The sequence below is a fragment of the Meleagris gallopavo genome, chromosome 19, assembly GCF_905368555.1.
Source record: "Meleagris gallopavo chromosome 19, MGAL_WU_HG_1.1, whole genome shotgun sequence".
Lineage (NCBI taxonomy): Eukaryota > Metazoa > Chordata > Aves > Galliformes > Phasianidae > Meleagris > Meleagris gallopavo.
The window spans coordinates 8231-71921 of NC_139422.1; the positions used below are offsets into that span (position 1 = coordinate 8231).

At 50.9% G+C, this 63691-nt stretch overlaps 4 protein-coding genes and 1 pseudogene across 4 annotated transcripts in view; 2 read left to right on the plus strand and 3 right to left on the minus strand.

The window, feature by feature from the left end:
• The window catches only part of LOC109370442 (uncharacterized), a 5072-nt gene extending 3041 nt beyond the window's left edge, over positions 1-2031 (minus strand). The window contains exons 1-2 of the mRNA XM_085239374.1: positions 1258-2031; positions 99-226 (exon numbers count right to left, since the gene is read on the minus strand). Of these exons, the coding sequence (XP_085095500.1) occupies positions 99-226; positions 1258-1271 (142 nt within the window). The 5' untranslated portion in view covers positions 1272-2031. The remainder of the gene's footprint in view (positions 1-98; positions 227-1257) is intronic.
• Positions 2032-11686: 9655 nt separating this feature from the next.
• LOC146543105 (igE-binding protein-like) lies at positions 11687-13277 on the plus strand (annotated as a pseudogene).
• An 18704-nt stretch (positions 13278-31981) lies between these two features.
• LOC116217287 (coiled-coil domain-containing protein 81-like) lies at positions 31982-35395 on the minus strand. Its single transcript, XM_031556102.2, has 8 exons — positions 35278-35395; positions 34998-35059; positions 34492-34639; positions 34028-34284; positions 33799-33884; positions 33331-33425; positions 32717-32777; positions 31982-32414 (listed from the first exon to the last, which is right to left on the minus strand). The coding sequence occupies exons 1-8, from the start codon at positions 35393-35395 to the stop codon at positions 31982-31984; spliced, it is 1260 nt and encodes a 419-aa protein (XP_031411962.2).
• An 11788-nt stretch (positions 35396-47183) lies between these two features.
• LOC146543106 (uncharacterized) lies at positions 47184-49385 on the minus strand. The gene is made up of 5 exons (XM_085239135.1): positions 49230-49385; positions 49001-49086; positions 48534-48627; positions 47919-47989; positions 47184-47616 (listed from the first exon to the last, which is right to left on the minus strand). The coding sequence occupies exons 1-5, from the start codon at positions 49383-49385 to the stop codon at positions 47184-47186; spliced, it is 840 nt and encodes a 279-aa protein (XP_085095261.1).
• A 5192-nt stretch (positions 49386-54577) lies between these two features.
• On the plus strand, positions 54578-56463 carry LOC109370444 (maestro heat-like repeat-containing protein family member 2B). The gene is made up of 4 exons (XM_085239655.1): positions 54578-54697; positions 55541-55696; positions 55919-56041; positions 56392-56463. The coding sequence occupies exons 1-4, from the start codon at positions 54578-54580 to the stop codon at positions 56461-56463; spliced, it is 471 nt and encodes a 156-aa protein (XP_085095781.1).
• Positions 56464-63691: the final 7228 nt, after the last annotated feature.

Consider the following 63691-nt stretch of genomic DNA (forward strand, 5'->3'; position numbering starts at 1 on the left):
GGAGGCAGCCCTGAGATGGTCCCCATGCTGGGTCTGGCCCGCTCGGTGCCAGGACTCGCTGGCAGCTCTGCTCCCGTGCTGGCTGTGGGCCTGCGTACCTTTGGTGGTGACCTCTGGCATTCCGTAGTCACGCTGTGTCGCGGGGCCATCTTCCCAGAACTTAATCTTGGCCCGCTTCGCACCGGCAGGATGCTGCGCATCAGCAACAGCCACGTGGGAGCTCATCCTTCAGATGCGTCTGCTCTCTGTCGGATGCTCCTTCAGGATGTGGGACCCTCCGCTGCGCATCAGCTTCAGACCCCTCCTGGCTGGCCGCATCACAAACGTCACCATGGCGACACGGTGACAGCTGGCCGGTGCTGCCTGCTGCCCATGATGACGCCGGCACAGCAGCCTGCTGCCCACAGCCTGCTGACGCGGCTGGAGCCCAGCTCTGCCCCTTGGTGGCTGGCACTCCCCAGACCTGGAGCCCTTGTGTGCCGGCAGCACCACACCGCAGGTGTTGCTGGTGGCCCCTCAGGCAGGCTGGCCTCAGCGTCAGATGCTGAGCCCGCCATCGTCCGAGGTTCTTCTTGTCCTGGCCTGAGCTCCTCGGTCCTAAACTTCAACCACTTGGTCCATCGGGAGCTTGGTGGCTGCAGTGCACACTTGCTCCCTTTGGGCACCAGGCCGGCCCTCGAGCTCCATGAAGACCATGGGGCGGGTTTCGCTGCCTTGACTCGGCCCAGGTCTGCTGCTCAGCCTTGGCTTCCTCGTTCGTTTGGCCGGATGCTTTTCAGGCAGAAGACAGCCCTGGAACACCTGTGCCCTCTTAGCCATGGCCAGCCGAATGCCTGGAGAGGGTGGGACCGAGAACCAGCATTTCCAGGGTGCTCTGCAGCAGGCATCTGTTCTCTGCTTCCCTGCTCAAGTGAGCGTTCAGTTTCTCTAAGAGCGAGAGGAAGGAAATGTCATTTCAAAGAGCATTTCAAAGGACATGTGATACCCCAAAAATCAGCTCGGACATGGGACTGGTTTTTAGTCAAAATACAGTTGGGGAGAGAAAAATGCATAGACTTCCACTGAATGAAATTGCAGTTATTTTACATGGAGCCTGCATTCCAGGGAGGCTGAAGCTTCCCCCCAACGCTCCATTCCACAGTGCTGCCATGCGACAGATGGCAGCAGAGGGGCACTGTGACAAACTGCCATCTGACACCGAAGTGTGCGTGAAGCAGAGGTGTGGAACTGAGCTCCTTTGTGCAGAATACATGGCACCCACTGACATTCATGGCTTTAGACTCCACGGCTGCTGCTGTCCTCTCTTTCTGTGGCTTTAATCATAGAATCACGAGGTTGGAAACAACCTGCAAGATCATCTGGTCCAACCGTCCTCCCGCCACCATTGCTACCACAAGCCTTTAAACCATATCTAAACCATATCTAAACCATATCTAAACCATGTCTAAACCATATCTAAACCATATCTTAGCCTCTCTGGCTGCGTCTTTAGGCCCTAGAGCTCGAGCCGGCCCGCAACAATGTGCATTTTAAAACGGCTCACGGAAGTAAGAGAACACAGAGCTCTGCTGGCTATTTCTAGAACTGGGATAGGGACAGGAGAGCGTGCTCAGCCTTGTGTGGTTGGTTGTACCCAGCAATACCAACCATGGCTGAAAACATCTCGACATCTTTATTAGGCACTCCTCTGTCTGCCTCTTTTTGTCTCTGTTTCCTGGAATGCAGGGATTTCTCTTAGTGGCCCACAAACACTGCCAGGATAAGCAAGTCTAAATTACCAGTGTTCTTTGCCCTCCTTGAGAGAAGATGGCTGTACGTGAGGGCAGGAGGAGGTGGGGACAAGGGTCAGAAGCAAGGGCAGAGTGGTTTCTTTGTTGCTCAGTGGAAGGAAGGACTGTGTCTTCTGCTGGTGGATTTGCCATCGTGTTTCTTACAAGGACTGACAGTGGGATGAGACGTGCCCTGAAGCGGGAGTGCTTGCCAGTAGGCAAAAGAGAAATGCAAATGATGCCAGTAAGTCTCTGCACTGCACTGGAGGCGGAGCGGGTGCACAGGCACAGGCATCGCCACAGGCAGCCGGGCCAGGGCCATTCGGGACGCGCGCGGTGATGACGCAACGACGGCGCAACCGCGGACGGAAAGAACCCTGCGCGCAGCGCCTGCCCCGTTCCGCGGGCCGACCAATGGCGGCGTGGCGGAGGCGAGGCCGAGCGCGGGCTCTCCGCCAATGGCGGCTGCGGACAGGGGCCGCCGCGATGGCGCTGGTGCGCCGGCGGAGCCACGGGGCTCCGTGCGGGGAAAGCAGCGCTCCACCGCCCCGCGTCCTCGCCGCCGCCCGCGCCGTGCCTCGGGGACACCGGGCGGTCGGGGGAAGGTGGCGCGGGGGTACCACCGCCGGCCCCGTCCGCCCCCCGTCAGAACTGAGCCGTCTTCTGTCATTGCGCAGCCAGGCTGCGAGAAGCGGCAGCTGACCGCGAGCGGCGGGACCCGGCCGGTGTCCGGGAGCGGCTCCTGGCTGAGCCGGGCAGCCCCGAAAGAGCGGCAGCGATCGCACGGGTCGAGGCGCGTTGCAGCCCGGCACGGAGTCAGGCGGGCGCTTCGGTTCTCGTCGGCTCCGAGCAGCAGCGCTGCGCTGAGCTGCTGCCCCGCAGCTGCAGTCCCCACGTGCCGGTTTCCGTCTGTCTGTCTGTCCCCGTGCGGAGCTCCCGGAGCTGCGTGAAGCCGACGTGGAGCCGCTTCGTGTTGGCCCCGAGGAGGGAAGCCGTGAGGGGGAATGACTGTTAGGCTGGGAGCTGGTTGGGAACGCGGTCATTTCTCTGTTTATTGCTCTGTGTGTTACGTGATTAAATGTTTAGCGCTCGTTTTTCAGCACTTCTGTGTGCAGTCATTTCTGCAGCTCCAGTAACCTCCCCGTCCCCGTGCGCACCGCTGCAACCACCAGCTCCGTTCCTGCCCCCGCTTCCCCTTCCCTCCTTGGCTTGGGGTGGGATTCCGGGAGAGCTGGGGCGGCTCAGCAGGGCCGGGCACCTTGCTGTACAGGAGGGACCTTAACACTTAGCACTTGCACTTAACTTGTCCCTTCACAGATCGCTGCTCTCTGGATGCACCGAGGTCAGCTCACGGTGCCCAGCTGCTGCTAAAAGGGACGTGGAGGCTCAGACTGAAAGCACAAATGTCCATGCTGCGGTTCAGGTCTCAGGCTGCAGAGAATGCCTGGCCCCGTCACTGCTACAGAGGGCAGCAGGGATCCCAGCTGTGTGCGCTGTGAGCAGGTGGGTGATCTGCTCAGCATGGCAGGAGAGCTAGAGGAGGAAGTAGAAAGGTTCTTGTGCTGATGGGGGATTTCAGCCACCCAGATATCTGCTGGGAGAGCGGCACAGCGGGTGGCAGACAATGCAGCAGTTCCTGGAGTCTGCCAAGGATAACCTCCTGGTGCAGGTAATAGATGGACCGACCCGGGGTGAAGCCTTACTGGACCCGGTGCTCACCAATGCAGAGGAGAGCATCAGAGAGGTTAAGACTGGAGGCAGTCTGGGCTGCAGTGACATGCCCTGGTGGAGAATGAGAACGCCCTGCTTGAAGAATGCAGGCCTGGCAAAAAGTGGAGTCAAGACCCTGAACTTCAGGAAAACTCCACGTTTTCCTCCTGTGCTTCAGTGCCACCTTCTTTTGTGCCCACCATTGATCTGCAGTAAGTAAGGCCTGAGTGGCCAAATGTTGGTCCGTGCGGTCCGTGATGGTGCTGCACATGGCCTGGAGAGTATTTTGCAACCTGCCCATGGCCAGCCAGTGGGTCTCCCTGCCCACTCTGTAGCTGGGGAACTGACAATCTGGATCTTTCTCCCTTCCCATTACCTGACCCAGCTCTGGACTCTGATGGAAAAAGAGATCGCAGTGTTTAATGGGAACTTCTCTTATCTGTTTGTGATTCTAGGTGACTACACTGGTTCTTTTAATCCAGTGTTCTGGTCAGACACAGCTTTTGTTCCTGAGGTGGAACCCAGAGGTAAATCACTGCCAGGACAGAGCCTTTGGGGCTCCCCCTCCCCTTCTCTTCTCCTCCCCTCTCTGTCCCCTTTCAGTTCTCTTCCCCTCCCCATCTCCAGACAGTTCCACACATGGATTGCTGTGTATCAGCACGGTGCCACTGCAGGCACCTGGCACCTGTGGTTGAGATGCTGCTGTGTGGAAGGGAGAAAAGGGTGCCATGGAGTGATGCCCCGTTGTTCCCATCTGGAGATGGATATGGCCGTGTTTGATAAGAGCTGCTTTGTCCTGTTTGTTTACAGATGTGAGTGGAGGTGAATGGGATGCAGAATCCCAGCCGGCTCCCTGGACGGAAGCTCTGGCAGATGGCATGGGTACGTCATGGCTTTTTACTTTCTTTGCGAGCTGCCAGCTCACAGCCCTGATGTCAGCCAGGCACGCCTGCAGGAGTGAGAGCACAGAGCTGCACGTGCGTGCCCTGTCCCTGCACCATCCCCTGCTACCATCTGCTCCTCAGCTGTGCCGTTACGCAGTGACACAGATTGTGGTGTATGACGGAAAGCTCTCGTGGTTCTGTGCTTGCAGAAATGCCTCCAGAGAGGGCCGTGCCAAACCTGCAGCTGCTTCCCACACCGGAGCCCCGCTGGTATCCCAGGGGTGGGTAGGGTAGTCTGTCTGGATGGACTTCACCAAACAGAGTGCTCCGTTCAGTAGCTAGTTCATCTGAAACGTGTCCTGGTACATCCCGTGAGACAGAGAGGAAAGTTGGCAAGACAAAGATTCTTGCAGAGGTTTTTTTTCTCACATTCTACAGACAGTCACGATGGAGAATGCAGCGCCTGGTGAGCATATTTCTATATGTGGAAAACATTGATGTCTTCTGAGAAGTAGTGCCCCCTGAAGATAATATCTTCCTGACAAGAGCAGATATTTACAGTCCCACTCTGCTACCTTCTTTCTAAAAAGATCGACGGAGAGCCTGTGGATGAGGCTGTGATTCAGGAGGGCAGCAGCTGCATGCTGTTCTTCTCCCACGAGGACACAGAGGATGTTCAAGCGGCTGTTGCTCCAGGTAAAGGCCGTGAACAGAGCTCTGTGGCTGGTGGTTAGAGGTTGCTCCCCTCCCACCAGCTTCCCAAGGACGTAGGAACTTTGTCCTTTGGGAACAAAGCCGCCTGAACCACACTCAGCAGACGGCAATAAGCAGCAGCAATCTTCCTCCCACAGTTCCTGCATCCCAGGGAAGCGTTGTTCCAGGAGGCCACAGAAATGAAACACAACGTTTCATGGCAGTGTCAGAGCTCTGAGGAGATTGCCAGCTAGGCACGAGACGCAGCAGTGACCACCATTGTTCCTTCAGGTGCGGGTGCTGAAGAACATGCAGCTCATGAAGAACCTGCTGAAGTGCACGGTGTCCCTGTGGAAGATGTCTCCATGTTCTCCTTCAAAGGTGCTTTTGCTTTGTTTGTTGCTGTGCTCCTTGTAAGGATTCTGTACTGCATTTGTATCCAGCAGCAGAGGCAGAAACACCAGTGAGTTGCTCCACCACCCCATCCCACCACGCTCTTCATTCCAGCACCGCTCTGCGTGGTGCTGGGAGGAAGGAGAGCGGGGGGCTCTCCCATGCCCTCAGCAGTTTCTATCTCTGCAGGCACCTCCTGGAATCCACCAAAGCCCAGTGTGCTGCCTGCAGGGCATCTGGACAGCAAGCTGGCCCCATCCAAAGCAGAGAACAGATGGGTCGGCCCCAGCAGCCTCCACATGTGTCAAGACATCCAGCCTGGGTGCTGCAGATCCCCAACACATCACCCCCCTTAGACCAGAGAGCACCCCAGCTCCGCTGTCCCCAGTGCAGCCCCTGTGGCCCCCCAGCCCGGCCTACATCCCCCCAGCCACGCAGAAGAGATCGAGTCGCCCCAAGCCCCCTGGGCACTGCAACCGTCCCTGCTCCCATCCTCCAGCGGATGGCAGCCGTCCCCCTGGGGAGGGGTGCGGGGACCGCGTCCCACACCTGGACAGCCACTGCTGCCACCAGCTGTGGCTTTCCAGACTGCTCGTGCAATAATGAACAAAAGAGCTATTTCTTAACTCTGCTGGCTGTGTCACATTCTGCTTAATTCTCCCAGAATACATTTACATTGGCTTCTCTTCAGAGTAAGGAGTTTCCACGCTACACTTGCGCAGTGCACAAGTCGTAGCGACCTCGAAGGTCTTTGAGATCACGGAGCAAATCATCGCAGAAGATGTGTTGAGGCAGCTGAGAGATGAAGAAGTGATCTGGGACAGCCGGCATGGCTGCACCAAGGGCAGACCGTGCCTGATCCACCTGGTGCCTTCTGTGATGCAGTGTTGGCACTGATGGACAACAGGAGGGCAATTGATGTCATCTCCCTGGACTTGTGCAAGGCCTTGCCGTGGTCCCACACCACTTCCTTCTCTCTAAGTTGCAGTGCTTAACCACCCTCTCTTTATAGACGTTTTTCCTGACATCCAACCTAAATTCTCCTGGCACAACTTGAGGCCATTTCCCCTCGTCCTGTTACCAGTGAAAAGAGACCAGCCTCCAGGACCCTACACTTGGCCCTATTGAGACTCATGCAGTTTTCTTCAGCCCATTGGCCAATCTGTCCAGGTTCCTCTGCAGTGCCTTTTTCCCCTCCGGCAGATCAACACTCCCTCCCAGCTTGGTGTCACCTGCAAACTTACTGAGGATGAACTCAATCCCCTCGTCAAGATTATTGATAATGATGTTAAATAGGAGCGGCCCCAGCACTGAGCCGTGGGGGACACCGCTCATGACTGGCTGCCAGCTGGGTTTAAGTCCACTGACCACAACTCTTTGGGCCCGGCCATCCAGCCAGTGTTTCACCCAGCGGAGAGTACGCCCATCCAAACCGTGGGCAGCCCGCTTCTCCACGAGGATGTTGTGGAGGACAGCGTCAAAGGCTTTCCTGAAGTCCAGGTAGACCACACTGACAGCCCCACCTTCATCCACTCAGTGGGTCACCTTGTTACAGAATGACATCAGGTTTGTCAAGCGGGATTTATCATTCATATGATCTCAGGAGGCTTTAACCCAACTGCTGAAAGGATATAGAAAGGATATATGACTATGTCATCCCTGTGTCACGGCAATCACACGCCCTGTGCACCTCCTACACTTCACACCCTCCATCCTTCTCACAGCCACACACGGGGCTCTGGGCAGTGGACGTTTCCGTTGTCGGGGTCCTGCTGCCACCTTGCGGTATTGAGACGAACTGCCACCTTCTGTGTGAAACATGAGGAAAAAATACAATTCTAAACCCACAGCACCTCAAAGTCCCTTCAAGAGACCCCAGCTACTGCCCCAAGCCCTTCAGTTCCCCCTGCTGCCCCTCAAAAACCTCAGGAGCGCCAGCAGCACCTCGTGCCTTAGGATGCCCGGTGGATTTCAAGGGATGCACTCATCTCCTGCATTGTGATCACTGGCAAAAATATCCAACGGCGCTGAGCCGAGCTGAGGGGCTCAGTGGTGACATACAGGGAAACCTGCTGTGCTGCAGTGTGTGCCCAGTGCCTCTGGTCCTGCTGTGGGCACCGCAGGGCGCAGCCCGGCTCCGTCCTCTCCTGCGGGGACCGACGGCCGTGCCCGGGATCCCCCTGAGCTCCTCTGCTGCAGGCTGAGCCGCCCCAGCTCTCCCAGAATCCCCGCCCCAGCCATTTCCCACACAGTGCTGAGGAGAGGAGGGGATTTTGGGGGGAGGAACGGGGCAGGTGGTTGCAGTCCTAAGACACAGCCATTTGTGGATGGGGGGTCTTTGGAGCTGCAGAATTGACCGCAGGCTAAAACACAGCAAAACGAACGCTAAACATTTAATCGTTTACCATTCAAAGCAATAAATAGAGAAATGACCGCATTCCCAACCAGCTCCCAGCCTAACAGTCATTCCCCCTCACGGCTTCCCTCCTCGGGGCCAACACGAAGCGGCTCCACCTCGACTTCATGCAGCTCCGGGAGCTCCGCATGGGGACAGACAGACAGACAGAAACCGGCACGTGGGGACTGCAGCTGCGGGGCAGCAGCTCAGCGCAGCGCTGCTGATTGGAGCCGAGCGAGAACCGAAGCGCCTGCCTGACTCCGTGCCGGGCTCCAACGCGCCTCGACCTATGCGATCGCTCCCCCTCTTTCGGGGCTGCCCAGCTCAGCCAGGATCCGCCCCTGGACACTGGCCGGGTCCCGCCGCTCGCGGTCAGCCGCCGCTTCTCGCAGCCCGGCGGCGCAACGACGAAGGACGGTTCGGTTGCGACGGGGGATGGACGGGGACGGACGGGGCCAGCGGTGATGCCCCCGCGCCGCCTTCCCCTGACCGCCCGGCGTCCCCAAAGCATGGGGCGAGCAGCGGCGAGGACGCGGGGCGGCAGGGCGCCGCTTTCCCCGCACGCAGCACCGCGGCTCCGCCGTCGCGCCGGTGCCATTGTGCCGACCCTCCGTCCGCAGCCGCCATTGGCGGAGAGCCCGCGCTCGCCCCCCCCCCTCCGCGCTGCCATTGGTCGGTCCGCCGGATGGGGCGGGCGCTCCGCGCGGGGTTCTTTCCATCATTGCGTCATCATCGCGCGCCGCCTGGCTGCCCGCGGCGCCACCCCGTCCCGCGCTGTGCGCCCGCTCTGCTTCCATGGCCCCGGGGCGGCCAGGCCCTGGCTGGGGCTGCGGGAGGACGACGAGGAGGGCGAGGACGCGGGGGACCGCAGCGAGGCCGAGCCCGCGCCTGCGCCGCCCCGCTCCGCCCTCCCGCCCGGGCCGATCCTTGCCGGCGCTGTGCGGGGCGGGGCTGAGCGCGGGGCGATCGCCTCCTGCTGCTGCCGGCTGCGCTGCTGCCGGTGCAAGCGGGCTTCTTGGCCGCCTGGGCGCTGCTGGCTCACGTTCGGCCGAGCGTCGATCCACACCTCCGGGTCCTTTTCCTGCACGCGGCCTTCAGACCGCTCTGCCCCGAGCCTGCAGCGACGCCTGGGGTTGTTGTGAGCAAAGGGCGGCACCCGGCAGTTGCTGGTGTTGACCCTGGTGCCGTTGGCCTCGGCCGTCGGTCAGCCTGTCCAGATGGCTCTGCGGGGTCTCTGTGTCCTCAGGCAGATAACGGGAGGATGCGGGAGCTGAGGGGCGATGGGAGGGAGGGGAGCGTCCTGCCGTGCCGCCGGCAGCCTGGGGACCACGTGCTGTGGGTGCCGGCACAAAACTCCTCCATCCGTCACCACAGAAGCAAAATGGTGATTCTGACATTATCTTTTGCAGGCGAGGATAACCAAGTCTTTGAAAAATACAGCACCTCCCCGAGAGTGATGAACTGTGCCTTTCTGACCTGAGCCCCGCAGACATCACAGTCCCCAGCCTGGATTGTGACCTGGAGCAGGTCGGCATCGCTAAGGAGCAGCCGAGCCTCTTGGAGGAGGACTTAGAATCAGGCAGCCGGTCCCAGGCACCAGGAAGCACACAGGTGTGATGCAGTCACACTTCTTTCCAAATTCTGTGCTTGATTAAATCCAAACAAATCTCTATGCCATGATGAGCAAACCACACTATCAACCAAATGATGTCAAAATATTCTTTCTCACCCTTCACTTCCCTTTCCTGCACTTGAAGCAGCAACCCGCTGATCATCAGGGGCTCAGTTTGCCATGAGAGATTGTCAGTCATCTGAAGGCTTTGTTGACTGTCAGAGGGCTCCACTGATCATCAGAGATCTTCACTGACTGTCAGAGGGCTTCATTAATCAACAGAGAGTGTCATCGGTCATCAGAGAGGAGATTTGAGGTGCCTAAGGGAGGGGATGTTGGGTAGTGATGCAGGGGAACTGGGACTGAAGGAGGAGGGCTGAAGCAGATCCAAGTGAGGGGCAATTGGCTGCGATAAGGGAGAGGGTAACAGGAGAGTGACCTGGAGACATCGTGTGCGCGGAGGGGGAACAGAGGGTGAAGGGTTTGGCAGGAACTGGAAGGAGGAATTGGGAGAGAGCAGAGGGAGGGTATTGGGGCTGCTTGGCAGCAAGGGGAGCTCCGTCCTTCAGGATTTTGGAGGAGGCAACACAGAGGAGATGGAGAGATCCATGGGTGCAGGACGTGGGGTGCAGGGCATGGAGCTGGGGACCCCTCCCAGCACTTAGGGGCGGCTGCTGCCAGGCAGGGACAGACGTCAGCGGTTCCTGCTGAGCGTGGGGACAAGGACGCAGACACACAGAGCGTGGCTTTGCTGAGGTTTTTATTGATCACTGGAGGATGTCAGTGACCATCAGGGTCTTTGTTCTTCTTCAGAGGACTCCACTGGTCAGCAGAGGATGTCAGAAGCCTTGTCCCTGCAGGGTTTGTGCCCCAGGACTTTGGGCAGGAGGAGGGCTGGTGGCAGCCCAGAGCAGGATGTGGGTCCCCTGTGGACAGCAGCCACAGCCCCTGTCCCCTCTCCACAGTGACTCTGGGCCATCTGTAGGACAGCTCGAGACCCTCCTCCTCTGCACAGTCTCTCAGACCACAAGGGAAGGAATGGGGGTGGCAGTGGTCCCCCTGGAAAGGGGTAGGAGGATGGTGCCTTCCTTCCACTCCATCCCCAGGCCCTGACGCCCAGTGCTCAGAGCTCCAGAGAGCTCCAAGGTCCCTCATTTTCCTTGCTCCAGTGCCACGCTTATTGTAACAGACTTCTTTCTTATGTCCAATCTGAAGACTCTGTCCCTTGCTTTTTGCAGCCCCCCTTGGAATACTGAAGGCTGCCCTCAGGAGGTCTCCCCGGAGCCTTCTCTTCTGCTGGCTGCCAAATTCGATGCATATCATGAAATGCTTCATAAAGACAAAGCAGTAGAATGTCTTTAACCTCAACAAAATAATTTTAAGAAGTCAGATGGACTCTGCTTGTTGTAGTAGGCATTAACGAGGAGTTGGGATGTGACGGGATAGGACCTCCCCTGCTCTGCTATGTAAGTCATCACACGTGCTTAAGGGGTGTAGATGAAGCACATAGGATATATAAATCACTGTTTACTCATAATAAACGCCATGTGCAGCATCCTTATATTGGTGTCAGTGCTGTTATGGTCCTAGCGAGGGGAGATCGCTAGCCCCCGGCAGACCAGACCTCGAGAACAGGGACAACAAGTGGTGCCCCGTGTGAGGCACGTTGGCCCATCATCCCCCTGATGTCCCCCGAGGTCTGGTGTGTGACCTGAGGTCTGGAGTGTAGCCTGATCCTGTGCAGGATGGAATAGGTTGTTAAGGTATTGTTGCAGTTGGGTAAGGAGTTGGATAAGGACTACGGCGGTAGAGATACGCCTTCTAAGAAGGAATTGGCTGCCGTAGTGTCCCGCTTGGAGCAGGAGGGGGTGTGTGAGGACCCCAGGGATATTTTGAATCCCCAGAAGTGGGATGAGATTGCTGCTTGCGCAGCACACAATGAATGCCCAATCAGGTGCCGAGCTTAAAACATGGGGTTTGGTGCTAGGGGCACTGAAAACAGCAAAGGAAGAACGGGAGGCGACGGGGGCTGCTCTACAGCTTCTCAGGCTTATCCCGCTGGTGGGGGGAGCAAGAGGCATGGCTGTAGCAGCTGGTGGAGACGGGAGGGGTAGTCGGGGTGAGAGTCAACAAAGTGTTAACGATCTCCGGAATAAAGGAGAGGATGTGGGGAGCGATATACCTTTTAGGTGTTCGTGCAGTGCCGTGCCCGGTGAGGGGGGACAAGATGGCGACTGCGCTCGACTGCTGCCAACTGCCCTGCCTGTGCCTGACGGAGGGGGGCAAGATGCTGACTGCCCACCGCTGTACCTGGACCCATCTGTTCAGCTACAGCAGCCACGATATCCTTTTAAGGAGATGAGAGAATGCGCGGCCAATCAGGAGTCTTTTTGGCAGAAAACTTCTTATCAGTTAAGGACCTGAGCTGAGGGAGGCAGGGAGGGGAGGTGAAGCGCGGAGGCCTTATCAGCCTGACACGGAGCTGAGGGAAGAGAACAGTGTGGGGGAGGCAGAAGCAGCTTCGTTCTGAGAAACTAAGAGAGGCACACTAACAGACTGGGGAAAGATCAGGTCTAGTCTGAAAGATGAAGGAAGATCATTGGAAGTTTTCCCGGTTGCTGTAAACAATGGAGGAAACTCTGAGTGGGTACCTTCTTGATCCGAAGGACATTACCTGCCTGCTAGACTGCGTGGAGGAGCGAGGCTTGAACTCACCCTTCACCCTGAATGCCTTAGAGGCCATGACATCTGTAGGTCCCCTTTTCCCTTGCAACATAATGAATTTGATGCGTACAGTCCTGTCTCCAATACAGTATACATTATGGTCCTCAGAGTGGATGACAGGATTGTGAGCGGCTATAGAGGCTGCGAAATCATGTCCCGACCACCCATTACCATGGGTCCTCATTAATGCGCTTGGCGGGAATGGTCAGGGGAATGGAGACCCCCCAGGGACAAGCAGCTAGGCTTAGGCCAGGGGAGCTTATGGCGGCTACAGACGTGATGATTCAAGCATTTAAGAGAGTAGCCAAGGGTGTGAAGCCTGTGGACCCTTGGACCAAAGTAATCCAGGGACCGACGGAATCATTCTCTGCTTTTGCGGACAGGCTCCTGATGGCCATACAGGGGTCAGATCTCTCAAAATCGGCCCAAGGTCCAGTTATTATGGACTGTCTCTGGCAGCAGAGCCAGCCGGAGGTCAGGGAACTTCTCTGTGCGGCTCCACAGCTTAGTATGCCTGGGGAGATGATCAAGTATATTCTGGATAAGCAAAAGACAGCATCTCTGACCAATGAAGGGTTAGTGGCGGCTATCGTCGCTGCAGTTGGGGCACGACAGCCCCAGGGACCATGTTATGTGTGCCCCAGGGACCAAGCGGGTCACATTAAGGCAAATTGTCCGATCACGCATGGTGCACGAGGATCGTGGGGCCCAGCCAGGGGGCTGATAGAGCCAATATGTTGGAATTGCGGAGGCCGTGGCCATACTGCCTGCCAGTGTCCAAGTAAGAGCATGCTCGAGAGAGATGAACAGCAGCAGGGAAACGAAGGTGGGAGGGTCCCCTTGGCCCAGGTCCCCTCCCCCGTTCCTTTGACTAGGCCAACCCCAGGTCCTTCCCTCAGGTTCATCACGCGCCCACAGTGGCGCTGACACTGGATTGCCAGGATCGGCCCCTCGTTAAGATCATGGCCTCGTATGCTGGGGATTACCCCCCGACTACGCCGGCCCACAATCTATATTTGTTACCGCATTTATGGATTCTGGGGCAGATGTCACAGTTATATCGGATCGGGAATGGCCAAGTGACTGGCCATTGATTCCATCTCACGCGGTGGCGGGTGTGGGAGGTTCTCTTCCAGCAAAGAGGGCAAAGGATGAAGTCGAAATCATGTCAATAAATAGGGACGGGACCGTTGAAAGACCTGTCCTGATAACTCCTTTGTAGCCCAGGTGCCAGGTACGTTATTAGGGAGGGACTTCTTGAGGGGGCTTGGGGCACGCATTACAAATTTATGATTAGGGCCACTGTCTGCCAATTGTTTGCCACTCATGCCATTCCATTATGCTGGAGACGGGACGTCCGCCCTGTCTGGATAGATCAATGGCCCCTTTCACATGATAAGCTTGCGGCCCTTAAATATTTGCTTGCTCAGGAGCTTCGCCTTGGGCATCTTGAACTCTCACTTAGTCCGTGGAACACCCCTGTGTTCATCGTTAAGAAACGGTCAGGGGCCTATCGCCTGCTACACGACCTACGTGCAGTTAATGCTCAATTGGTCCCCTTTGGAGCCGTGCAGCAAGGTGGCCCTCTTTTATCAGCCGTTCCCGGAGGATGGTCGTTAGTAGTAATTGATCTTAAGGATTGCTTCTTTTTTATTCCTCTGGCAGAGGAAGACCGGGAAGCATTTGCTTTCACTGTTCCAACCGAGAATAATGCTGGGCCTGTCGAAAGGTATCAGTGGCGTGTCCTGCCTCAAGGAATGGCATGCTCTCCCACAATATGTCAGCTTGTGGTGGGGAGAGTACTGGAGCCGGTGAGGGAGGCGTTCCCACAGTGTGTCCTCTGTCATTACATGGATGATCTCTTGCTAGCAGCTCCTTTCCTTCCGGAACTGCAATTGTTGGAATCTAAGGTTGTGGATGTTCTCACAACTGCTGATTTCATGATCTCTGAGCAAAAGATTCAGAGAGGCCCGGAGGTGGTATACCTGGAGTATCAATTTGGACTTGCTATGGTCCACCTGGTGGGGCTTGATATCTGGCCGAATGTCTCAACCCTTTGGGATGTTCAAAAGCTGGTTGGCACAATATAATGGGTTAGAGGGGTTTTGGGGATTCCTGCTCAGCTCATGAAGCCCTTCTATGATCAGCTCAAAGGCGCAGATCACAATGAACCCCGCACTCTCACCCCAGAAATGGCTTCTGCATGGCGCGAGATCTTGCAGAGCTGTATGGACGCTAAACTCGCTCATTTTAACCCCACTGGAGCTCTGGAAGTAGCTGTGACTCGTAGTGAAGCAGGGGCAGCTGCAGTCATGGGACACGCTCTGAGCGCAAGGCCAGAGCCTTTGTGGAGGCTCTTTTTGGTCCAGCCAACACAAGCATTCACCTCATGGCTCGAGATTTTATCCACTCTCCTCCGCAAGGCTCAGTTGATGCTTGTGAGAGTGTTCCTATGGGAACCTGACATAATCTATCTGCAGGGTTCCTTTCGTGAATTGCAGCACCTCCCTGAGTCTCTTCTTGTTGCGCTCCAGGGTTTTGGAGGCAAATTGCTTTTCTCAGACTCCCTGCCTGTTTTTGAGTTAGCACGCCCTCTCCAAGTGTCATTGGCTACTAGAGTACAGGTCACTCCCCTTCAAGGGTCCACTCTGTTTAAGGACGCCTCCTCTGGCACGAAACAGGGAGCAGTAGTTTGGCAAGGCTCCGGTGGAGTATGGGAAACCGCTATCTTTACTGACCCTTCTGTCAGTGTCCAGCTTTTGGAGGTGAGGGCTGTGGCAATCGCGGTAGAGATGTGGCGAGATATTCCTTACAACATAGTGATGGATTCTGCTTTCGCAGCTAAGCTGCTGGCTCGAATGGGTCAAGAAGGTTTACCCAGTTCAGAGGCTGCCAGTATCTTAGAAGATGCATTGGCCACCCGTTCAGCCCCAGTTGCAGTTTTGCATGTCCACAGTCACTCAGAGGTTCCAGGATTTTTTTACGATGGGCAATGCAGTAGCTGATAAGGCTGCGGGTACAGCAATCTTTATGGTCAGAGCTGCGCATGATTTTCATGCGACCCTTCACATAGGTGCTCAGGCTTTGGCACGAACCTGTTCTATTCCCTTGTCAGCGGCTCATGATGTAGTCCAGGCGTGTCCGCATTGCAATTCTGCTCTGACTATTGGTGCGGGAGTCAACCCACACGGTCTAGGGCCGTTGCAGATCTGGCAGACAGATTTCACAAGGGAGTCTCAGATGGCCCCTCGCCCATGGCTTGCTGTTACTGTGGACTCAGCTTCCACTATGATCACGGCTACCCAGCATGCAAAGGCCAATTCGTCCACGGCACAGAGCCATTGGGCTGCTGCGATAGCTGCTATGGGGTTACCCAGCCAGATAAAGACAGACAATGGGTCTTGCTTCATTTCAAATTCGACCCAGGAATGGTTGACAGCTTGGGGAATATCCCACTCCACAGGAATTCCCGGTAACTCCCAGGGGCAGGCAATTGTGGAACATGCCAATCACCTCCTCAAGGAAAAGATACGCATCCTTGGGGAGTCAGAAGGGTACCGGGAGAGAATCCCGGTCAAGAGACAAGCAGAAATCCTAGCTAAGGCTATTTACGTGCTGAATCACTTTGAACGAGGAGAAAATAATTGGACTCCAGTACAGAAACACTGGCAGCCTAAAACCCTGACGGAAGGACCTCTGGTAAAGATAAGAATGGAGAGTGAACAATGGGAAAGGGGATGGTCAATATTGGTTTGGGGCAGAGGTTTCACTGCTGGGAAGGTTGTTTGGGTTCTGTCAAGAAAGATACGGCCGTATACTAGCAAAAACTAATTGGATCATGAGCCCTCCCATTTGCAGGTTTGGCTCCTCAGGAGGCCCAGAATACAGGCAGGACCAACGAAAGAACAGGAGAAGGAATCGCTTCTGAAGACTTCACTCATCGAAGGAAAAGTGTCCTTAATAGCGCTGGTTAAGAATGTAACGCTTTCGCTTTTGCTCATAGTACTCTTAAGGCTCGAGACACTTATCTTGATCCTGAACAGAACATTTGTCATTTTCTAAATTCATCCCAATGGGATACTTGAAACAGTGCTTATATACATTGGGAAAGAGTATGTTTGTATGAGGACCTCTTATAATTCCATACTCATAGAAGATATTGCTGTAGGTACCAGTAATCACTCAAATCTCTGTGTCTCTAACTTTGCTAGTATTGTAGGATGTGACTTTAATTAGCTCAGCTTGAATTACCTAAGAATGTAGTGTATTACCTTCTGTATAATCTACGTTAGAGTCATTAGGCGGTAAGCGAATAATGTGCTGTAATGGGGCAAAGTTTACTGAGCATGGGGAGGGGGAGATGTTGTAGTAGGTGTTAACGAGGAGTCGGGATGTGACAGGATAGGACCTCCCCTGCTCTGCTAAGTCATCATGCGTGCTTAAGGGGCATAGATGAAGCACATAGGATATATAAATCACTGTTTACTCATAATAAACGCCATTTGCAGCATCCTTATATTGGTGTCAGTGCTGTTATGGTCCTAGCGAGGGGAGATCGCTAGCCCCCGGCGGACCGGACCTCGAGAACGGGGACAACATTGCTATACAAGCTAGTTGTGTAACAGCAAATCTGACTGCAGGAAACTCAAAACCATTTCCTGACGGTGACTTTGTTAAGCAATGTATGGAAAACACAACAGGCATAATGTGTCCCGATTAAAAAAAAAAAAGGGACAGGTGTCTGTATCAGATGTCCGTGGCTGCAGAGGCTCTTCCAGAAGAAGAAGAAGGCAGCAGAACCTCAAGCTCATGCTGCAGTACAAATGCTACAGAAGCAGAAACAAACTAGGAAGCTCTGGGTTCCTCCCGGGAAGGCAAACCTGCACAGAGATGCACCAACTGTGTTTGGCAGTGCCCTCCCACCCTCAGATTTCCTGCTCCCCTGCTCCTCGTCCGATCCCACAGCTGAGCCAGGAACTCAGTGCCACAGAGCACCGTGCAAAGCTGTGCTGGGACCTCCTCCCCTTCCTCTCCTGCAGCTCGGTGTGCAACCTCATCTCCTTCTCTGGCAGAGCTGCTGATCCCACACCTGCCATCGGGATGCTCCTCTAACCCAGAGCTCCTTCCCACCCTGCCAAAAAAAAGCAAACCAGCCCCACCTCCGACAGCACGGCCCAGCAGCAGGGAATGCACACAGTTTCACACCGCTCCCCTTCCTCCAGTCCTACCTAAGAGACCAAAGGAGCACTGATTGAAATTGGTACAAAACACAGCAGTGTCACTTTAAAATGCAATTTGTCTTTTCATTGTCAGGGGTGTATGGGGCTGCTGAATCACGGCCTGAACCTCTGATTAATCATCTGAGGCGCGCAATGAGTCAGCCACGGGAGGACAGATAAAGGCAATTCACTTGTGCTGCAGGAAGGGGTGGAGCATGGCTCCACCACTCCTAGACTATGAGCTGACTGCCAGTGGGAAAGGATCTCTTCTGGAGATCTGCTCCACCGGAGTCTATATTGTGAGCCCAGGATAGGGTGAGTGTCTTTCTTTTCCTACTCCAATGTAATAATTGCATCAGCCAAGCTCCTGGATATACTATACCATCTGTATATTCATTGATTGTACACAGGGGTATTACAGCCCAAAGGTTGTAAAAAAGTTCATATAAAGAATCACACAGAATCACAGAATTGTAGGGGTTGGAAGGGACCTCTAGAGATCATCGAGACCAACCCCCTGCCAAAGCAGGTTCCCTACACCAGGTCGCACAGGTAGGCGTCCAGGCGAGACTTGAGTATCTCCAGAGAAGGAGACTCCACAACCTCCCTGGGCAGCCTGTTCCAGTGCTCCGTCACCTCACCGTGAAGAAGTTCTTACGCACATTCGTGCGAAACTTCCTGTGCTGCAGCTGATGTCCGTTTCCCCTCGTCCTGTCTCCACGTACCACTGAAAAGAGACTGGCCTCACCGCTATGGTCGCCACATCTCAGATATTTATAAACCTGGATCAGGTCCCCTCTCAGTCGTCTTTTCTCAAGGCTAAACAGACCCAGTTCGCTTAGCCTTTCTTCATAGGGGAGATGCTCCAGGCCCTTCACCATCTTTGTGGCCCTCCGCTGGACTCTTTCCAAGAGATCCCTGTCTTTTTTGTACTGGGGAGCCCAGAACTGGACACAGCACTCCAGATGAGGCCTCACCAGGAGAGCAGAGGGGGAGGATCACCTCCCTCGACCTGCTGGACACGCTCTTTTTAATGCACCCCAGAATGCCATTGGCCTTTTTGGCCACGAGGGCACACTGCTGGCTCATGGCCAACCTGTCGTCCACCAGGACGCCCAGGTCCCTCTCTGCAGAGCTCCTCTCCAGCAGCTCATCTCCCAGCCTGTATTGGTGCATGCAATTATTCCTCCCTAGGCGTAAGACCCTACACTTGCTTTTGTTGAACCTCATCCGGTTTCTTACTGCCCAGCTCTCCAGCCTGTCCAGGTCTCGCTGAATGGCAGCACAGCCTTCAGGCGTGTCAGCCAATCCTCCCAACTTCGTATCATCAGCAAACTTGCTGAGGGTTGCCACTATACCCTCATCAAGGTCATTGATGAAGATGTTGAACAAGACCGGACCCAGCACAGACCCCTGGGGGACACCACTGGTTACAGGTCTCCAGCCAGACTCTGCACCACCAACGACGACCCTCTGCGCTCTGCCAGTCAGCCAGTTCTCAACCCACCTCACTGTCCAAAGGAGGATAAAATACAGATGTTCCATACACAAAAGCAAAGAGAAGAGGTTGTGAGGGGCTTCCCCAGTGAGAAGTACAATTTCAGAAAGGGACACATACAGAAAACCCAGAGTGACATCCAGGCAAATGTAACAATGACAACTACAAAACCAGTGGTACAGAGAGAGAATTCACTGCCAGGAGTATTTCACTGTCCAGCGATAAAGATTGACAGTATGTCTGCTTACAGGGGGTGCAAGGATGGAGATGCATGTCAGGATGTGCATTGCACATGGGAGTTTGCAAGAAGGGGTTTGCAGGTAGACTGTTGGTTTTGCAAACATGCACACAAATTTGTCTTTGCATGAGGCTGTGTGGTGGGGTGGCCCATGTGGGTGTGTGTTCATATGTGTGTGTTTACAGAGATGGACATGCACAGCTCTGTGCAAAGGGATGGGATTGCAATGTCTGCACGTGGGTTTGCACAAGGGCAGGCCTGCACAGAGAACACCACGTTCAGAGGCACAGGGGGTGGAGCAGAGTGCAGTGGCCATGTCCTGTGATCCACGGAGCTCCATGGGCATCCTCAGGTATCAGCAACAGCAATAGCACTCGGAACACTGCCTCGAAGAACAGGACGGGGGCTTGGTGGGCTGAAGCTGCAGAGATGCTACTCTGGACCAGAAGTCGTGCAGCAGCTCATGAAATGCTGCTGGACAAATCAGGCTGTGCGCCCTTTGTGAATCCATAATTGTGATTGTTTATTGATTGAGCACAACCAGATAAGACGTGGAGTGCCGAGTCAGGCGGCACTCGCAGCGCTGCCCTGTAACACCACTCACTGCAGCCACTGCCTTCTGATGCTCTTCCTTTCAGTCCTTCAGCTGCAGTTTCTGCATCATTTCCACAAGGCTGTTCACTGTGGAGGACTGGAAAGAAACAAAGCAAGTGTAAAAATAGGACAGAAACAATCTAGGGAGATTTCATTAAGAAAATCTGATCAGTAAACTTCCAGAATGGCCCCATGCAGAACAGCATGTTCCTGCCATTCAGGTCACTGACGTTACTTCCTATAACACGCTGCCTATGGTAAGATTTATGCTCTGCTGTGGGAACGCGGTTTCAAAGGTTGCAGTGCCCAACATGGCAAGGCTCTTTATCACAGCAAAACCCTCTGGCCATTACTAACAGCACCCTTCTCAATTGAGAGAAAGGCATCCAAGCTTCCCTGGGCAGCTCTCACTGACAGTGTGATTTCCTCAAACACATAGCTGGGTGTTTTTCTATGACATTGCTTCCCTTGGGATTCTTCAATCTCTTTGATGTCTGACAGATGGAGGCACTAAGAACAACAAGAGGGCGTGGGTATGTGTTCACCATGGACTCACCTCTGTACGTGCAGCGGCAGCTCTCAGAGCAGCCTTCATCATTTCCATTCTCCTCTCTTTTTGTCTTTGTCTTCTTGCTATAAGGCAAGAAAAAAGATGAATTCATTTTGTCAACAGCAAAACTGCAGAAACATGGGTACGACAAAAACAAATGGCAGAAAAAAGACAAAGGAAATTGGACTAGGAAGCTTCTCAGTAAATGACATTTCCAGGGGGACATACAGAAGACCATCACGGAGTGAATGGAAAAAGATGGGCTTACATATTCTGCCCTTTGGACTTTATAGCCTTCAACTCTTTTCCCCTCTACAGAGAAAGAAAAAGCAAAGCCAACCCCAAGCAAACTCCATGTCTCACCAAGGGCAGCAGCTCACCAGGGCGGGTACCACAGCACCTTCTTACCGCTTCGCTTGGAGCTCCGCGCTGTGGCAGGCCCAGGCTGTGCTGCTGCAGCCAGCACGCTGTCTCCGTTCCGACACATTCTCATGGCGTTCTCCCCGCTCCACTCATTCCTCACTCTCTTATTGGCAGAGAACTGCTCTGCTGTTCATTTCTCTTGCTCCAAGCCCTTGCGCTTTCTTCCAGCCAGGGTCTTGGAGACAGAATGGGGGTTCACTGCAGGGAAGGCTCTTCCCCCTGCACTGGGACCTGCTCTGTTAGGAAGCCCTCTAGCCTGGACACGAACTTCAGATTACGTTCTCTAAGGAGCTTTCTCAGAACAGACTGCATTCATGCGGCTCTTGCCGTTTGTCTCAGCACCTCTCCCTGTCATCATCAAGAAAGGAGAAGGGACAGGATTTAAAGAGAGTTCAACACTACCTTCAGTCTGTAAAATGGGCCACAATGCTAGGACATCTCATCTTGAGTATTTATGGTCACGGATCTTAGGATCATGGGTGACCTTTGGGTTTGCATTTCAAATCAGGACAGGGATTACCTACCAGGGAAACAGGACCTGAAGCAACATGCAGCGACAACAGTCTCAGGAAAGAACAGACAAAGTCTAACTAGAAAAACAGTGCACCAAACCCAGATGCCTGCTGTGTGTCTGTACCTCTCTTGGGTGCCATGTTACGCCCTGTATTCCTCCCCAGACTTTTCACAAGGCTGCACTTCGCTGGAAGGCCGCTTGCATCGCCTTCTGACAGAAAGGAAACAAGAAATCACTTTGGAGCAAGATTTTAGCACAGCCAACTACAAACTTCTACTCTTCAACCATAGTTTCTTAAATTTGCCTTTCTGCTGCTACAGCATTTTGCCATTTCTGCAGTCAGCATAGATCTGCAGTGTACTTTCTTCACTCCTCCACCACATACAGCCCTTCATGCAGCCCTGTGTAGAAACAGATACCCACACCGCAGATCACAAGAGGTTCTTACGTGTGGAGGCTTTCCATTTCCCTCCATGCCCAGCTCCATCCCGTGGACACCCAGGCTCCATCCCTACAACAGATTGTGTGTTGATTTCAGAGACACCAGGAGCAGCATTGTCCTGTTAGCCCATGTCTAATCCCAAAAACCAAAGACACTCTTCTACAGACAGAACAGAAACTGATGTTTAAACTGCAGTGTGCTAACAAAAAGCATAACTAGCCTCATTCCTGCTCAGATGGCAGCAAATGAACCCTGCTCTGCCTAATAGCTCTACATTCTGCAGATCAATGGTGCTTCAGCGAACAAAATGCTATCAGGTCAAAAAGTTTAGATACATTTTTTGGCTCTAAAAGGAATTCACTCAACTCTAAACATTTATACACAGACTTCAGTCTCAGTGCTGTCATCAGCTGCCGCTGTCAGCCTCTCTAATGCTTCCACAGTGGCTTACTTGACATCTCCAACAGCACTGCACCTGCTCAGAAGTAATACTCAAAATTCATTCTTCTATACTTCATGACAGAGGACTGAATAAACTCACTTTTGCGTGGTGCTAAGGGTGATCCATCCCTATCACATCCCTCTGTGCGCTGCAAGGTGCAGTTGGATCTCTGGCAGCCTGCTGGCTGCTGCTCCCAAATGCAGGGAACCGCACCGCACTGCTTCTGAGGAGAGAAAGGAAGAAACATCGGTGGGAACGGGCAGCCAAGGTTTGCAGAGAGGTAACAGATTGTGCCAGTGATAGGATAGCAGAGTGCTAGGACATTATTTATCTCTAAGGGAAAATACCACAGCCTGAGCCGCGCCCATGCCATTAGCCCAGGCTGTCAGCAGTGAGTGCAGAACCCAACTGGTTATTGAGGTAACAAAAGACCAGTAGGGCTCCCCCTGCTCCACTCCTTCCCCTTAAAAATGCAAAAAAGGGAAGAAAAACTAAGCAAAAGAAACTCAGCCATACCTTTCCACACACAGAGCAGGAATTGGTCTCCTTGCTGAGACATGACCGCTGAAGTCTCAGAGGAAGCCCAAGTTCTGAGGGCTCTCTCCACAGGAACCTCCCTCGCTCCTGGAAAGAGCTGGCTTCACTCTTCCTAGGACTGCCTTTATCCCCAAAATCTCTGTTTGGACATGAAAGCTGCAGAAAGTATCAACAAGTGAAAATTAATGAGGAAGAAGCATTTTCCCAGCTTTCTTCATTCATGCCATTCGGCCTCTCGAAGAGGGCAACATCTGGAAATCAGCTGGCTGCCAGAGCTGCCTAATGCTAGCTCCAGCTTGTCTCTGACTGCCATGGCTTATGTCAGCAAGTGCTCTTCTCCAACTCCTCAGTAGCTCTGCGCCCAGCCATCCATGGGGCAGTGACGCACAAGTTCCTCTCTGTGAAGTCTGTACTCTTCTTGCTTTATAATGTCTGACATGAAGGTGGGGGTCTGGCAGTGAATTTCCAGGAGAGTAATGACATTTCATCATCCTCACTGAAATACAGGATGGAATCTCACCAAGAACCCATTTCCCCTGGAAACAGTCATGCTGATGGGCACTGCTGGAGTTGGGAACTCCTCCCCAGATCAGATTTTCTGTTGAGACACCTCCCAGCAACCACCCAGCATCAAATGCAGCTCACCAGTTCAGCCTGGTCAGCCTAAGCTGTGCCCAGCTCACACACACGCTGCAGCAGTGCTTCCGACGGGCTCTCACAAGGTGATCTCTCTCAAGAAAGGCTCACAGCTCAGTCTCTGCATGCAGCACGCTCACCAGAGCATGAGCGCTGCTCACCAGCTGAGGCACAAACGCTCCCACCCTGGTGATGATTGTGACCTCAACGAGTGCCCACATCATTTCTGTGTTTCCATCAAAAGTGAAAGAGATGGACGCCTCCCAGATCCCAATTGTAGGAAACAACACCAGGGTCACCCAATGCAGTTATTTGAAGAAAATAACGGAGAAGTGAAGATGATTCATGTGCAGCCCAATAAAAACCAGTAAAGAACAATATGGCCTCATAGTGGTCAATGGAGTCCCAGGAGAACTAATAGGAAGCAATAGGAATGCACATCTGTATGCTCCAGGGTCGGTGCTGGCTTCTCGGGCTGTGGCTATGGCTTTAAGTCCCTGGACTGGTTCCAGCCTCTTGGGCTGTGTCTTTGGTCCCCAGGGCTGGTACTGCCCTTCGGGCTTTGGCTTTAGGCCTGGGGCCAGTGCCAGCCTTTCTGGCTGTAGATGTGGCTTTAGCCCCAGGGCTGCTATGGGCCTCTGTGGCTGTAACTGTAGCTTTACAGCCTAGGGCTGGTGCTGGCCTCTCGAGTTGTGGCTGTGGATTTGGGCCCAAAGCTGGTGCTGGCCTCTTGTGCTGTGACTGTGGCTTTAGGCCCTGGGGCCAATGCTGGTCTCTCAGATTGTGGCTTTTGGCCTTGGGGCCAGTGATGGCCTGTTGGGCTGTGACTGTGGCTTCAGACCCTTGGCCTGCTTCTGGCCTCTTGGGCTATGGCTGGTGCTGGCCTCTTAGGCTGTGGCTTTTGGCCCCGGGGCCGTTCCATCTTCTCAGGCTGTGTGGCTTTAGGCCCAGGGCTGGTGCCAGTCTGTTTGGCTGTTGCTGGGGCTTTAGGCCCCAGGGCCAGTGTAAGCCTGTCAGGCTGTGGCTTTTGGCTCTGAGGTAATTGCTGGCCTCTTTGGATGCAGCTGTGGCTTTAGGCCCTTGGGCTGGTTCTGGCCTCTGTGGCTGTAACTGTGGCTTGATGGCCCAGAGCTGGTGTTGATCTTTCTGGCTGTGGCTTCAGTCCTTTGGGCCTGTGCCAACCTCTCAGGCTGTGGCTGTGAATTTAGGCCTGAAGTTGGTGCTGGCCTCTTGTGCTGTGGCTGTGGCTTTAGGCCCCGCGGCTGGTGCCAGCCTCTCTAACAGTGGCTGTGGCTTTAATCCCCAGGACTGGTTCTGGTCTCTCAGGCTGTGGCTGTGGCTTCAGGTCCCAAGGCCAGTGCAGGTCTCTCTGGCTGAGTTTTTAGGCCCCTGGGGCCTATCTGGCTTCAGCTGTGGCTTCAGGCCCCAGGGATGGTGTTGGCCTCTCTGGATGTGGCTTTGGGCCCTCGGACTTGTGCTGGCCTGTAACAGCATGTGTTTTAAAATGGTTCATGTAAGCAAATGAAAACAAGAGAGCACTGAGCTCTTCTGGGTCTTTCTAGAATTGGGGTAGAAACAGGAGAGTGTGCTCAGCCGTGTTGGTTGGTGTCCAGCAGTCCCTACCACAGTTGTAAACATCACTAAATCTTTGTTATCTTGCTATACAGGAGTAGAGCGTGACAAGAAGTCAGTGACTATCAGTTTAGAGGAGGTAATGAATTTAAACAGTTCCCCTTGTTTTTTCTTGCCACTTAGGTTACAGAGTTCTTCTATGCTATGTGCTATGTGCTCTGAGCCACAATTTTGATTCTGCAGAGCTCACGGCAACAGGCTTTGGTCATCCTCAGATCAACATGATGAGAGTGACAGAAAAAAAAAAAGTACGAGGTAATAGCCATTTTTTTTCTTCTAATCAGCATGCCATAGCTAAACCTTCTATACTAAGACTTATGTCTTGATAGGGCTGTTCCCTTAACCTCACACCTCTAGCACAACACTTTCTGTTGAGACTTCCACAACTGAAGAAATATTAGCGCTACTCCTCTGTCTATCTCTTTTGATTGTATTTTCTGGAATGCGGGGATTTCTTTTAGTGGCTCACAAATACTGCCAGGATAACCAAGTATAAATTATCACTTTTATTTACTGTCCTCAAGAGAAGATGGTTGTAGTCTGAGGGCAGTGGGAGGCAGGGACAAGGGTCAAGAGCAAGGGCAAGGTGGTTTCTTCGTTACTAAATGGAATGACAGAGTTTTCTGCAGGTGGATTTGCCATCGCATTTCTTACAAGGACTACCAGTGGGATGGAATGTGCCCTGAAGCGGGTGTGCTTGCAAGTTGGCAAAAGAGAAAGGCAAATCATGGTAAGTCTCCACTCTGTATGGAGACCCTACCCGGCAGCAGAAAAATGTGAGAGCCCCCCACCTTCTGCCTATGAGTTGTGTAGAGTCCCCGTCCCAAACTATGGGTTTCCTTAGCAAATTTTCCTATCATCTGGAAAGCCCCAGCTCATCGGGTTACATTGCTATGTGAAGAATCTCAGATTGAATAATTTAGATATACCTTTTTGTTAGTGGTCAAGTAAAACATGGCAACAGAGGCAGCAGAGGGTAATCTCAGGAAAAAGAGGGGACAAAAACATCTATCAAGCCCAGACTTAATGGGAAAGGAAGAGCTGAACAAGTGTGAGTGTTTTGGAGTGTTCATCTCCTGAACTGCACCCAGAGAAGGAGAATGATTCTGACGCTGCAGTTTCAGAACTCCAGTCAGTACACAAACTGAAGGATTTCTGGGCTGAGATGAACTTACATCTCTGCAGCTTCTAATCTCTTGGATTTTGTGTTCTAGTGCAGCGAAGCTTTTGGGCATGATTTATCATCACCATAGCTAACCTGCATTGGAAAAGTTGACATTAGATCTCACATAAAAACTTTTAACGTAGCTTTGACTTGCCAGTGCTGTCCACTGTCTCCACTTGTCTGGTGCCTCCTTGAAATGTATGCCTAATCTGGAAATCTTTTCTTATTTCCTAAAGGAAAGGTTCTTATTTCCTGAAAGAAGGTTCTGAAGGAGCTGGCTGAGGTGGTTGCCGAGCCTCTCTCCATCATGTTTGAAAAGTCGTGGCGGTCAGGTGAGGTCCTGGATGACTGGAGGAAGGGTCACGTCACTCCCATTTACAAGAAAGGGAGCAAGGAGCACCTGGTGAACTACAGGCTGGTGAGTCTCACCTCTGTGCCTAGGAAGATCGTGGAACAGATCCTCCTGGATGACATGCTTCATCACATGAGGAATGAGCGTGTGATCCCAGACAGCCAGCATGGCTTCATCAGGGGAAGGTCATGCTTAACCAATCTGGTGGCCTTCTGTGATGGAGTGACGGCATTGGTGGACAAGGGAAAGGTGACCGATGTCATTTAGCTGGACTTGAGCAAGGCCTTTGACATGGTCCCCCACCACATCCTTATCTCCAATTGGAGGGATGTGGATTTGATGGGTGGACCACTTGATGGATAAGAAACTGGTTGAAAGGCCGCAGACAGAGGGTGGTGACTAATGGTTCTATGTCCAGGTGGAGGCCAGTAATGAATGGCATCCCCCAGGGGTCTGTCTTGGGACCGGTGCTCTTCTACATCTTTATCAATGAATCAACGACAGAATCAAGTGCACCCTCAGCAAGTTTGCTGATGACACCAAGCTGAGTGCTGCGGTCAACACGGTGGAAGGAAGGGATGCCGTTCAGAGGGATCTCAACAGACTTGAAAGGTGGGCCCGGGTGAACCTGATGAGGTTCAACACAGCAAAGTGCAAAGTTTTGCACATAGGCCAGAGGAATCCCAGGCATTAATACAGACTAGAAGGAGAGGTCCTTGAGAGCAGCCCTACGGAGAAGGACCTGGAGGTCCTGATGGATGAAAAACTGAACATGAGCCAGCAGTGTGCTCTTGCAGCTCGGAAAGCTCCTGGGCTCCATCAGCAGAGGGGTGGCCAGCAGGGAGAGGGAGGTGATTGTCCCTCTCTGCTCTGCTCTTGTGAGGCCCCATCTGCAGTCCAGGTCTGGAGCCCCCAGTACAAGACAAACAGGGAGCTGTTGGAGAGGGTTCAGAGGAGAGCCGCAGAGATGATCAGGGAGCTGGAGCACCTCCCCTGTGAAGCCAGGCTGAGGGAGCTGGGGGTTTTCAGCCTGGAGAAAAGGCGGCTGTGGGGTGAGCTCATTGCAGCCTTTCAGTACCTAAAGGGAGCCTACAAACAGGAGGGGAATCAACTCTCTGAAAGGGTAGATAACAGCAGGACAAGGGGAAATGGTTTTAAGTTGAGGGAGGGAAGATTGAGGTAGGATGTCAGGGGGAAGTTCTTTACTATGAGAGTGGTGAGGTGCTGGAACAGCTGCCCAGAGAGGCTGTGGATGCCCCGTCCATCCCTGGAGGTGTTCAAGGCCAGGTTGGATGGGGCCCTGGGCAGCCTGGGCCGATATTAAATGTGGAGTTTGATGGCCCTGCCTGTGACAGGGGGGTTGGAGATTCATGGTCCTTGAGGTCCCTTCCAACCCGGGCCATTCTGTGATTCCTAGCTTTTGTGCAGTAAAGAAGCATTTGAAATGTTGCTTCTTGCAGCAGTACAGTGTTTCAGAAGAGAGAAAAACACAGCTGGCAGAAACTGGATTTCTGTTACTGGTAAAGCTGAGCTGAGAACTGGACTGACTCTGGCACCTGGGAATGTGAGCAAAGCCTGCAGACACAGAGGAATAACTTTTCCCTACAGGTTGAGTGTGTCAGAAGAGGGTGATTGCTAGGAGAGCTTGTCCTTTAAAGAATCATGTTGTATAGAGAAGGTAATTCTAAAAGCAAGCTTGCCGGTTCTTTAATTCCTAAGTGGTTTTCGAGCAAGGAAAGTTTTGAGATGCTATTTGCTGGAAGACAGAGAGAGGAAAAGCAAATAAAAGGCAGTGTGGTTCCCTGTGTTAGGGAGCAGCAGCCAGCAGGCTGCCAGAATGCCAGCTGCGCCTTGCAGCATGCAAAGGGATGTCATGGGGATGGACCATCCTTAGCACCATGCAAAAATGAGTCTCTTCAGTCCTCTGTCATGAAGTATGGAGAAATGAATTTTGAGCATCACTTCTGAGTGGGTGCAGTGCTGTCAGACACGTAGGGGATTGTAACATGCTGAGGGAAGCAGTGTCCTGTTTTTACACTTGCCTTGTCTCTTTCCAGTCCTCCGCAATGAACAGCCTTGTGGAGATGATGGAGAAACTGCGACTGAAGGACTGAGTGGAGGAGCATCAGAAGGCAGTGGCTTCATGGCAGCAGCCCAACTTGGCACTCTGAGTCTGCTTGCAGTCCATCAATAAACAATTGGAGTTGTGGATTCACAAAAAGCGCATGGCCTGATTTGTACAGCAGCACTCAGTGAGCTGCTGCACCATCTCCTCGTTATTCCACTTGTGGCGCTGGATCAGAAATCCCACAGCTCCATCAGGGAGTGCTGCACGTTATCAAAGCAATGGATGCACCATTCTTTTGCACTGCCCATAAATGCACTGTCTGCAAAGCACGTGCAAAGAACTACAAATAGCACAGCCTACGAAAACCACAGGCATGCTGAGTTAGCGAATAGCTCTATAGAGATGTCTGAGTTTCCCAGGGGAACACTAAGCATAACTGAGTGTGTGCTCCTCACCCTGCAGGCGTCTCTGTTGGGGGAAGAGAGGCTTCACTGGCTGCCTGATCCCAGAAGGCAGAGGTGTTCTCCTGATTTCTCTGCAGTGGTATCTTCCCTCATCATCCCCTCTCTGTTCAGCCATTTTTATATGACCTTTTACCCTTCAGTCAGAGCTTGAGTCACTCTCATCATTGCATACCTTTGTAGTGAGTTGTGTGAAATTTTCTCACTTTGCTTTTAAAAGCCCAGGCTAAAAACTCCAGCATGCATGCCAAATGTGGGGTTGTAGCACTGTGGAAGTGGATAACTTTTGGGATGGAGCTGATTTTGCTTTTATAATGAGTGTATAATGAGCAAAGTCCACATTTTCTCAAAAAATGACAGACTTTTGGTGCTGAGTAGCAAATAAAATAGTTTTTATCTCCACTCTCACATTCTACTTTGTTGTTGTGTTTGTTAGATTTGTTTTTTAATCTCCCTGACATTTCACTGGGAGCGGGGGGGGGGGGGGGGGGGTGAGCCAACATCTGTGCAGTGCTGGCCTGCCTGACAGGCTAAACCATCACCAGGACAACAAGTAGCCTTTGTGCAGTCTAAATTCTATATACAGAAAAAATGCACAAATCAAAACGGGCTGCTCCTGCAGTATTTTACATTACAAAAGAGACTGCTCCTTCTGACTGTTTTATTGTGTGTCATATTCAGATGAAGATGGGCAGTTTGAAGCTCATGAAAAAATTCATCAGTTTCAACACCACATCCCTGAGCTCCTTGTTCCTCAAACTATAGATGAAAGGTTTCAATGCTGGAGGCACCAGCAAGTGCAGAACTGCAAGGAATGTGGAGGAGGTGGAGGGGGCTTCAGACTGGCAAACATACCTACATCACAAGTAATTAGGATACCCAGCCCATACAGGAAGCTAACAGCTGCTTAACAGAAACAGAGATCTGATAGAAGGCTGGAAAGCCTTCAAGGCTGTAGCTCAGAGCCCTTTTATTGCAAAAAGTAAGAGCCTGGGCTGGTAAACCCAGATATTGATGGGCCAGGCTGCCTCCCAAGCTGATTTCTGCCAGGTCTGAAGGGTATGGAATTGGCCTAGTACAGTAGGAAGTGTGTTCAAGCTCAGGAACCACACAGCTTTCTCAAAGTTTCTCTGTACAGCTGCGAGTATGGCCTTTTCTTCAGGCGTGTTGTTGTTAGTGTGATTTCCATCTGTTTTGGAGTTGAAAGGAATAGCAAAAGGCTTGGAAATCATTCAAGAAGCAATAATGTTAAAAGCAGCAGTAAGAATTGAATTAGTTTGCCAGTTGTTCAAGATTTGCTCCTGAGTAGCACCGTCCGGCTCACTGGAGAATGAGGAGAGCTGGCTGTGACTTGAGCTCACCATCTGGTGAGGCTGCAGGTGGGAAGGAGCCATGTCCCAGCAGCAAACCAGCTGACAATGCTGCTTCCAGTATCCATGGGGAATTCAAGAGGCAGGAAGGAGTAGCAGTAAGCAAGAAGAGGTCTCAGGTTTTAGCAAACTGCGTCAAGGTTACAGAGTGTTTGGCACCTGGTTGGAGAACATGCAGAGATAAGGCAGAGAGAATCACAGAGGGCTACGAGAGCCACTTGAAGCGTAAAGAACAAAAGCTGATGTTATGAAGATTGCCTGAAGAAACTGAGGACCAGTGTGGAGTACGGGTAACCACATTTGCAGCTATCCGCAGTTTAGCCAATACCGTGAATATAAAAGGCAATACAAAAAATTATACTTGTCTGGCTTCATAGAGGAGGGGAAGCGAATCCAGATGAAGTCCAGATGAAGAGTTTCTGAGGAGACCTTCGAGAAAGGGCGCCTTCCTCTGCATTAGCACGTGTTTACCCAAAGTTAGAAGACCCTTGCAATGTCTCAGACAGCTTCAGTGGATACTTTATAGAAGTGTGCTGTACAGGAATCGTTTTGGAGTCCCTGCGAAAGAGTGCATTGTCTTGGGAATGGAATCAATCATTCACTGAAGTCAGGCTAAGGTAAATGAGGAGGCGGTACCTAAGCGGAAAATTCAAAATTAATGGTGTTAAATTGCTGTCAAAGGCCATAAGCGTACAGGGAACACAGAATTTACTTGTCAAAACAAACAGAAAAAAAAACAAACCATCATTCAGATATTTTTCACTCTTGCAACTAGAGTGCATGGGGCCAGGAGCTCCTGTACACTCAGCTGCTTGGGCTGTACAATAGAGAGCAGCATTTTGTTTGTGGTCGGCTCCCTCTGAGACCCTGCTTCTGTCTGACACCCCAAACACGGGGTGCTGCTTTCCGTGGAGGCCATAGGAAAGCTGTCTGTGATGGAAAACGCCCCAGAGGATTGCCTGAGACAGCCCCGCTTCCAGCTGCACATTGGGCTCATTTCAGAGCCGCAGCCCAACTGTGAAACCTTCCATCCCCATTCCTGAGAAGGAACACTGGGAACAAATGAAAACGCCACCATCTTCTGTAAGTCAAATTTGTTTTATTATTTTTCATCCATTTCCATGTGTTCTGAAGACAGATGGATTTTGGTAATAGAAGAGAAAGTCTTCCCGAACAATAGTGCAGGTTCTGGGAGCTCTTTGCCCACATGCAGACCCCAGCGGTGGCTTCAGGTCAGGACACAGAGGGAAAAGCAGCCATTTTTCTATCCCTCTTTACCCCTTGCCTAGGACGTGTCCAGCAGCATCGTTTTGCTTCTAAGCTATGCCAGACCACCCAAAAAGCCTTTCCCTTCCCACCAGGGATCTGAAGGAGCAATGAGCTGGCAAGAAACATTCTCCTCTCTGGCCCAGAGCCGCCTCATGCTTATCTAGGTCTTCCAAATGCTGCCAAATCATGGGCCTCGGTGTGTTGGGTGTGAAAAGAGCACAACGCTGGAAAACAAGTAACTGGAATCAGTCAGAATTAGAGGGTCACTAAAGCGACTCCACTGTCTCTATAAGTCTGCCTTTATGCAAAGGGATGGCATTCCAGTATGACCCCGGTGGGAATTACACACCTGATTTGCTGCCTGCGCTCTGGGCACCCAAAGCCCTGATCACAGTGGCCTGGGCCTCCCCAGGCTGGGGAGCCCTGCTCTGGGTAGGCGGCACCGCACTGAGCTGGATGCCTTGTATGGGAATGGATGCAGATGGGAGATGTTGAAGTTGTGTCCCGACAACGTGGTCTTCTGCGGTTGTTGCAGCATGGACCAGAACTTCTCAGGCCTCGACTTCAGTAATTGCGATGACTCCGCTCCTGGTGGTTGCGGTCTGAACACGCTGTAGTTGTGTTCAGGGTTCAGAACTGGGGCTCCGCACCGGTATGAAGGCATTGCTTTGGCTGTTCCAAGCCATCCACCGGCTCCACCGGCATGCGGAGCTGTCGTCTTTCCTCTTCCTTCTCTGAACTTCTGAGGTTTTTCAGCCTGGATTTTTCTGGAACCAGGCTGCTTTTTGGTAGGAGATGCCTCTGGCTCCGTTGGCATATGACTGAAAGGACACAGTGGGAGGGGTTCACCTGAGCAGGTTATGTCTTTGGGACCATATCCTGCACCGCTAAGTCAGGACTGCTGGTTGCGACACAGCCTTCCTCATGCACGGCAAACAGGCCATGCTGCGGCTGCTTATCTGAGGGGCTGTCGAGGGGTAAGCTCTGTGCAATGAGCAGGTCCTGGTGGCCCCATCCCACTCCTCTGAGTGCTGTGTTCAGCACGGTTGGGCTGAGGAATGGGCTCTGGCCTGGGTGAGAAAACAGCCCAATAGAAATGCCAACAGCGAGCCTCTCGCCTCACCTGAACTGATACTTCCACCTCTCCATCATCATTGCTCTCTGGAGCCGCAGGAGTTCATTTTCTGCAATATCAAAAAAAACAGGGAAAGACAATTTAGGAAATCCCTCCTAAAGCCAGGAAGGAGGGCTGTCCTCAGAAATGCATTGCTGCAGCGCAGCTGTCCCCAGTGACATGCAGGGCTGCTCTTACAGAGTCTGAAGGGCTGTCCTGTTCCTACCGCAGCCCACACGTCCAGAGGCCTCGGGCCCTCACCTGACAGCGACCCTTGCCCAGCTCTTTAGTGCCATGGCAGTGTGGTTTTGTGACTGTGCAGTCTGCACCAGCTTTGCGAAAGAGGAGCTGGGTGGTGCTGGTGAGGTGAGTCTTTCTGGAGGGGGCCGTTTCCCACATGGGAAGGACAGGGTCTTAGAACCCCACTCACTTTCTGTACCCAGTGGCGGGCATCTTGGGCACATCCCAGCCGAGGCCTAAGTTTTGGGGAACCTAGCGAGATGTTCTGAGAAAAGGCTTTGTCAAGATGGTGTGGGCTTTGGCCTTTGGGTGATTGTTGGAGGGGGACTTTCCCACCACAAGTTCGATGCAAGTGCTATGGAAAGGTCCGGCAGCTGTTTTACCTTCCTCTCCCTGATCCAGAGGTGGCAAACTCTCTTTTCCTGAATCCTTGATGAGTTTCCTGGGTGGTGGTCTGGGCATTGTCTCCATCACGTATCTGTGTGCAAAGAGAAGTTGTCCGTGTGACCCACAGCATCACCATCAATTGCCACGTGCCGCGATCACCCACTGACAGACATGTTTCTGCATTGCTGTAAAGCTCTCGGCCAAAAGGACCGTCCTGGGAATGGGGTCACCCAGCAAAGGAATCCAGGTCACGCTGAGAATAAAATATCACCCAAGTTCCTTCATCTCTCCCATTAGATGTGTCTCACAGGAACGGCTACGAGCCACAGTTGTTATGGGGATATCAAAGAAAGTGATGCGCAGTGTCTCCACAAAGGGATACCCATGGTCACAAGGAGCAAATGCTCCTGAATGAGAGCTGAACAGCTGCACCAGGCAGAGCCCACAGATGCAAACATACTCACTCAGGAAAGATAATCACACGTCCTAAGAACGTCAGAGAGGCCACGGCTGTCACCGGGGATACAATCATGTCCATCAGCCAGGGGATCTGCAATGGAGGTGAGTGAAGATGGGCTTATGTCCTTTGCTTGGCTGAGGCCCTCAGTACTGGATGAATCCAAGACAAGAACTGGCGGGACTGTAGCTCTGGCCCAGCCCAAGATTCTAGCCACTAGAACTCCAAGCCCTCACCTTGAAAATGGCCTCCTCCAGGTTCTCCTTCCCAGAAAACCTCTCTAGGAAATCATAATAAAATTTCATTTGCACCCTTGTGCCTTCAATGACCAGCACTCCCACGTCCTTTAGCACAAGGGCGATGTTCTCCCCCTTCTGCAGGCAGTGAGACATGAGGGATGTGGTGCCTCGGATGCAGCTCTCTGCTTCCTCCCAGGACACAGAGGCAGTTTCAGCCACCATGGTGTACTGGACGAGCTCACACTCCTTATCGCCTAGAAAAACATGAGAGAAAATGGAGTAGGTCACACGTCAACCTTTCTGCAGGTTTTTCCCAAGTGTTGCTTGTTGTAGTCATTACCCAGTTCAGTTTTGGCCATGCTCGGCAGAGGGGGCACTTGGCTCTTGAGAAACATCTCAGACCTGGGTAAGGTTTACCATTTGCCTTGTCTGTGCAGCCACAATGGCATTAATCCACCTACCAGGCAGGTATTCCGTATCATCCGTAAGGCTGTGAGCATGTACAAGATTCCTGGCCAGGCGAAACACAGGCCTTGGCATAACCAAAGCCTCATCACCGGCCTTGATAGAGACAACATCGAAGGAGCCAAGAGTTGGAATTCGGACCCCCTAAAGTGGAAGGGAACAGAACAGCCAGAGGTTAAGGACTGGCTGGAGGAAGGGATTTAGGAAGAAGCTGACCAGTCCTTCCCTCCCCTTGCCCTCTCAAAAATGCAGTGCTGCAGTTGGAGCAGAAGCAGAGTGAGGGTCACCAAGAACTTGGAGCGACCGGGATTAGCCCCGAGATTCGACACCATCTACCATGAGTGGTACCAGACATGCATGAGGTCCGTTGGTGCTTCAGGGGGAAATTTGGGGTGATTTTCTGCTTTCTGGGGAGGGGAAGAGTCACTGCATTCTGTGGCCCAGAGCCAAGGGGACTGCCAGCCCCTCCAAGCAAACAATGAGGATCTGGGTGCTGACCCACCTTGTGCAGCAGGAGCTGGGTTTGGATGTATACAGCCACCGCGTCCCAGATCGCTATGCGCTCTAGAAAGCAGAGGAAACCCCGGTCACACTGTGTGTCTGTTGGCTTTTAGCCCCCCAGCAACCCCAGAGCTGGGGCTTGACAGCTAATGATAAGCGTTGTCACTGTCTCCAGCCCCTAATGGAGAATCCCCCTGAGACAACCACAGTGCTGGGTCTCGCCCATGAGATGCCACCACTGTTGGTCACAAAGTTCCTGTGATGGCTGTGTAAGCCTGTACCTTTGGCAGTGATGTGTGGCATGAGGGAGACGTGCTGCATCCCATCCCAGAAATGCAACTTGGTCCGCCTAATGCAGGCGCGTGGCTTCTCTTTGGCAAACCTCACGTGCAAGCTCATCCTTGCGCTCGCTCTCCAGTCGCTACTCCAGAGTGAAGGGCTCGTCCACCACACCTCCCCTTTTGCACCCTGCAAGGTTGCTTCACAGAACCTCTCCTCTGTGACACGGGGTTCCACTGCCCCACACCCTACTGTGACATCATGGCCACTGGTAGCCTGCTGACCATGGTGACTGAGATCATGAGGCATCAGCACCTCCCAAAGCAGAACTTATGATGAACTTATATCTCTGCAGCTTCTAATCTCTTGGATTTTGTGTTCTAGTGCAATGAAGCTTTTGGGCATGATTTATCATCACCATAGCTAACCTGCATTGGAAAAGTTGACATTAGATCTCACATAAAAGCTTTTAACAAAGCTTTGACTTGCCAGCGCTTTCCGTTGTCTCCTCTCGTCTAGTGCCTCCTTGAAATGTATGTCAAATCTGGAGCAGGCCAGGAGATGTGCGGTATCTTTCAGGTCTGGCTGTCTCCAAGAGGGGGTAACGGGGGGAGTTCCACACGCCAAGGGACGCAAGTGTCTGAGTGTCCCTGCTGTGGTGGCACAGACTCCTGGCATCTGTCCTTCCTACACAGGATGCCATCCCTGCAGCTCTCTGCTGCCTTCCTCGTGGGGCAGATCCTAGAGCTCCTGTTGGAGCAGCAGCTCCCGGGGCAGACACCAGCAGCTCATCTCTTTGCAGGCACTGCTGCACTTCATCAATTCTCGACATGTGCTTGTGTGTACAAGAGCCCAGAGCACAGTTCAGTGGATGCTCACACTTTGTGGAAAAAGAAAGGAGCCAGGCATTCTCCAGCCAGACTGCCTCCCCTTTGTGGAAAGTGAAAAGTGTTGTTTCTGCATTGATCACTGAAAAGGGGCAATTGAGCTAAAGAATTAAGCCGTAACATAACTTTAGAATTATCTGATGTGGAATGTAAGCATAGCGTATACATATTAGTAACATATTTTAGAAATATAGTTACCGGATTGCCTAACAAATACCTTCTCATAAAGCTGCAATAGAATTTAAATGTTTTAAACAATGTGGGTACAGTGTTCTGAACTAGGAAACATACTGTGAAGTTGTTCATTCAACCGGCAAGAGTGAAATATATTTAACAAACTTTCAAGGAGTCAGGGCCTTGACACAAAGCAGAGCTGTCCCACTCTGTGGGAATGTGAGGATGCCACGTGCAGGCTTCAGGATACTCCCCTCCATCCTCCTTTCAAACTTATCTCTATGCAAGGATAGACGGATGACCAAAACAATGACCAGTGTAGAAGGGGGGTAATTGACAAGGGGGTAATTAAACAACTAAGAGGCCGTGTTGGTGTTTATGTTGTAAAACAGTCATCAGAGAGTTATGATCAAATGCTTGTTAGGAAAGCAATTGTTAGAAAACAATTAATCAATTAGGATATTTGTGTCTGAACTTAAAAGATTTGTGCTTATTTGGTATTTGTATGACTAGTGAAGAAAGAGTGTGAACCTGCAGTACTCAGCCAGTGAGGAACCAGAGCAGAAAGAGATCAGCATCGGGCAATAGGGCATAAAAGATGTAACGCTGCTTTGTCGGCGCGCTCCTGCTTGCAGGACGCCCGCCATTGCAATCGCGAATAAAATCTGCTTTATCAGAGGAACCGTCCTGGAAAATTATTTGGATATTTCCAACACCTTCCCCGAATCCCAGAGCAGCTCAGGGGTGCCTGTAGCCAGGGCACAGCTTGGAACTCTCAGCAGGGCTCTGCTCCAAAGAGACGGTCTTCACCCCTCCTTTGCCCCCGCTCTTCCCTCTCCAGACCCTGCACTACCTCATGGAATCACAGAATCATAGAATCAGAGAATCACAAGGTTGGATAGGACCTGCAAGATCATCTAGTCCAACTGTCTCCCATTACCAGTGCTACCACAAGCACTAAACCATATCTCGTAACTCCTCATCCAGATGCCTCTTGAACTCTGCCAAGGACGGTGACTCCACCACCTCCCTGGGCAGCCATTCCAGTGCCTGGCCACTCTCGGAGTGTTGGGGGATGGCTGCGAGAGCAGGGCGGCCATGAGACTGTGAAAGAGTATAGCTGGTGCGGCAGCACAGAGTGCATACCCATGAGAAAACATTAGGAGTTAAGATGGGAGACACAACATCCTTGAGGCAGCATGTAAACAGTAGGCCCACATCCGCAGCTGTGCTCTGTGGATATGTGGGGGGCTGATAAGCGGATGAGCTCAGCGGCAGGTGTGAATGCTGGCTGAGCATTGGTTGAAGCTAGGCAGCCCACCTGGCCGCCCACCTTGTGCACCAATAGTGTGCGAACATACGTGTATTGGAACCATATATAAACCCTGTGTGTGCAGCAATAAAGTGAAGCTTGATCACTCATATTGACTACTGTCGTGCTTTCCCGCTTGAGAACAATCTGATTAGGACGCTATCCACGGCATCGGAGAGAAAAAGTTTTTCCTTATGTCTAATGTAAACCTCCTCTGGTACAACTTGTGGCCATTTCCCCGGGTCCTGTTTGTTGCCTGGGACAGGAGGCCCAACCCTCCTCATCACAGCAATGAGGTCTCCCCTGAGCCTCCTCTTCTCCAGACTAAACAATCCCAGCTCCCTCAGCCGCTCCTCATAAGACTTGTGCTCCAGACCCCTCACCATTTTTATTGCCCTTCTCTGGACGTGCTCCAGGGCCTCAATGTCTTTCTCGTAGCGAGGGGCCCAAAACTGAACACAATACTCGAGGTGCGGCCTCACCAGAGCTGAGTACAGGGGGATGATGACCTCTCTGCTCCTGCTGGTCGCATTATTTCTAACGCAGGCCAGGATGCCGCTGGCCCTCTTGACCACCTGGGCACACTGTCGGCTCATGTTCAGCTGAGCACTGACCAATACCCCCAGGTCCTTTACTCTTCACAATCATCCAGCCACTCAGCCCCAAGCCTATAACGCTGCATGGGGTTGTTGTGGCCAAAGTGCAGGGCCCGACACTTGGCCTTGTTGAACCTCATCCCATTCATCTCAGCCCAGTGATCCAGCTTATCTAGATCCCTCTGAAGGGCCTCTCTATCCTCAGGCAGATCCACACCACCTCCCAACTTGGTGTCACCTGCAAATTTACTGAGGGTGCACTCAATCCCCTCATCTAGGTCATTCAATAAAGATATTAAACAAGATGGGCCCATTACTGACTCCTGGGGGACATCACTTGTAACGGGTTGCCTACTGGACTTCACTCCATTAAGCACTACCCATTGGGCACGGCCCTCTAGCCAGTTCCTTACCCAAAGAAGGGTATACCTGTCCAGGCCACGGGCAGCTAGTTTCCCCAGAAGAATACTGAGAGAGACAGTGTCAAAGGCTTTGCTGAAGTCCAGGTAGACTGCATCAACAGCCTTTCCCTCATCTACCAGTCTGGTCAACCGGTTGAAAAAGGAGATGGGGTTGGTGAGGCACGACCTGCCTTTCATGAACCCGTGCTGGCTGGGCCTGATCCCCTGGATGCCACGCATGTGCCGTGTGATCTCACTAAGATGATTTGCTCCATAACTTTCCCTGGTAATGAGGTCAGGCTGACAGGCCTGTAGTTCCCCGGATCCTCCTTACAGCCCTAATTGACTATGGCTGTGTCTTTGGTCCCCAGGGCTGGTACTGCCCTTCGGGCTTTGGCTTTAGGCCTGGGGCCAGTGCCAGCCTTTCTGGCTGTAGATGTGGCTTTAGCCCCAGGGCTGCTATGGGCCTCTGTGGCTGTAACTGTAGCTTTACAGCCTAGGGCTGGTGCTGGCCTCTCGAGTTGTGGCTGTGGATTTGGGCCCAAAGCTGGTGCTGGCCTCTTGTGCTGTGACTATGGCTTTAGGCCCTGGGGCCAATGCTGGTCTCTCAGATTGTGGCTTTTGGCCTTGGGGCCAGTGATGGCCTGTTGGGCTGTGACTGTGGCTTCAGACCCTTGGCCTGCTTCTGGCCTCTTGGGCTATGGCTGGTGCTGGCCTCTTAGGCTGTGGCTTTTGGCCCCGGGGCCGTTCCATCTTCTCAGGCTGTGTGGCTTTAGGCCCAGGGCTGGTGCCAGTCTGTTTGGCTGTTGCTGGGGCTTTAGGCCCCAGGGCCAGTGTAAGCCTGTCAGGCTGTGGCTTTTGGCTCTGAGGTAATTGCTGGCCTCTTTGGATGCAGCTGTGGCTTTAGGCCCTTGGGCTGGTTCTGGCCTCTGTGGCTGTAACTGTGGCTTGATGGCCCAGAGCTGGTGTTGATCTTTCTGGCTGTGGCTTCAGTCCTTTGGGCCTGTGCCAACCTCTCAGGCTGTGGCTGTGGATTTAGGCCTGAAGTTGGTGCTGGCCTCTTGTGCTGTGGCTGTGGCTTTAGGCCCCGCGGCTGGTGCCAGCCTCTCTAACAGTGGCTGTGGCTTTAATCCCCAGGACTGGTTCTGGTCTCTCAGGCTGTGGCTGTGGCTTCAGGTCCCAAGGCCAGTGCAGGTCTCTCTGGCTGAGTTTTTAGGCCCCTGGGGCCTATCTGGCTTCAGCTGTGGCTTCAGGCCCCAGGGATGGTGTTGGCCTCTCTGGATGTGGCTTTGGGCCCTCGGACTTGTGCTGGCCTGTAACAGCATGTGTTTTAAAATGGTTCATGTAAGCAAATGAAAACAAGAGAGCACTGAGCTCTTCTGGGTCTTTCTAGAATTGGGGTAGAAACAGGAGAGTGTGCTCAGCCGTGTTGGTTGGTGTCCAGCAGTCCCTACCACAGTTGTAAACATCACTAAATCTTTGTTATCTTGCTATACAGGAGTAGAGCGTGACAAGAAGTCAGTGACTATCAGTTTAGAGGAGGTAATGAATTTAAACAGTTCCCCTTGTTTTTTCTTGCCACTTAGGTTACAGAGTTCTTCTATGCTATGTGCTATGTGCTCTGAGCCACAATTTTGATTCTGCAGAGCTCACGGCAACAGGCTTTGGTCATCCTCAGATCAACATGATGAGAGTGACAGAAAAAAAAAAAGTACGAGGTAATAGCCATTTTTTTTCTTCTAATCAGCATGCCATAGCTAAACCTTCTATACTAAGACTTATGTCTTGATAGGGCTGTTCCCTTAACCTCACACCTCTAGCACAACACTTTCTGTTGAGACTTCCACAACTGAAGAAATATTAGCGCTACTCCTCTGTCTATCTCTTTTGATTGTATTTTCTGGAATGCGGGGATTTCTTTTAGTGGCTCACAAATACTGCCAGGATAACCAAGTATAAATTATCACTTTTATTTACTGTCCTCAAGAGAAGATGGTTGTAGTCTGAGGGCAGTGGGAGGCAGGGACAAGGGTCAAGAGCAAGGGCAAGGTGGTTTCTTCGTTACTAAATGGAATGACAGAGTTTTCTGCAGGTGGATTTGCCATCGCATTTCTTACAAGGACTACCAGTGGGATGGAATGTGCCCTGAAGCGGGTGTGCTTGCAAGTTGGCAAAAGAGAAAGGCAAATCATGGTAAGTCTCCACTCTGTATGGAGACCCTACCCGGCAGCAGAAAAATGTGAGAGCCCCCCACCTTCTGCCTATGAGTTGTGTAGAGTCCCCGTCCCAAACTATGGGTTTCCTTAGCAAATTTTCCTATCATCTGGAAAGCCCCAGCTCATCGGGTTACATTGCTATGTGAAGAATCTCAGATTGAATAATTTAGATATACCTTTTTGTTAGTGGTCAAGTAAAACATGGCAACAGAGGCAGCAGAGGGTAATCTCAGGAAAAAGAGGGGACAAAAACATCTATCAAGCCCAGACTTAATGGGAAAGGAAGAGCTGAACAAGTGTGAGTGTTTTGGAGTGTTCATCTCCTGAACTGCACCCAGAGAAGGAGAATGATTCTGACGCTGCAGTTTCAGAACTCCAGTCAGTACACAAACTGAAGGATTTCTGGGCTGAGATGAACTTACATCTCTGCAGCTTCTAATCTCTTGGATTTTGTGTTCTAGTGCAGCGAAGCTTTTGGGCATGATTTATCATCACCATAGCTAACCTGCATTGGAAAAGTTGACATTAGATCTCACATAAAAACTTTTAACGTAGCTTTGACTTGCCAGTGCTGTCCACTGTCTCCACTTGTCTGGTGCCTCCTTGAAATGTATGCCTAATCTGGAAATCTTTTCTTATTTCCTAAAGGAAAGGTTCTTATTTCCTGAAAGAAGGTTCTGAAGGAGCTGGCTGAGGTGGTTGCCGAGCCTCTCTCCATCATGTTTGAAAAGTCGTGGCGGTCAGGTGAGGTCCTGGATGACTGGAGGAAGGGTCACGTCACTCCCATTTACAAGAAAGGGAGCAAGGAGCACCTGGTGAACTACAGGCTGGTGAGTCTCACCTCTGTGCCTAGGAAGATCGTGGAACAGATCCTCCTGGATGACATGCTTCATCACATGAGGAATGAGCGTGTGATCCCAGACAGCCAGCATGGCTTCATCAGGGGAAGGTCATGCTTAACCAATCTGGTGGCCTTCTGTGATGGAGTGACGGCATTGGTGGACAAGGGAAAGGTGACCGATGTCATTTAGCTGGACTTGAGCAAGGCCTTTGACATGGTCCCCCACCACATCCTTATCTCCAATTGGAGGGATGTGGATTTGATGGGTGGACCACTTGATGGATAAGAAACTGGTTGAAAGGCCGCAGACAGAGGGTGGTGACTAATGGTTCTATGTCCAGGTGGAGGCCAGTAATGAATGGCATCCCCCAGGGGTCTGTCTTGGGACCGGTGCTCTTCTACATCTTTATCAATGAATCAACGACAGAATCAAGTGCACCCTCAGCAAGTTTGCTGATGACACCAAGCTGAGTGCTGCGGTCAACACGGTGGAAGGAAGGGATGCCGTTCAGAGGGATCTCAACAGACTTGAAAGGTGGGCCCGGGTGAACCTGATGAGGTTCAACACAGCAAAGTGCAAAGTTTTGCACATAGGCCAGAGGAATCCCAGGCATTAATACAGACTAGAAGGAGAGGTCCTTGAGAGCAGCCCTACGGAGAAGGACCTGGAGGTCCTGATGGATGAAAAACTGAACATGAGCCAGCAGTGTGCTCTTGCAGCTCGGAAAGCTCCTGGGCTCCATCAGCAGAGGGGTGGCCAGCAGGGAGAGGGAGGTGATTGTCCCTCTCTGCTCTGCTCTTGTGAGGCCCCATCTGCAGTCCAGGTCTGGAGCCCCCAGTACAAGACAAACAGGGAGCTGTTGGAGAGGGTTCAGAGGAGAGCCGCAGAGATGATCAGGGAGCTGGAGCACCTCCCCTGTGAAGCCAGGCTGAGGGAGCTGGGGGTTTTCAGCCTGGAGAAAAGGCGGCTGCGGGGTGAGCTCATTGCAGCCTTTCAGTACCTAAAGGGAGCCTACAAACAGGAGGGGAATCAACTCTCTGAAAGGGTAGATAACAGCAGGACAAGGGGAAATGGTTTTAAGTTGAGGGAGGGAAGATTGAGGTAGGATGTCAGGGGGAAGTTCTTTACTATGAGAGTGGTGAGGTGCTGGAACAGCTGCCCAGAGAGGCTGTGGATGCCCCGTCCATCCCTGGAGGTGTTCAAGGCCAGGTTGGATGGGGCCCTGGGCAGCCTGGGCCGGTATTAAATGTGGAGTTTGATGGCCCTGCCTGTGACAGGGGGGTTGGAGATTCATGGTCCTTGAGGTCCCTTCCAACCCGGGCCATTCTGTGATTCCTAGCTTTTGTGCAGTAAAGAAGCATTTGAAATGTTGCTTCTTGCAGCAGTACAGTGTTTCAGAAGAGAGAAAAACACAGCTGGCAGAAACTGGATTTCTGTTACTGGTAAAGCTGAGCTGAGAACTGGACTGACTCTGGCACCTGGGAATGTGAGCAAAGCCTGCAGACACAGAGGAATAACTTTTCCCTACAGGTTGAGTGTGTCAGAAGAGGGTGATTGCTAGGAGAGCTTGTCCTTTAAAGAATCATGTTGTATAGAGAAGGTAATTCTAAAAGCAAGCTTGCCGGTTCTTTAATTCCTAAGTGGTTTTCGAGCAAGGAAAGTTTTGAGATGCTATTTGCTGGAAGACAGAGAGAGGAAAAGCAAATAAAAGGCAGTGTGGTTCCCTGTGTTAGGGAGCAGCAGCCAGCAGGCTGCCAGAATGCCAGCTGCGCCTTGCAGCATGCAAAGGGATGTCATGGGGATGGACCATCCTTAGCACCATGCAAAAATGAGTCTCTTCAGTCCTCTGTCATGAAGTATGGAGAAATGAATTTTGAGCATCACTTCTGAGTGGGTGCAGTGCTGTCAGACACGTAGGGGATTGTAACATGCTGAGGGAAGCAGTGTCCTGTTTTTACACTTGCCTTGTCTCTTTCCAGTCCTCCGCAATGAACAGCCTTGTGGAGATGATGGAGAAACTGCGACTGAAGGACTGAGTGGAGGAGCATCAGAAGGCAGTGGCTTCATGGCAGCAGCCCAACTTGGCACTCTGAGTCTGCTTGCAGTCCATCAATAAACAATTGGAGTTGTGGATTCACAAAAAGCGCATGGCCTGATTTGTACAGCAGCACTCAGTGAGCTGCTGCACCATCTCCTCGTTATTCCACTTGTGGCGCTGGATCAGAAATCCCACAGCTCCATCAGGGAGTGCTGCACGTTATCAAAGCAATGGATGCACCATTCTTTTGCACTGCCCATAAATGCACTGTCTGCAAAGCACGTGCAAAGAACTACAAATAGCACAGCCTACGAAAACCACAGGCATGCTGAGTTAGCGAATAGCTCTATAGAGATGTCTGAGTTTCCCAGGGGAACACTAAGCATAACTGAGTGTGTGCTCCTCACCCTGCAGGCGTCTCTGTTGGGGGAAGAGAGGCTTCACTGGCTGCCTGATCCCAGAAGGCAGAGGTGTTCTCCTGATTTCTCTGCAGTGGTATCTTCCCTCATCATCCCCTCTCTGTTCAGCCATTTTTATATGACCTTTTACCCTTCAGTCAGAGCTTGAGTCACTCTCATCATTGCATACCTTTGTAGTGAGTTGTGTGAAATTTTCTCACTTTGCTTTTAAAAGCCCAGGCTAAAAACTCCAGCATGCATGCCAAATGTGGGGTTGTAGCACTGTGGAAGTGGATAACTTTTGGGATGGAGCTGATTTTGCTTTTATAATGAGTGTATAATGAGCAAAGTCCACATTTTCTCAAAAAATGACAGACTTTTGGTGCTGAGTAGCAAATAAAATAGTTTTTATCTCCACTCTCACATTCTACTTTGTTGTTGTGTTTGTTAGATTTGTTTTTTAATCTCCCTGACATTTCACTGGGAGCGGGGGGGGGGGGGGGGGGGGGTGAGCCAACATCTGTGCAGTGCTGGCCTGCCTGACAGGCTAAACCATCACCAGGACAACAAGTAGCCTTTGTGCAGTCTAAATTCTATATACAGAAAAAATGCACAAATCAAAACGGGCTGCTCCTGCAGTATTTTACATTACAAAAGAGACTGCTCCTTCTGACTGTTTTATTGTGTGTCATATTCAGATGAAGATGGGCAGTTTGAAGCTCATGAAAAAATTCATCAGTTTCAACACCACATCCCTGAGCTCCTTGTTCCTCAAACTATAGATGAAAGGTTTCAATGCTGGAGGCACCAGCAAGTGCAGAACTGCAAGGAATGTGGAGGAGGTGGAGGGGGCTTCAGACTGGCAAACATACCTACATCACAAGTAATTAGGATACCCAGCCCATACAGGAAGCTAACAGCTGCTTAACAGAAACAGAGATCTGATAGAAGGCTGGAAAGCCTTCAAGGCTGTAGCTCAGAGCCCTTTTATTGCAAAAAGTAAGAGCCTGGGCTGGTAAACCCAGATATTGATGGGCCAGGCTGCCTCCCAAGCTGATTTCTGCCAGGTCTGAAGGGTATGGAATTGGCCTAGTACAGTAGGAAGTGTGTTCAAGCTCAGGAACCACACAGCTTTCTCAAAGTTTCTCTGTACAGCTGCGAGTATGGCCTTTTCTTCAGGCGTGTTGTTGTTAGTGTGATTTCCATCTGTTTTGGAGTTGAAAGGAATAGCAAAAGGCTTGGAAATCATTCAAGAAGCAATAATGTTAAAAGCAGCAGTAAGAATTGAATTAGTTTGCCAGTTGTTCAAGATTTGCTCCTGAGTAGCACCGTCCGGCTCACTGGAGAATGAGGAGAGCTGGCTGTGACTTGAGCTCACCATCTGGTGAGGCTGCAGGTGGGAAGGAGCCATGTCCCAGCAGCAAACCAGCTGACAATGCTTCTTCCAGTATCCATGGGGAATTCAAGAGGCAGGAAGGAGTAGCAGTAAGCAAGAAGAGGTCTCAGGTTTTAGCAAACTGCGTCAAGGTTACAGAGTGTTTGGCACCTGGTTGGAGAACATGCAGAGATAAGGCAGAGAGAATCACAGAGGGCTACGAGAGCCACTTGAAGCGTAAAGAACAAAAGCTGATGTTATGAAGATTGCCTGAAGAAACTGAGGACCAGTGTGGAGTACGGGTAACCACATTTGCAGCTATCCGCAGTTTAGCCAATACCGTGAATATAAAAGGCAATACAAAAAATTATACTTGTCTGGCTTCATAGAGGAGGGGAAGCGAATCCAGATGAAGTCCAGATGAAGAGTTTCTGAGGAGACCTTCGAGAAAGGGCGCCTTCCTCTGCATTAGCACGTGTTTACCCAAAGTTAGAAGACCCTTGCAATGTCTCAGACAGCTTCAGTGGATACTTTATAGAAGTGTGCTGTACAGGAATCGTTTTGGAGTCCCTGCGAAAGAGTGCATTGTCTTGGGAATGGAATCAATCATTCACTGAAGTCAGGCTAAGGTAAATGAGGAGGCGGTACCTAAGCGGAAAATTCAAAATTAATGGTGTTAAATTGCTGTCAAAGGCCATAAGCGTACAGGGAACACAGAATTTACTTGTCAAAACAAACAGAAAAAAAAACAAACCATCATTCAGATATTTTTCACTCTTGCAACTAGAGTGCATGGGGCCAGGAGCTCCTGTACACTCAGCTGCTTGGGCTGTACAATAGAGAGCAGCATTTTGTTTGTGGTCGGCTCCCTCTGAGACCCTGCTTCTGTCTGACACCCCAAACACGGGGTGCTGCTTTCCGTGGAGGCCATAGGAAAGCTGTCTGTGATGGAAAACGCCCCAGAGGATTGCCTGAGACAGCCCCGCTTCCAGCTGCACATTGGGCTCATTTCAGAGCCGCAGCCCAACTGTGAAACCTTCCATCCCCATTCCTGAGAAGGAACACTGGGAACAAATGAAAACGCCACCATCTTCTGTAAGTCAAATTTGTTTTATTATTTTTCATCCATTTCCATGTGTTCTGAAGACAGATGGATTTTGGTAATAGAAGAGAAAGTCTTCCCGAACAATAGTGCAGGTTCTGGGAGCTCTTTGCCCACATGCAGACCCCAGCGGTGGCTTCAGGTCAGGACACAGAGGGAAAAGCAGCCATTTTTCTATCCCTCTTTACCCCTTGCCTAGGACGTGTCCAGCAGCATCGTTTTGCTTCTAAGCTATGCCAGACCACCCAAAAAGCCTTTCCCTTCCCACCAGGGATCTGAAGGAGCAATGAGCTGGCAAGAAACATTCTCCTCTCTGGCCCAGAGCCGCCTCATGCTTATCTAGGTCTTCCAAATGCTGCCAAATCATGGGCCTCGGTGTGTTGGGTGTGAAAAGAGCACAACGCTGGAAAACAAGTAACTGGAATCAGTCAGAATTAGAGGGTCACTAAAGCGACTCCACTGTCTCTATAAGTCTGCCTTTATGCAAAGGGATGGCATTCCAGTATGACCCCGGTGGGAATTACACACCTGATTTGCTGCCTGCGCTCTGGGCACCCAAAGCCCTGATCACAGTGGCCTGGGCCTCCCCAGGCTGGGGAGCCCTGCTCTGGGTAGGCGGCACCGCACTGAGCTGGATGCCTTGTATGGGAATGGATGCAGATGGGAGATGTTGAAGTTGTGTCCCGACAACGTGGTCTTCTGCGGTTGTTGCAGCATGGACCAGAACTTCTCAGGCCTCGACTTCAGTAATTGCGATGACTCCGCTCCTGGTGGTTGCGGTCTGAACACGCTGTAGTTGTGTTCAGGGTTCAGAACTGGGGCTCCGCACCGGTATGAAGGCATTGCTTTGGCTGTTCCAAGCCATCCACCGGCTCCACCGGCATGCGGAGCTGTCGTCTTTCCTCTTCCTTCTCTGAACTTCTGAGGTTTTTCAGCCTGGATTTTTCTGGAACCAGGCTGCTTTTTGGTAGGAGATGCCTCTGGCTCCGTTGGCATATGACTGAAAGGACACAGTGGGAGGGGTTCACCTGAGCAGGTTATGTCTTTGGGACCATATCCTGCACCGCTAAGCCAGGACTGCTGGTTGCGACACAGCCTTCCTCATGCACGGCAAACAGGCCATGCTGCGGCTGCTTATCTGAGGGGCTGTCGAGGGGTAAGCTCTGTGCAATGAGCAGGTCCTGGTGGCCCCATCCCACTCCTCTGAGTGCTGTGTTCAGCACGGTTGGGCTGAGGAATGGGCTCTGGCCTGGGTGAGAAAACAGCCCAATAGAAATGCCAACAGCGAGCCTCTCGCCTCACCTGAACTGATACTTCCACCTCTCCATCATCATTGCTCTCTGGAGCCGCAGGAGTTCATTTTCTGCAATATCAAAAAAAACAGGGAAAGACAATTTAGGAAATCCCTCCTAAAGCCAGGAAGGAGGGCTGTCCTCAGAAATGCATTGCTGCAGCGCAGCTGTCCCCAGTGACATGCAGGGCTGCTCTTACAGAGTCTGAAGGGCTGTCCTGTTCCTACCGCAGCCCACACGTCCAGAGGCCTCGGGCCCTCACCTGACAGCGACCCTTGCCCAGCTCTTTAGTGCCATGGCAGTGTGGTTTTGTGACTGTGCAGTCTGCACCAGCTTTGCGAAAGAGGAGCTGGGTGGTGCTGGTGAGGTGAGTCTTTCTGGAGGGGGCCGTTTCCCACATGGGAAGGACAGGGTCTTAGAACCCCACTCACTTTCTGTACCCAGTGGTGGGCATCTTGGGCACATCCCAGCCGAGGCCTAAGTTTTGGGGAACCTAGCGAGATGTTCTGAGAAAAGGCTTTGTCAAGATGGTGTGGGCTTTGGCCTTTGGGTGATTGTTGGAGGGGGACTTTCCCACCACAAGTTCGATGCAAGTGCTATGGAAAGGTCCGGCAGCTGTTTTACCTTCCTCTCCCTGATCCAGAGGTGGCAAACTCTCTTTTCCTGAATCCTTGATGAGTTTCCTGGGTGGTGGTCTGGGCATTGTCTCCATCACGTATCTGTGTGCAAAGAGAAGTTGTCCGTGTGACCCACAGCATCACCATCAATTGCCACGTGCCGCGATCACCCACTGACAGACATGTTTCTGCATTGCTGTAAAGCTCTCGGCCAAAAGGACCGTCCTGGGAATGGGGTCACCCAGCAAAGGAATCCAGGTCACGCTGAGAATAAAATATCACCCAAGTTCCTTCATCTCTCCCATTAGATGTGTCTCACAGGAACGGCTACGAGCCACAGTTGTTATGGGGATATCAAAGAAAGTGATGCGCAGTGTCTCCACAAAGGGATACCCATGGTCACAAGGAGCAAATGCTCCTGAATGAGAGCTGAACAGCTGCACCAGGCAGAGCCCACAGATGCAAACATACTCACTCAGGAAAGATAATCACACGTCCTAAGAACGTCAGAGAGGCCACGGCTGTCACCGGGGATACAATCATGTCCATCAGCCAGGGGATCTGCAATGGAGGTGAGTGAAGATGGGCTTATGTCCTTTGCTTGGCTGAGGCCCTCAGTACTGGATGAATCCAAGACAAGAACTGGCGGGACTGTAGCTCTGGCCCAGCCCAAGATTCTAGCCACTAGAACTCCAAGCCCTCACCTTGAAAATGGCCTCCTCCAGGTTCTCCTTCCCAGAAAACCTCTCTAGGAAATCATAATAAAATTTCATTTGCACCCTTGTGCCTTCAATGACCAGCACTCCCACGTCCTTTAGCACAAGGGCGATGTTCTCCCCCTTCTGCAGGCAGTGAGACATGAGGGAGGCTTTGCTTTTAAAAGCATTTAGACCCCCAAAACTGTGCTTTGGACTCCCAGTATTTTTCCTTGGATCCAAATGTAGGCATTTCCACCCTAAAAAGGAAGCATTTTGATTGTAAAAAAAAGAACATCTGGAACCTAAAAATGAGGTTTTAGTGACTAAGAATGTAAGACATCACAAGTCAGGATTCTGACTCTGAAAATGAGACTCTAGAAAATGTAAGGAAGTTTTGTTCTCCAAAAAAAAAACATTACATTGGACATGAAAAAAAATGTCCCTAATGGCTCTGGGTAAAAGCTCAGATCCACTATCCCTGCCTGTAAATGGCCTCTGTAACTCCCCGGCGGCACTCGCATCCTCTCCTTTCCCCTCCTCCATGGACATTCTGATCTTTTCCACATTGCTCTGAGGGCAATGCTCACATATGGTGCCCCAAACGAGGCGCATTCCTTTCCACAGAGGCCATGAAAAAGTCCCTTGAATGGAAAAAGTCCTCCAGGCAGAAGAAGATGCCATGCCCAATCCCCTGGTCCCAGAGGTGCAGTGCAGTGCCATGGCAAGCAGAAAGGCCTGCAACAGCCTGAAGTGAGATCTGGGTCCTCCTGGTGGCAGCCATCTGATCAGCCCTCTCATCATTAGAGCCCATCGCCCAGCTCAACTGCTGGGCCCACGGCACCTCAATTCATTGAGGAAAAGGTGCAACAGAGATGGAATCAGGATGGACAGTTGGACTTGACTATGGATGCTGTGGGACAGGTTATAATGAGCTAAGTTAATAAAGCTTCTTTGGTACGTGTCACAGTTTAGTTAGTGTTATTCACGTGTGAAAGAGGGTGAGATACAACAGACTGGAAAGACTACACTGAGAGCAATGGGTGCTGGGACATTCAAACATCAGGATACACATTTAGCAAAAGCCACCTGTTTAGTCAATGCTTGAAGTTCTGGTAATTGAGCTGGTCCTGCCCAATCAAACCTCCTGCACACCGCAGAAGTAAATTGAAAAAATGGCACCCATTGACATTCACTGACCCTTGCTGAACATTTATGGAGACCAAACAGTGGATGTGAGCACAGTGGGACCACGAGTGCTCTGCTTCATCAGTAGTGACAGTGACAGCAGGTCACCTTCACTGGTGCAGATTCATATCAGCTGGCAAAAATCAAAAAGCGTAGCTGATGGCAGTGACTGTGTTGAGAAACAGCATTTGGTAGCTGAGAATTTGCTTATCAAATATTGTTATTGTGCTCTTTCTGTCTGTTGTAGTTTCCATAAGAACAGAACCGTGCAAACAGGTTATGTGTGTGTCTTTTTGTTGGTTTGTTGTTTGTTGGCCAAGGTAGGATCCATCTGGCCCAACCCCAGCTCCAGAACAGACACCCAGAGCAGGGTGCCCAGGCACACATCCAGGCGGCTTTTGAAAATCTTCAAGGAAGAGATTCCATAAACGCTGGCACAACCCACATAGAGCAGACATAAGTGCTCCTAGTGCTTATACAAACCTCCCGTGTTCCAGTTTGTGCCCATAGTCTCTTGTTCTGGCACATACACCACCAATAAGAACCAGGCTCCATCCTCTTTGCATCCTCTTTCCAGGTATTTGCAGGCATTTCTAGTTTTTTCCCAAAGCCTCCTCTTCTCCAGAGGGAAAAGTCCCAGCTCTTTCAGACTCTCCTCTAGGCCCTTCATCATCTTAGTGGCCCTACCTTGGGCTCTTTCCAGTATCACGGAATCATAGAATCATAGAACAGCTTGGATTGAAAGGGAACTGAAGGATCATCAAGTTCCAGCCCCCCTGCTACAGACAGGGTTGCCAACCGCTTGATCACATACTAGATCAGATCATCCAGGGTCCCATCCAACATCGCCTCAAACGCCCCAGGGATGGGACACGTCCAGATCTCTCTTGCACTGGGAGGCCCAGAACAACAGATGCGTGTTCGTCAGATGTTGGGCTTATAAAAAAAAGTGATTCAGCCTCTCTCTCCAGCCAGATGCCTGCCTTCCCCTCATTTTTCCTCTAACATAGCTTTTAAAAATCTACCTGTATCTTCAGCACCTAAGGGCAGATTACTTGCAGTTTACTGCAAACCTTGATGTAGCAGATCTGAAAGGCATAGACATTAGAATTGTTTGCTTTCCAAAGAAGTGCCATTTGGTTAAATATACAGTTGCCACTTCAGCTCCACTGTTTTGGGGTGGGAGGGTGTTTATGTGGAGAACACAATGTTTGCCAGATGCTACAAAAACAGTTTTACCTCCTACCCATGTTTGTGAGTTTCGCTTTCAGTGTGTAATCAGACATTACAATTCTGATGCTTTCCCCAGAACTCTGTGACAGAGGTATGGAAATTCAAACAGAAAATTTGAGTTTGCTGAATACTTAAAGCTCTACCAAAATGCATTATCCGACTTTCCCAAAAATCCGTGCACCTCAAATCACAGCCAGTCATTCCATGAAATTAATTGATAGAAAGCTTCCTCAGCAAATCAAAGACAATATAAGCAACTGAATTGAATTTTAAGGCATTTTAAAATTACAGAAGATGACATATTTTGCTTCTGGAATCTATTTCAGGCCTTGCCTCAACTCAGTGGCAGGCATAGGCCATAAGTCATAAACTGCTGTTTGTAAAACTTAGGAAAAAAAAACAAATTCTATTAAGCATTGAATTAACTACACAGAAAGACTGAGTAAATATGAGATTCCTACTTTTTTCTTCTAATAGAGAGTACTTCACTTGGATGAACACTGTAATTCTTAGATCTTAATTCAAGCAGACCTAATAGTGCATGGTTTGCTTGGAACATGATGAAGTTGTCCAGCGTATATCAACAGAATTAATATTTACTGCTTAAATGCATTTTAAACTGAAGCAAAAAAAAAAAAAAAAGGGATTTGATGTGTTGCTTTCCTTCATAAATAATCATATCCTAATTGAAGATCAAAGCCTCTTAGAGGGAACCTGCATTTGAAGCCTCCTCAGGCCAGTGCAAAGGCAACATGACTGCTTTCAGTCCTCAGCCCTGAGCAGGACTGTCAGAAGTGAAAGGTGCAGAGCACTACAAAGGCTCAGCAGCTCACTCAGCTCTTCTTTTTCCTTGCAGTCCAGCTGCCAGCTCCACAGCCCCTGCTGCCTCGACTGCTAGTGAGTAGCAGTGCCCTAGAGAAGGTGCCCCAGGGAAAGCCATTGGCTGCCTGCTGCTGGTAGGAGTGGCTCCACATTCCCTTCCAGCTGGGAGAAGCTGCCCATTTGGCAGCAGGGGTGACTCTGTTCTATCTCCTGCCCTTGCCTAGGTGGAGTCAGCAGCTCCTTGAGCAGGTGGTGAGCACGCAGTCGCTGCATTGAAGCTGCTGCATGCCCTCCACAGCATGATCCTGCCCTGGGGGCAGCATGGGCAACTGAGATCTCCTTCCTGCTGCACTATCTGGAAGGTAAGGTGCCAACAGGGATGGGCAGGCTGGCAGGGAAGGAAAGGGGGCAGGAAAATGCAGCTTCCCAGCAGGACAGAGGGGAATTGTGCACACTGCTTTTCCCTTTCGGGGTGCCATTGTGGAGGCTGGGAGCAACCATCTCCCAGACTGGAGAGCTGCCAGAGGCTGCAGTGTCACTGACGTTTTCTCAGATGGCAGCTCCATGTTCTTTCTGGATCAGTGTTGGGGGAAGAGACAAGAGCAGTGCTCTGAGGGAGGGTGCAGTCCTGGCTTTGGAGAACCAAATCCCCTAATCTGGCCAGGTTTGCAACAGCCATCCTTCGGTGCCTCCATCCCAAGTTGGGCAATGCAGCAGTCTGGGACAGTGGCCCCAAATGGGAAGCAAGCGGTGGTCCTGAAGGAGAAAAGATGCATTGCTGGTGTGTGCGCACTAGTCTGAATTGTTCTGAGAGCTGCTAGCAAGTTGCAGGACTCAGCCCCAGCTAGTGTTTCCTTTCCCAGCTTGAATTGGTGGCTTTAATTACTGCCCCTGGGATCCTTTTGCTTTCTTGGAAAAGATGCAAGCTCTATGGACTCTGCAGACTGGGAGTGCTATCTGCTTACGGTATTGACACCCTTGGGGTCTGTCACAAACAGGAGGAGGAGAGGATACAAACAAAGTTTTGAGTGGAAACCTGGGCTCCCCAGATGTGTTGGCAGTCATCAAGAGGAAAGGGCTCTTTTCAAGCAGTCTGCCTCCCCCTGCAGTAGGTGCCTGCCCACTCAGAAGAGTTGTTCTCTGCACATGTGCCACAGCTGATTGTTTTAATGCCCTCTAATTGCATGGCCAATGCCTCTGGAGCAGCTGTGTCCTTTGGCACTGCTTCCTTCTTCTGGTCTTGAGGCCCATGGGGTGTTGAGTGAGATGCTAGCACAAAAGGGAGAGGTGGGTGAAAAGAGAGGAGGGATGGGGAGAGAGGCTGTTGTTCCTTACAGCTTTCCCAGCAGCCTCCTGGAACATGTCAGTGTCAAGGGCTCTCTGGTCAGGAGCAGGGAAATGTTCACTTCCTCTTCAGTTTTCCCCTAGTTTCTGAAAGGGGACCACTGGAATCCATGGAGGACCAGGCCGGGACTGTGGCTCTGAGCCAGCTCAGCAAGCAGATGGGCATCTGTCCTCACAGCTCCTGGGAGAAGGCTGGTTCCCTGTCTGGTTCTTCTCCGATTGCAGAGCATCCAGCTCCACGGCTGGGACTGAAGGCACTCCTCTGCCCGTTATGGCTCTTGTCACTGCTTCCCCTTCTCTTGCCACCAAAAGGCTCTTCCCTCCATGCAGCTGAGAGGCTGGCTACAATCCAGCACTGTAACTGGCCTCAGCTGCTCCCTGGGGTGGTGGGGTTGATCTTGGCTTGTCCTCCTGACATATTGGGCCATTACCACATCTCGGGCTCGGCCTCCTTTCTTTTACCTCTTCTTGTACAAGGCTTTTGGGTCAATGCTGGCAGCTTGTCAGGGCCTCAGCCATGTCCAAGAGCAGCTTCACAGATATCTCCAAGGAACAAACCATGTGGAGCTGTCTGAGGCCTAGGTGAGGCTTCCTCTTCTCTCCGTGCTTTCCTAGAGCAGAGGGGGGGCTTCTCCTGGCCCTGCTGTAGGTCTCTGTGATCCCCTATTGCTGTGGTTTCTCTCACTCAGTGCCTTGCCTGGCTGTTGGCACTGGCCATGACTGAATGTCTCAGATGCAGCTGACTCCCCACTTCTCTTTGGTTGTAGTGAATGATTTCGGTTGTGTCCTTTGCTGCTGAGAGCCACTTCCACCTGACCTTGGACACAGTGACAATATTTGCTGCTATGCTGTCCAGAGTCAGGTTTTCAGAGATATCTGGAGACTGGAAGGTAAAGAATCCAGTGTTCTGTTGTTTAATTTTTTTTTAATTATTATTTTTTTGGTCTTGAATTGACTTCTGCACTGATAGTAGCTAGATCGTGGCAGCCACCTTTAGTTTATTCCTCTTGTAATTACTACCCAAGACCTGTGTTTCAAATGAGATGTCCTGGCATTGAGGCCTGTGAAGTACCTTTGGAAAGGATAGGATTTGACCCCCATGGATCAGAGCTGCCTTGGTGGGCTAGCTGCAATGATGTCTTACACGTAGCCACTATTCATCTTCAGCAGGAGGTGGTGATGAGGAGGTGGGCACAGCGTGAGCTGCTGTCCCTTTTCCGAAGCTGAGTGCTGGAAGTTGAGTCCTGCTGAGCTGGCTCCATGCATTCCTTGAGGGCTGGGAGGAGTCCTTTTCAGGGAGGGCAAGGGAGCAGTGCAGCCTTTACCAGTGAGGTGAACAAATAGGGCTCACCTCTACCACTGGGAAGAACAAACTATTTGTCTCTGAGCAGGACAGTGACAGACTATTACAGATACCTTTCTGCAGTCCCACCCTGTGTCAGAGTTCCTTAGCCCCTAAAGTCAGTGGTAAATCTGCCAGCGGTGAGCATGACAGAAGCTGTGCCCCCTCACCTGTTCTCTTGGGGGAAGCCTGTCATGCAGGACAGGAACACCTCCCAGGCCCAGAGCTCACAGCTGCAAGAGAAGCTTGGGGAACTGCTGGGAAGTGCTCAGGGAGATGAGAAGATGTTGTGGGTGTGGGGAAGCTCATATCTCCATATCTTGCAGAAGTCTGGGGATGTACTAGGGCCATAGAGCTGTCATATTGGATATATCTGTTGACACAGGTATAGTGGCAGCAGAAGAAGAAGGAAGACCAGGCTGCTCGCACTGCTGTCATGCTCACCTATGGTGGCATGGCACTGCACAACCCCAGGGAGCATCTGCTGGGCTGTGTGGATGCAGACATCTTGGGCAAGATGCTGCTGCTTTCTAGAGCCAGCCAACAGGTGGGAGTTCAGGGCATGCACGGAGAAGGTCTGATGGATGCCCCAGCTCCAGCCTCTGGGGGGGTGGCATAACAAGATGGCATCTTTCTAAGGATCCCAGAGGAACAGTTTACCGTGAACTTGCAGTCCAAACCATTCTCTAGATTCCACCCAGTTCAGTTACCTCTTCCACCCCTCATCCCTTCAAGTGGTTCAAAAAGTACTTTGCTTTTTTATCCTCAGGGGTCTCAGCTAAACCTTGCCTTGGTGCAGAGTATCACTGAGGTCAGCTGCGCCATCCAGGCTGTGGGTGATTGCCCCAGCTTTGGGCTCTTCTCAAAGCAGGAGGCACTGAGGACACTGCTGGTGAGTACCCAGAGCCAGGGCCATTCTACAGGGGAGATTTGGGGGGTACCATAAGGCTGGTTTCCACCAAGGCTTACTGGTTTCCCCTGGCTTCATGGGAGCTCCTGGAGCCAAGTCTCCCCCTAGCAGGGACCTTGTGTGCTGCTCCTCAGTGCCTGTGGCTGTGCAGTAGGGTCCATCCAGCCCCTGGACAAGTGCTGCCATGCCCTGTAGTGCCTTTCTGGAAGCCACAGAGGTGATGTGACCATTGTGTGTGCAGGTTTGGGAGAAGAACGGGTCCCAGGGGATGCAGGAGGGCTCCATATGATCTTGCCCACTGCCTACTTTGGTTGTCTGTCTGGAACTTGCAGGACTGGGTAAAGGAGGAGCCCTGGGACATGGCATTATATCCTGTGCTTTTGCCCTCAGAGCGGCTGAGGTAATGGCTGCTCTGGGACATATACACTAGGTGTGGGGCACAGACAACTGATGTGGTCCCAGTGACCTTGACTATGAGGCTAGGAGAGGCTGCAGTTTTTGTGTGATATGGTGTTCTCCATGTGCTGGCCTGGGAGGAAGGCTCTGACTCTCCATCAGGGCAGGGTATGGGGCAGACTTGGGTCTGCTTAACCTGGTTTGTGAGGAGGAGAGTTTTCTTGCCTGCTTGCGAGCGTGGACTCAGAGTGTTGAGTTTGGGATTCCACATTATGACAAACCCGGTTACAATTTGAGCCACTCTGGAGAGTACTACTACTAAATCCACTTGTTGTTTTCTCTTGCCTTTTTCTTCAGCCAGCAAAGTGAAGACATCTCTGAGCAGGAAGGAAAATCGTACCTACTGTCTGAGTGCTGCCAAAGTATCTTTTCCCATCTATTCATTGAAGGCATAAAAGCAAGATGGAGGCCAATGAGGGCAGCCGTGAACATCAAGGTACCTGCTCTTCCATCCCTTCCAACATCCCAGTTGGGTATGGCAGAGCACTGTGCAAGAAAACCTCTGTCATCCTTTCCTGCTTTCAGCTCCTGCACACATTGTGCTTGGAGGGAGGCTCTGGGTTGGCTTATGACGGTACTTCTTGAGGCTGAGGGGCCCTCTACTGCTTTTCAGGACACAGTCTGTGTGAGTAGCCATGGGATGATGGGGAAAGTCAGGAAAGTAGTGCTTTAACAACTGCCATCCTTCTGGCTGGAGATTGAGAGTGCCAAGGCCCCTATGGATTCAGGGCAGGCAAAGAAGCAGGGCTTGCTGGAGGAAAAGCTGAGAGTCAGCCCCAGTGAAGCTGAGAGCAGCCTGGGGAAAGGCTGCAGGGAGGAGGTACTTGCACAGATATGGCTCTTAGGTCAGGGCAGAGGTCCCAGCCAAGAGAGGAGGGCTGTGCAGGTGGTAATGACCATGACAAGCAGCAGGAGAGGCCTTTGGGGCAGGGGTCAGTAAGTAGGTTTGAGATCCAAAAGGAATTGCCCTCACAGAGTACTTTGCCCGTCAGCTTTCTGACCCTTGGTTGCCTTAAGCAACCAAGGAGGCTGCTTCCACTCCTGTGCAGGTGGAGGAATATCTCCCAGAGCATTTAAGTAGTCTGATATCATCAGTGGCAGGGGGGTTGGCGCTTGATGATCCTTGAAGTCCCTTCCAACTCAAACCATTCTATGTTTCAATGATTCTATCAATTAGGACATAAGAAATCAAAAATGTTGGTAATGGTGGTGTACCATTGAACATTACATAAAGGCTCGGACTGCACTGTGCCTTTTGTTAGTATGGCATATGTCCCTTGGCATTTTTTTGTTAAATTAAATAAATAAATAACTTTCTGAGAGGTATTATCATGTATGATAGCAAAGAGCAATGAGAGAAAAAGCGATGTTCTAAAAACCTCGTACTAAAGGCCAAGCTCTGAAAAAAAATTAGTTTTCTGGTACAGAAAGAAAGAATCACAGGAAATAAACTAAATTTTAAAAGTTTATCATAGTCAGGAAGTAGACTAAATACCTTAGGCTGTGATTGGACAAGCTGTGTTACTATTTTAGGGCAGCAGAAGAACGGGGATATGCATTTCAGCACTGGGGCATGGAGACAAATGGCTGTGTAGGGGCTGGGATGTACTGTGATTGAGGAGCCATGGAAGAGCAATGAAATAAGCTGGGCAGGTTGCTGGGAACTCAGAGGCACTGCCAAATCCTCAGAAAGCTGCAGCAGTAGCACCTGGCAGCAACACCCCTCCAGCCATGCTGACTGAGGCAAAGCATGAGGGAAAGGCTCTCCTTTAGCAGGTCCTGGGGCTTAGGAGTGGGTCCTTCTGGTGATGAGTGAACATCCAGGGCCCTTGTGGCATCAGAGCCACCTGCACATGACTTTTTGGCACCTGTCTCCAGCAGTCTGAATTCTCCCTTGATCAGCCCCCGGGGTGGGGCCCCTGGGCATTTGTTCCTTTGTGGCCCGGTCAGTGTTTGCTCTCAGTGATGCCCCCAGTGCCCTCATAAACCTTGGACTGGCTTTGGTCTGTTATTTCCTCAGAGGTTTGTTCCTGATGCTTTCTGTGTATGCAGTTCAGGAACTGGACATCAGAGGGCTCACCAACATGCAATCTATACGAACAGATGAGTCTCTGGGTATCACATATCTTAATTCTTCAGGACCACTGTAGCTGTTCTGGGAGCTTCCAGGAGTGCAGTCATTTCCATCATTAGCCAGCTCGACCTTGCTTGCATCATGCCTTCTTAAATGTCAGTTTTATGCACTAAAGTTTCTAGCTGAATTTTACAGCTCATACGCACTATTAGTTTCCACTGGCTATTTTTGGAGAACCAGCTGCACATGGCCAAGATAAGTAAAAGTTCATTACAGAGTAAAATTTTGTACGTTCATCAGTTATTAAGCCCAAGTCACCTCTGCTGAAGTCTTCTTCTCACAGTGGGTAGTGACATGAGCTGAGGCTGGCTGCTCACCTCCTGTGGTTCAGGGTGTTTGAGTAAGCTACGCAGAGATCTGATATTGCGTTCTTTTTCATCCAGGCCCAGAGGTCACCTCTGTCTCATGAATGGACTTGCCAATGGCAGCAAAACATATTCTGCAGTCACGAATGCCATTAGAGAGCAGCTTTCAGCCAGGTGACACTTCTTTGGTTGTCTAGGGGAGTCCAGACAAAAGCAATGGGAAGCTTGGGAGATGAAAGAGGGGCTTCACCAAGAGAGGTGAAAAACTTTGAAGAGTAGAGAGGAGTTCAAATCATGTTGAAGCTAGTGTGACACCGACAAGTAACCTTAAGCTCTAATCCTACCTGTAAATGCAATCCCTCACCCCAACAAAGAGTCACTACTCTAAACCCCTACCTCAAATCTTGCTTTCACAACGAAGTCCAAACCTGACCCTTACTCTTACTCTGCTGGTCCCTCTAACCAGTAGCCCTCATTCCTAGGACTGAAATGCAAGCTTGAGCTTTCTCCTTTGCCCCAGGCCTAAAAGAAAACGGCCTGCAAAGAAAGCCCATACCATAAAAAGTGACCAGGTACCCTAAGCAGCATGCTATACCATCTCCTGAAAATTTGCCTCATCTTTAAAGGTCAGCTCTAATCTTTAAACCCTGTCTGGAACAGTTTAAGTCCAAAGCCCCTTATTGCTGTACTCTCACCATAACCCTAGCCATTGCCTGTGCTCTACAAAACCAACCCACAGATTGAGCCCATACTGTAAACACTGACCAGATATTCTAAGCAGAACACCAAACCCTTTCCTAAAAAAATTCCTAATCCCTCGCTCTGATAGGCCATCTCTAATCCCTAAACTCCGACTTAACTATATTTCACCTCCAGAGCCTGATTTCCATGCTCTCGTTCCACCACTGTCTACATGTTCCTAGCCCTACCCTGAGCTACTAGGCCTCTTGAGGAAGTGCAGTGATCCTAAGGTTTCCATGGCAGCCATCTGTTGTTGGAAGGGAAATGTGGCTTATAGGCCAGAGGGAGTGTCTGTACCAGGGAAAGTGTGGGACAAGGCATGGACGCTGCACAATGGGACAGAGAGCAGTGTGAGAAGGGAACAGAGGAAAGGGAGTGCTGGGAGGAACAGCAGCACATGACATTGAGCCAAGTGGCACTGAGAGCTGGAGGGGAGCATGGGGCCTGGTGGGCAGTCAGGGCTAGCAAAGGCAGTGGAGTTCAGAGAACCCACCATTATGCCATCTATGGTCCAGATGACCTGGACACTGGTATGTGAACGATGGACGGGGGATATGGGTATATCAGATTAGGGATCCAAGGGTCAAATCACGTTTGTGATAGCTGATAACTGGGGAAGGGATTGCAGTAATGAAAGGGAGGAAATAGAGTGGATCGAGGAGGAAGAAACAGCTTGAAATATAGAGGAGATGGATGCAAGGGGGCAACTCAGTGTGGACGGGGATTTGTTCAGTGCTTGTCTGCACAGACTCTGTGCCTGATCATTGTGCCTCCTTATCTGGCCCTGCTCCTGGCTATTTGCTGTGTGAGTGTGCTCGCTCTTGTATGTGTTTAGGAGTGATTGTACATGCGTGCTTTGCTGTCCAAGAGCAAATGAGGCTGGCAGGTGGAGGAGGAGGACAGCCGGATCTGGAGAGATCTTGGGTTGAAGCTCCCAGGTGGATAACAGTCCAGAGCCTGGGCAGTGCATCAGGGAGGCATCTGAACATTGTCATGGATTAGATGGACACCTGTATTTGAGGCAAACTCTGGAAGAAAAGGATTGCAAACATCATTACTGGAAAGAAATGTCTATCAGGCTTTAGTAATATGATGAGATCCAAAAAAGTTACCCCAACCTGTGCTGTAGTGATGCTGCAAGCTCACATATAAATGGTACAGCAGGGTATTTGCACAATGTGTGTTTCTTGAAAAACAGCTCACTCCAGTTTCTAGAATCTACATGTTCCTATAAGGCCATTCCGTATAGTTGCAAGAAATGAGAAGACCAGTTACTTTTTAATTAAAAGCAGCAATAGCAATACTCTCACAGGAGATAAGATTAGGAGCACTGTTTGTTTCTCATTAGTCTCATACTTACAAATCTTACAATGTTTGTAACATGTCCTTAACTGCGGTGTGAAACATGATTTGGATTTGCATTGTTTTCATAGGAGATGTTGTTTGGTGGCACATCAATGCTCAGCTGCTTTCTTTAAAAATCGCAAGAATGCTTTTTGTCCAATGATGAAGACGTCATTTTTATCAGATGCCTGTGAGAGAAGAGCCGAGCTTAATGCATGGCAATAAAAAGAGGAATATGAGAATTTCTGCTCCCTTTGGTTTTAGCTTTAGTTAAGATGTATGAATGCACATGAATGGTCCCATCAGGATCTCTGGGGGTACTGTCATACAGGATCTAACATGTTATTGCTTCTGACCACAATAGCCGCTGTTCAGGAAGAAGGAAAAAGATACAACCATCCCACAGTCAAAGAGAAATCTTTCTGAATTTCATGCCCTGGAAGTCTGAAATGAACTCTGCTGTGAAAATATTGTGCTTATCGTCTCCAGTCAGGGATGAATGACTGCACACTCCTTAAACCTGCAGTTGGAAAACCAAAATAAATCATTGCTGCATATCAGATCTTGCACCTTTTACTCATGGAAAGGATTCTGCTTAACTCATACAAATAAAGATGACATGACCAAGTGTGACATCCTTTATGGGATGTACGCTTATCAGAAAAAATACTCTGTCATTTCCATCCTCTGAATCAATTATTTACCAAAAGAGACTGGAAGTTTCTTTGCATTACTCTAAAAGATAAGCTAACTGATAAAAATAAGCCAACTGGAGAATTTATTTAAATCATCTTCATTAGTCTATATCAGATCTGGATGCTACTACAATGGACAAGTTCATTTGGCAGAAGCAAAAATCTTAGAACATGCTTATGGCATAGATCTCAAATTTTTCCTGTTATTTACATTTCCTGACAAATAAGTGGAAATTATTCAAAAGCACTGGAATGAGTTTAATCATTGTATGTTTGTCATCTGAAATTGGAGACGAATGATGACCGTTTGTAGTGCACCAAAAGGGAATATCCCACACTTTGCAATGGAACTCCCTGTGGTCCTCGTTCATGAGTTACAGCATATCAGAACAAGAAAGTGGTCTGTTTGATCCAGCGAATGTTAGCAAGACCTTTACGTGTCTGAAGTGCAACAGACGATCCTCCAAGGGGAGCACACTGACTGGCAGCAGTTCATTAGAGCAGCTTGGAAACTCATCAGCAATTACACAGAGTGCTTTGCAGGGGGAACCTCTCTCATCCTCATGTTCTGTGCAAAATGAGACACCATTTTGGGTGTCACTTAAGAAAAAAGATAGAAGAGTAATTAGCACCAAGAAGAAACAAGCTAGGGCACATAACTGTAAAACTGCTCATCCACAGCCAAGTGTTCCACAGAAATATCGCTTATGAAAAAGAAGAGTTAAAAGTGTCCTTCAGACTTGTAGAGCTGGGAGGTATGCAGATACGCAGAATCTCCAGGAAAAACAACAAAAGACATGATTACTGAATGATAACCTTCTTCCTTTGGGAAATGGAGCCACTACAGTGACTTTGAAGGGCCAACTTGAAATGTTGCAGCTCTGCAGTGTGGAGTAAGGTAAGATTTGGGGGCTGTGGTGGTGTGTTTCCATTTCTATAGACAACCTACTCTATAAGCCTGCAACTGAGTACACAGCAATATGGTTAGAGTTACAACAAACAAAAAGAGAAACAAAATTTTGATCATTTAGCTTCCCTCTCTCCCCTCTACTTCTAGAATTTGTCTTTTCTGTTACAAAATCTTCTCCACTCAGAGTAGAATTGGATGTGGTGGCATAAACACAACCAAAGTGGTCCTTCAACACTGTAACTTAAATGTTGATGGACTCATAACTGCATCGTTCTCTCTCCAATGAGCAGCAGTTTATTTATCTTTGCCTACAGGGATCACCTTTCTGCATCCATAGTCACAAGAACCGTGAGATGCCAGAATTAATGGAACCAGCAGGTTCTGACAAACCAGTAATACATTACAAGCAGTTAAAAACAAGTCTGAGCAATATCTCATAAACGTGGTGATTCTTTGTAAGTGTTTGCTGTTTGAGACAATGGAAAGAATGTTATATTCTCTCTGGCCAAGTGGTATCGGGCACCAATTTTGCTAAAGACAATGACTAATCAGTCTCAAAAGATAAATCCCTTGACATTGGCTGACAGCATCATTTGAGATTTTGTAATACATTTCATACAGTAATTGTATTTGTAGACTACAAATACACATTCACAAAAACGTAGAAGATAGCTGTACATTCTTGTTTACCAAAGTTAATGCTCATGCACATGAACTGTTCAATGTAAATCACCAGGACTGCTTGCATTTGAGAATTGCTGAACTTTGAGTCACTCCTGTCAGATGTCCAACACCAACCAGATCTGCAAATGCCATCTGCAGCTGTGGGCTGGACGTGGGAGTATGAGAGGCCTTTTCCAACCATAGTGATGCTGTGATTCTGTTATCCTCCACCCTGCACCTCTCACCCCACCCTGCTGCTCAATCCTGGCGACATTCTATCTAGTCTTGCAGTGGGACATCCCAGGACCCCAGAGCCTCTGAAACCCCACTAGGGAATGCTGGGAGTCACTGGAGGGTGCTGGGAGCTGCTAGGGTTTGTTGCCT

Bases quoted from the DNA above. Each gene is read 5' to 3' on its own strand.
- LOC116217287 (XM_031556102.2), bottom strand. From the start codon at position 35,395: ATGAGCTTGCACGTGAGGTTTGCCAAAGAGAAGCCACGCGCCTGCATT. The intron at 35,060-35,277 runs GTACAGGCTTAC...TCTGCTTTCTAG, and splicing joins GCCACACATCACTGCCAAAG to AGCGCATAGCGATCTGGGAC. The intron at 34,640-34,997 runs GTGGGTCAGCAC...CTTCCACTTTAG, and splicing joins CCCAGCTCCTGCTGCACAAG to GGGGTCCGAATTCCAACTCT.
- LOC146543106 (XM_085239135.1), bottom strand. From the start codon at position 49,385: ATGTCTCACTGCCTGCAGAAGGGGGAGAACATCGCCCTTGTGCTAAAG. The intron at 49,087-49,229 runs GTGAGGGCTTGG...CCTCCATTGCAG, and splicing joins TGGAGGAGGCCATTTTCAAG to ATCCCCTGGCTGATGGACAT. The intron at 47,990-48,533 runs GGTAAAACAGCT...CCTGTTTTTTTT, and splicing joins CTCTGGATCAGGGAGAGGAA to GATATTGCAGAAAATGAACT.
- LOC109370444 (XM_085239655.1), top strand. From the start codon at position 54,578: ATGATTTCGGTTGTGTCCTTTGCTGCTGAGAGCCACTTCCACCTGACC. The intron at 55,697-55,918 runs GTGGGAGTTCAG...TTTTATCCTCAG, and splicing joins TTTCTAGAGCCAGCCAACAG to GGGTCTCAGCTAAACCTTGC. The intron at 56,042-56,391 runs GTGAGTACCCAG...TGGAACTTGCAG, and splicing joins AGGCACTGAGGACACTGCTG to GACTGGGTAAAGGAGGAGCC.